The sequence below is a fragment of the Triticum dicoccoides genome, chromosome 1B (assembly GCF_002162155.2).
Source record: "Triticum dicoccoides isolate Atlit2015 ecotype Zavitan chromosome 1B, WEW_v2.0, whole genome shotgun sequence".
Lineage (NCBI taxonomy): Eukaryota > Viridiplantae > Streptophyta > Magnoliopsida > Poales > Poaceae > Triticum > Triticum dicoccoides.
In genome coordinates, this window is record NC_041381.1 from 129,736,028 (window position 1) to 129,807,826 (window position 71,799).

The 71,799-nt window shown below is 48.4% G+C and overlaps 2 protein-coding genes and 1 long non-coding RNA gene across 3 annotated transcripts; 2 read left to right on the plus strand and 1 right to left on the minus strand.

The window, feature by feature from the left end:
• The first annotated feature begins 13,261 nt into the window (after window positions 1–13,261).
• LOC119323250 (pentatricopeptide repeat-containing protein At3g48810-like) lies at window positions 13,262–16,216 on the plus strand. The gene is made up of 2 exons (XM_037596854.1): window positions 13,262–15,355; window positions 15,942–16,216. Exon 1 carries the CDS (start codon window positions 13,291–13,293, stop codon window positions 15,202–15,204), a length of 1,914 nt encoding a protein of 637 aa, XP_037452751.1. The 5' UTR covers window positions 13,262–13,290; the 3' UTR covers window positions 15,205–15,355; window positions 15,942–16,216.
• Window positions 15,767–21,974, minus strand: LOC119323241 (long chain acyl-CoA synthetase 1-like). Its single transcript, XM_037596847.1, has 20 exons — window positions 21,861–21,974; window positions 21,106–21,274; window positions 20,472–20,535; window positions 20,266–20,355; window positions 20,079–20,135; window positions 19,953–20,001; window positions 19,698–19,774; window positions 19,573–19,612; window positions 19,388–19,482; window positions 18,811–18,978; window positions 18,607–18,717; window positions 18,429–18,516; window positions 18,283–18,349; window positions 18,129–18,204; window positions 17,885–18,002; window positions 17,048–17,293; window positions 16,829–16,968; window positions 16,564–16,746; window positions 16,223–16,342; window positions 15,767–15,942 (listed from the first exon to the last, which is right to left on the minus strand). Exons 2-20 carry the CDS (start codon window positions 21,264–21,266, stop codon window positions 15,880–15,882), a joined length of 2,013 nt encoding a protein of 670 aa, XP_037452744.1. The 5' UTR covers window positions 21,267–21,274; window positions 21,861–21,974; the 3' UTR covers window positions 15,767–15,879.
• A 142-nt stretch (window positions 21,975–22,116) lies between these two features.
• On the plus strand, window positions 22,117–26,712 carry LOC119323260. Its single transcript, XR_005156196.1, has 6 exons — window positions 22,117–22,623; window positions 22,704–22,778; window positions 22,981–23,434; window positions 24,924–25,061; window positions 25,150–25,433; window positions 26,245–26,712. It is a non-coding gene; the product is annotated as an uncharacterized LOC119323260 (long non-coding RNA).
• The last annotated feature ends 45,087 nt before the right edge of the window (window positions 26,713–71,799 follow it).

Genomic DNA, 71,799 nt, shown 5'->3' on the forward strand with positions numbered 1-71,799 from the left:
TCTGATGATCTTTGCAGATGTGGAAAGCAAGAGTCGATTGAAAGTCATTAACCGAGAGGTGAACATGGTTGCCCCAGCAAAAGCAAATTATCTGAAATGGTCTCAAATACCCATCACATTTGACCAATCTGATCACCCGACTCATATTGCCACCCCTGGGAGGCAAGCTTTGGTGGTCGATCCAGTTGTCGAAGGCACTCGACTGACAAAAGTGCTGATGGACGGTGGAAGCGGGCTGAATTTATTGTATGCAGACACACTGAAAGGAATGGGCATTCCGATGTCCCGACTGAGCACTAGTAACATGAGCTTTCATGGAGTTATACCAGGGAAGAAAGCCGAGTCACTCGGCCAAATAGCTTTGGACGTGGTGTTTGGTGATTCGAAACATTTTCGCAAAGAAAAGTTGACGTTTGAGGTCGTGGATTTTCAGAGTGCATATCATGCCATTTTGGGGAGACTAGCTTACGCACGGTTCATGGCTCGACCATGTTACGTGTACCTCAAATTGAAGAAGCCCGGCCCCAAAGGAGTGATCACTGTCACCGGTGATCGGAAAAAGGCAGAAGAGTGCTTTCAGAAGGGCTCAAAGATTGCCGATTCCCAGGTGACAGCGGTCGAGTTCGAGGAATACAAGCAAAACGCAGATCCGAGTGACTTGCTGCGATCCAAGAAACCCGCCACAGAGTCTGCATTTCAGTCGTCCGGTGAGACGAAGCCTGTTCACATTCACCCGACCGACGCCAATGCAGCTCCGACCCGCATCTCCACAACACTCGACCCAAAATAGGAAGAAGCGCTCATCCAGTTCCTCCGTGAGAACTGGGACATTTTTGCATGGAAGCCCGCTGACATGCCAGGTGTTCCCAGGGGACTGGCTGAGCATCGCCTAAGAGTCGACTCATCTGCAAAACCAGTCAAAGAGCATCTTCGGCGGTCCGCCGTCCAGAAGAGGAAAGCCATTGGTGAGGAAGTGGCTCGACTATTGGTGGCAGAATTTATCCGAGAGATATACCACTCCGAGTGGCTCGCTAATGTCGTCATGGTTCCTAAGAAGGATAAATCACTCCGAATGTGCATTGATTTCAAACACATCAACCGGGCCTGCCCGAAAGATCATTTCCTCTCCCTCGCATAGATCAAATTGTTGACTCGACCGCGGGATGCGAGAGATTGTCTTTTCTAGATGCCTACTCCGGGTACCACCAGATCCGTCTGTACGGACCCGACGAGGTAAAAACAGCTTTCATCACTCCATTCGGGTGCTTCTGCTATATCACCATGCCATTCGGCCTCAAGAATGCCGGAGCCACATTTATGCGAATGATTCAGAAGTGTCTACTCACTCAAATCAGTCGGAATGTGGAAGCATATATGGATGATATCGTTGTCAAGTCACGAAAAGGTTCCGACCTGCTCGCTGATCTCGCCGAAACATTTGCCAACCTCAGAAGATATGATATCAAGCTCAATCCATCAAAGTGCACATTTGGAGTTCCTGGTGGCAAGTTACTCGGTTTTCTCGTTTCCGAACGGGGAATCGACGCTAATCCAGAGAAGATTGGCACTATTCTCCGAATGAAACGCCCTGTGCGAGTGCACGATGTCCAGAAGCTTACTGGATGCTTGGCCGCATTAAGTCGATTCATCTCACGACTCGGTGAAAAGGCATTGCCTCTTTACCGACTGATGAAGAAGACAGACAAGTTCGAGTGGACTCCAGAAGCTGATGCAGCGTTTGCCGAGCTAAAAGCTCTGCTCTCCACCCAGCCGGTGCTTGCTGCTCCAATCAGCAAAGAGCCTCTGTTGCTCTATATCGCAGCCACAGGACAAGTCGTCAGTACTGTGCTTACGGTCGAGCGGGAAGAAGAAGGAAAAGCTCTCAAAGTTCAGCACCCAGTGTATTATTTGTCTGAAGTCTTGACTCCATCCAAGCAGAGATATCCTCATTATCAGAAGCTTGTGTATGGAATATACATGACCACAAAGAAGGTTGCTCATTATTTTTCTGATCATTCCATCACAGTCGTCAGCGACGCTCCACTATCAGAGATTTTGCACAACAGAGATGCAACTGGTCGAGTGGCCAAATGGGCGATTGAACTTCTTCCCCTTGATATCAAGTTTGAGGCAAAGAAAGCCATTAAGTCCCAGGCAATAGCAGATTTCCTCGCCGAGTGGATTGAACAGCAGCAGCCGACTGAAGTTCACTCGGAGCATTGGACCATGTTCTTTGATGGCTCTAAGATGTTGAATGGTTCCGGTGCTGGGGTTGTCCTGGTTTCCCCCAGAGGAGATAAGCTCAGATATGTGCTCCAGATTCACTTTGATTCCTCCAACAATGAGGCAGAATATGAGGCCCTCTTATATGGGTTGCGCATGGCCATTTCACTCGGCGACCGTCGCCTGATAGTCTATGGCGACTCGGATTTAGTGGTCAACCAGGTGATGAAGGAGTGGGACGTGAGAAGCCCAGCCATGACTGGATACTGCAGTGCAGTGAGGAAGCTGGAAAAGAAGTTCGAGGGGTTGGAGCTCCATCATATACCCCGACTGAAAAATCAAGCAGCTGATGATCTAGCAAAGATAGGTTCCAAGAGAGAAGCCATTCCGAGTGGTGTGTTCTTGGAGCATATACACACTCCGTCAGTCAAAGAAGATCCTTTCACCGAAGAAACTCCACAGCCCAAGAGTCCCACAGATCCGACTGAGGTTGAAGTCCCAGCGGTGGTCGACTTGATCATGGAGGTCTTGGTGGTCATTCCCGACTGGACAGTTCCATATGTCGCGTATATCCTGAGAAAAGAGCTTCCGGAGGATGAGGAAGAGGCTCGACAGATCGTCCGTCGATCTAAGGCCTTTACCGTAATCAAAGGACAATTATACAGAGAAAGCGCGACTGGAGTTGGTCAGAAGTGCATAACACCAGAAGAAGGTCGACTCATCCTCAATGATATCCACTCGGGAACCTGTGGTCATCATGCGTCCTCTCGGACCATCGTGGCCAAAGCATACCGAGCCGGATTTTACTGGCCAAAGGTGAATGAGATGGCAAAAGAGATAGTGGATAAGTGCGAGGGATGTCAGTTCTACTCGAATATGTCGCACAAGCCTGCATCGGCTCTGAAGACCATCCCACTCGTCTGGCCTTTCGCAGTATGGGGATTGGACATGGTCGGTCCTTTGAGAACAGGACGAAGCGGCTTCACGCATGTACTGGTGGCAGTGGACAAGTTCACCAAGTGGATCGAGGCTAAACCAATCAAGAACCTTGACACCGGTATTGCTGTTAGCTTCATCAGGGAACTAATATTCAGATATGGAGTCCCGCACAGCATCATTACGGATAATGGGTCGAACTTTGACTCGGAGGAATTCAGAGATTTCTGTAACTCCCAAGGCACACGGGTCGACTACGCTTCAGTCGCCCATCCGCAGTCGAATGGACAAGCAGAGCGAGCTAATGGACTGATTCTTAAGGGATTGAAGCCCCGACTGATGCGTGATCTCAAACACGCAGCTGGAGCTTGGGTCGACGAACTTCCCTCAGTGCTTTGGGGGCTGCGGACCACACCTAATCGGTCGACCGGAAGAACTCCATTCTTCTTGGTCTACGGAGCTGAAGCAGTCTTGCCGAGTGATCTTCTCCACAATGCTCCTCGAGTTGAAATCTACAACAAAGCAGAGGCTGAACAAGCGCGGCAGGACGCAGTCGACCTTTTTAGAGGAAGAAAGGGAGATGGCTCTGATCCGGTCGACCATCTACCAACAAGATTTGCGTCGTTTCCACGCCAGAAATGTGAGAGGTCGAGCCTTCCAGGAAGGAGATTTAGTTCTTCGAGTGGATCAGCACAAACCACACAAGCTTGCTCCTTCTTGGGAAGGTCCCTTCATCGTCACCAAGGTTCTCCACAACGGGGCGTACCGTCTTTACAACGTCAAGCATAATATCGACGAGCCCCGAGCTTGGAACGCGGAACTACTCCGCCCATTTTATACTTAAGTTTTATCACTCGGATGAGTTGCAATAAAGTACTTCTGTAGTTCATGGACCTCAAAATAATAGTGTCATAGTTCCTCCATAATTTTTGTCACTTTTTATTTTTGTCCAATAAAATTCCCCCTCAGTGGGTGACTTAGCCGCGAATCCGGTTCGCCTAAGTTTGTAAAAATCCTACCGAGTGGTGAGCCAGACTCCCACTCGGAGGCTTAGCTGCGAATCCGTTTCGCCTAAGTTATCAAAATCCTACCGAGCGGTAAGCCAGACTTCCACTCGGGGGCTTAGCTGCAGCCCTGTGCTCGCCTAAGTTGTAAAAAATCCTACCGAGTGGAGAGCAAACCTCTCACTCGGAGGCTTAGCTGCAGTCCAAGCACTCGCCTAAGTTATAAAAATCCTACCGAGCGAAGAGCAAACCTCTCACTCGGGGGCTTAGCTGCAGTCCAAGGACTCGCCTAAGTTACAAAAACCCTACCGAGTGAAGAGCAACCCTCTCACTCGGAGGCTTAGCTGCAGCCCTGTGCTCGCCTAAGTTATAAAAAATCCTACCGAGTGAAGAGCAAGCCTCTCACTCGGGGGCTTAGCTGCAGTCCAAGCACTCGCCTAAGTTACAAAAATCCTACCGAGTGGTGAGCCAGACTCCCACTCGGAGGCTTAGCTGCGAATCCGTTTCGCCTAAGTTATCAAAATCCTACCGAGTGGTAAGCCAGACTTTCACTCGGGGGCTTAGCTGCAGTCCAAGCGCTCGCCTAAGTTACAAAAATCCTACCGAGTGAAGAGCAACCCTCTCACTCGGAGGCTTAGCTGCAGTCCAAGCACTCGCCTAAGTTATAAACATCCTACCGAGTGAAGAGCAAACCTCTCACTCGGAGGCTTAGCTGCAGCCCAGTGCTAGCCTAAGTTATCAAAATCCTACCGAGTGAAGAGTAAACCCCTCACTTGGAGGCTTAGCTGCAGCCCAGTGCTAGCCTAAGTTATCAAAATCCTACCGAGTGAAGAGTAAACCCCTCACTCGGAGGCTTAGCTGCAGCCCAGTGCTCGCCTAAGCTATAGAAATCCTACCGAGTGGTAAGCCGGGCTTCCACTCGGAGGCTTAGCCGCAGCCCAGTGCTCGCCTAAGTGGACTAAAGAATAAGTCGATTGCAGTAAAGGCGCCTTGCTTTGAACCTGCAAAAGACATTTCGAGCCAAAAGCAATCGTATTCAAGCACCAAATTCAAGTTTGAATCAATATCTAAAGGAACCGAAAGTGCTCAGGCGTTAAGCCTGTTAAGGTTTATCGGTTACAATTCCACTCGGCATACCGAGGCAAATTTAAAGCGTCGAGCCAGAAGAAGTTTTTTACCCCTCCTGTGGAGGGCTGGAAGGTGCAACGAATTCATCAAGGTCAATTCCGTCGGCGATCCGAGTGGCAGCCGCAAGGAAAGTTTCCATAAAAGACCTGAAGTCGTGTTTCTTGGTGTTGGCCACCCGAAGGGCCGCCAGCTTCTCTTCTCGCGCATCTTTACAGTGGACTCGGGCCAGACACAGAGCAATATCTGCACCACACCAAGCCGAGGACTTCTTCCATTCCTGCACTCGACCAGGGATCGTGTTCAAGCGGGCCATCAACGACTCAAGGTCATTCTGAAGTGTCTCCTCAGGCCAAAGCGTCGAGCCGATGCGAGATGTGGCGGCCTTCAGCCTTGCGAGATAGTCCACGACAACTGCAACACGAGACTCCAGTCGGAAAACATCCATGGCAACTTCGTCGTTCACCGGAGAATTGACGGGGTCGAGGTTTGGCTCCAGCCGGCTAGTTTCTTCTTCAAAGTTTTGGCAAAATTCTGCAAGGATGATCACTGAGTCAAGGGGATGGTCGAATGGAAAAATCACGATTGGAAATGTTTGCCGAGCATAGAGGTTTACCTTCAAGCATAAGAAACAGCTTCTTGGCAAGACCACTCAGGAAGGCCTCCAGATCATTTTTCTTCCCAGTCAACTTACTGACTTGGTCGGTCAGGGCAGCTTTATTAGTTTTTAGTCGACTGACCTCCTTGTTGGCGATCCCAAGAGCAGCTTTCAGATTGGTATTGTCTTGTTCAAGCTTGATGACTGAAGCTAACTTCTCGTCAGCAAGCTTGATCTTCTCAGCTAGTTCGAGGTCTTTCTTCTGTTGGGCCTTCCTTACCTTACCTGCAAGTTACAGCAAGATCAGATTTTGAAACAAGCAAGGGGAAAAGCAGTCGTCAGGGTCTCACCAAACATACCTTCGGTCTCCTCCTTTGCCTTCGTCAGCTTCTCCTGAACCAGCTTCAAGCTCAGCTCGAGTTGAGTGTGCTTGTTTTCCAGCTCAGAGTAGCGAGCCACAAGATCACAGGAGTTCTGCGAAGAACCAATCAACTAAATGTCAAATATAATTCACTTCCGAGTGAAAAAGGAAAAATCACACGTTTCTAAGACTACAGCCGAATACAAGCATTCGACCGTAGTCTCGGGGACTACACCCAGTGGGTGCACTCAGCGTGCCCCCACTAATCCTGTTGAAGATAAAGTCGACCAGTCGACCTCAAAAAAAAAAGAGAGATGTATTCTTTAAGACTGTAATCAACTGCAAGCAGTCGACCACAGTCTCGGGGACTACACCCAGTGGGTGCACTCAGCGTGCCCCCACCGGTTTGTGAAATCCAGTCGACATAGTCGACTGACAGAAAGATTGACATCATAAAGCCTAAGGCCGACTGCCAGCAGTCGACCTTAGCCTTGGGGACTACACCCAGCGGGTGCACTCAGCGTGCCCCCGCTAACACGGAGTTTAATCGGCACACCTAGTGGGTGACTACTATAAATTCCGGAAAGGAAAAAGTTTTTGGTAGCATATCCAACAGAACAAACGGTGGTCGACTGACCTGAACATTGCTTTGGAGGGCAGAACTGGCGTCATAAGCTGCCTGGCTCGCATCCCGGATGGTCTTCAACTGCTCCATCATGATTCCCGCCTGGCGTATCGCCTCTTTCGCCGCGCCAGCTTGGTCCTCTGGGACGTGGTGCGTCGTGAAGAGGGAGGGCTGCTGAGCACTCGTCAGTGGATCTGCGAAGGACACCGTGTGTCGAGTGGTGTTCTCTTCCTCCGCAATCAGAATCTCAGGCGCCGTCACATCCTGGGGCACCTTGCTGGCGGACGCTTTCCTACTCCTTCTGTGCTTCAGCGGTTCCTCATCCTCATCATCATCAGGGAGATTGATAACAGCATTGGGTGGAGCTACGGAGAAGAATCAGGATCAGAGATCGCGAGTCAGTCGACTAAAAACGGCGTTAAGAATATAGTACCTGGTTTTGAAGTTGCTGCGTCCTCCATCTCATGGTCATCAGCCCGGGCTGAGGTCTCAGAAGTAGCAGCACTGCAACTCCAAAGAATCAGTCGACTAACTTCAGCGTCAACCAGAGACAAAGTTCACACAAAATAAGAAGACTTAAGCAGCACGATTACCCTGATATGGTGGGGATGGACACCTTCATCTTCGGCAGGAGCTTGATCGGCTTCGACGAGGCCGCCCTGGGCTGCTTCAGCGCCTTTTCAGTCGGCACCGGAGAGGTGGTCCGAGGGCGCTTGGTCGACTGAGCAACGGTCGCAACCCCCTTGCCACGTTCAGTCAAAGGGTCGTGGACAAGCTTCGACCGCCTTTCTGAGCGCGGTGGTACGACCTCCTCCTCCTCTTCCTCCTCGTCTTCAACGTCATCTTCATCACCGTCATCATCATCATCGTCATCATCATCCTCGGCAACGTCCGAGTCCCATTCCTCCTCCTCCTGGCTGTCACCCCCACTCGCCTCACCCTCCTCAGTCGGAGCTTGTGCCCCATTGGGCATCGAGTACAGCTCGGTGAGGGCCTGGTAGATATCAAGACAAGGATCAATCGACCAGTCAGCAGGATAAACAGAAACGAATGTGACAAGGACACGGTGGAGAGCAGAGCAAGCGTACCTTGTTTGGATCGCTGTTGTGGTCGAGTGGAGGAATCCTTCTGGCTCCGCGTGGGTTATCCTTGTTTCCGGTAACGGCTGCCATCCATCTTTCCAGAGTGACATCGTCGACTGCTTCTGGATGGACTCGAGTCTCGTCTTCAGTCCCACAGTACAACCACATGCAGTGGCTCCGGAACTGAAGGGGCTGGATGCGACGCCTAAGGAAGACCTCCAGGAGATCCATGCCCATCACTCCCTCCCGAACCAACGGCACCACGCGCTCCATCAACATCTTCACGTCAGCTTTCTCCTCCGGAATCAACTTCAGAGAGGAGGGCTTGTTCACTCGGTCCATGGTAAACTGAGGGAGTCCACTCGACTGCCCCGGCGTCGACTGGTCCTGGCAGTAGAACCAGGTCGACTGCCAGCCTCTGACTGACTCGGGAAAGGTCATGGGCGGGAAGGTGCTCTTATTCCTCACCTGGATCCCCAGACCCCCACACATTTGGACGACTCGGGTTCTTTCATCGCCTGGGCTCGCCTTCTTCACGGTCTGAGAGCGACACGTGAATATATGCTTGAACAAACCCCAGTGCGGTCGACAGCCCAGGAAACCCTCACACATGGACACGAACGCGGCAAGATAGGCGATAGAATTTGGGGTAAAGTGGTGGAGCTGCGCTCCAAAGAAGTTCAAGAAGCCACGGAAGAAAATACTCGGCGGCAAAGAAAATCCACGATCAACATGGGTGGCCAAGAGCACGCACTCACCCTCTTCTGGCTGGGGCTGCCACTCCTTCCCCGGAAGCCTCGCAGCTCCATGAGGGATCAAGCCCTCGTTGGCCATGTCGAGGAGATCTTTTTCTGTGATGGTCGACTGGATCCAGTCTCCTTGGACCCAGCCCTTCGGCAGGCGGGATCTGGACGAAGACCCGCCGCGGCTGGTAGATCTCCCCTTCGCCTTCTCCGACGCCGACGCCTTCTTCGCACGTTCCAGCGCCGCCGTCTTCTCCTTGGCCATGGTTGCCGGCGAGATGCGCGAGGGGAAGTTGTGCGGGGGCGAGAGCGAGCGCGCCGGACGGGGACGAAGGGAGCAGAGAGAGAGAGAATGCTGAGGCACAGTACAAAAATCCTCGCCGGGCGCATTTATGAGGTCCCTTCCGAGTGGATGACAGGTGGGCCCGGTCGATCTAATCATATCCAGGAACAGTTATGCAGACGGGATACGTGGCGAAGAAAGCGGCGTGGAGATCGAGGCGTCTATGTCCCGTCCCATCCGAACGCCGCGGTCCGCTCCGCTTCGCGCGCGTCCCCAAATTTCGCATCCCGCGGAATCCGCGAACAGCAGATCAGTCTGTCAGACGCGGGGTTTCCCGCGATCCGTCGCTCGGGGATCGTCGAAGCCCGAAAGATCACTCGACGAAAGGAGAGAATGGATCGAGTCGACTGAAGACAAGTTGCTTACTATCGATGAAGAGATTCTTTGGTCCAGAACAACGCACGACCAGTGTACAAAGGTTAATCGGAAACAACATCAACTCCTTCCTCACTCGAAGCCTCAATCCATTCGGGGGCTAATGATGGGGTCATGTACCTAGGGTAGGGTCATGGACCTGATCTAAGTACCTTACCCAAGGACACCCTTAGAAGAGGTCGCCTTCCAGTCGACCAACGAGGGACTCACTCGACTGACTTGAAGGACTCGACCATGAAGACTCACTCGACCACCAGAAGGTCAAGAGGCACTCTGCACTGCAACGGCCTGTAATTAAGTAGGCTTTATGATAATAAAGACACTTTATGTGGGGAGTTACCAGTAACGCCCCGGACTTAACTCACCTTACATCCTCTCCTACGTGGGCTGGCTGGGGTCCTGGCGCACTCTATATAAGCCACCCCCCTCCACAGGTAGAGGGGTTCGACACCTTGTAACTCATATACTCATAATCCACTCGACCGCCTCCGGGCTCCGAGACGTAGGGCTATTACTTCTTCTGAGAAGGGCCTGAACTCGTACATCCCTGGTGTTTACAACCTCTCCATAGCTAGGACCTTGCCTCTCCATACCTACCCCCCACTCTACTGTCAGGCTTAGAACCACGACAGAGGTCATTGTTGCCATATCAACTACTTACTCTCTCTCACCCCAAACGAGTTGCTCTTATGACTCCCTTTATCGTACTCCCTCTTTAGCTTGCAAAATGATCTTATATTATGAGACAAAGGGGGTATACTATAAGATGCTATTACAATGCTTGAGGAGAAGGATCGTTCACAAGGGGTGGCCTTGGTTGAGGAGATCAAACTCCTATTGAACGGGAGCACGCCATATCCGTGATACGCCGCTCTCGCAATTCGGTCTCTAATAGCTTAGCTCAAATGTGGCATAATTCTACTCGTACTGCTGTCTGGTTGAGGTCTGATTCTCAAGAAATTCATGTGCTAACTCAAGACAAGTTGTAATCATCATGATTAAGCAATGTATTTCTTTTGGGACTTCTATAACTACCAAATGTTTGAATTTTAGCAATAGGCAAGAACGATCATTACTCCACTCTAGTTATATACATGCATGCATTCCTCTAATTACGTGCATATATGCACTAAAGGATGAAAAGCCGATGGCATCCTAGATTCCTTTTTTTTCAAATTTCAAAATGTTTTGTAGCTCAAACCGTCACCCCGATTGGAAAACCGTCTTCACAAAAAAAATGATCTTTGAAACTAGATCCAATGTTGATACGTTCTGGTGACATTTTTTTTGGACCAAAAGTTACCACATCTGCGATACGTAAGTTATCACGTCTGTCATACATAAGTTACCGTATCATTTACGCAAAAGTTTTTGGGGTATGTTTTCAGCAAACTTTTATCCCAGGGTCAAAAAGTGATTATGATGTTTGAAGTGAGTTACCAGCTTTGTGTATATTACCATGTTGCATAAAAGTTATCAGAGTATGTTTTTCAACAATTTCATTCACTCGGTCAAAAAATTACCGCAATATTTGTATATGAGTTATCAGCTCTCATGTGCGTGTATTATCATGGTGTTTACACATGAGTTATTGGGAGGTATTTTTTAACAACATTTTTTCCTGGTCAAAATGTTACCACGTATGAATTAAGTAAGTTATCAGCTCTGTTGTATGTATATTACCGTGTTATTAACACACAAGTTATCAGGGTATGTTTCCAACAAACATTTATCCCGGGGTCAAAAGATACCGTGTGGTTTGTAGTGAGTTATCAACTTCATTATGTGTATAATACCGTGTTATTTGCACATAAAGTATCGGGAATATGTTTTTCAACAAATCCACTCCCCCCCTCCGCAGGTCACCTAAGTATCAGGTATGCAGTGCTTTTGTTACCATGATATTCACGCAAACGTTATCGAGGTTATATTTTTCAACAATTTTTCTTCGGGGTCCAAGTTATCATGGTGTTTGTATCTAAGTTATCATGTATATGATGCGTTATTACCATAACGTTTATACAAAAGTTACCGGGGTACATTTTTGACAACATTTTTTCTTTTAGGTCAAAGTTGCCATGGTTTTTGTACCTAAGTTATCAGTGTTGCCATGCAAAAATTACCGTGTCATTTACACATAATTTACTGGGGAGATATTTCAGTAAGTTTTTCACCCCCGGTCGAAGTTACCATGACATTTATACATAAGTTATCGGGTCCTGATTCACAAATTACCATGTCATTTGCACAGAAGTTACCGGGGGTAAAAAATGATATTTACAACAAGGCTATATGGGCAAGGTATACAACCCATTGGTATATGGGAGACTACAAGACAACTTGAGATTAAAAAAACACAAGAAGAAAAATACTTTTTTGGCTCATATGAAAGTGAAAAAAAGATTAACCGTCATATTTCTACTTATTAAACAACAATCAAGGCAGGGTGAGTTTTTTTTTGACAGAACTTCTGCTCCTTTATTCACTTAGCAAAATAGTGGCATCGTTTACAAGTAATGGAAGCAGTACATCCGGTGCCGAATCCATCCAGATAGGAGGAGAAAACTTAACTATCCTAGCAAGTTCATGAGCTACTTTATTACTCTCTCTATTACAATGATCATAAATTACATGATTAAAATCTGACGACATGAAATAGCAATCATCAATAATTGCACTTGCCACCGAAGAGGAGTTGCATGCTCTCAAAGCTTCCATAACCTCCATGCTATCCGAGTTGATCACGGTCTTGCTGCATCCAATGGTTCTGGCTAGATTCAAACCAAATCTGACTGCCAATGCCTCTGCAGTGAATGAATCATAGCATATGTCCACTCGTTCATTAGCTGCCGCAATAAATTTCCCGTTGTAATCTCGGATTACTGCCCCCACTGATCCCTCAAGAAGATCACGGTCAAAGCCAACATCTACATTTAATTTCATATACCCCTGTATCGGCTTCTCCCATGAACCAACACGTAGCTTTGCCTTAGTGGAGCAAGCAATAGTAAAGTTAGCTGAGAGTCCTCGGATAGCGAGAGCAATTTGTGAGGGATTTTGGGTGTCCTCTCCATGGTACTTTTTTCGGTGTTCATACCATAGATATCAAGGCAGGGTGAGTTGGTTAGTAAACCCTTACTATATCATAGGGGTCTTCAAAACAATCACGTTGCATAGTTCATGACCGGTGACCAGATCTAGAAAAAAAAATCTAAAAGCAAATCCCGCTTTCTCCATAAAATGCACTAGCAGCATTCGTCCAAATAAAATCAACCTAAGGGTATCTAATCACCGGCAAGGTATTAGCCCAGATGACTAGCGAGTCTATTAGTAAACCTGTACGTACTAAGGTTCGATTCACACTGTCCTCTTTTTCTTTCAAGAAAAATCAATAGAAACAAAAGGAAATAAAAATCGATACTGCTGGAGCGGATCGGGGGACCGTGCGATGCCGGATCGCTCGATGATCGGGTCGTTCGGATTTATTCCTAAAATTCGAACATTTGAAAAATACAAATTCTCATTTCTTTTTCCCGTAAAAGAGCACAACTTGTAGGGCGAAGGAAGCAGGAAGGAAGGCTTCTTGGATGTCTCTCGCTGCCCATACTTTGAGTTCGTTTTTCCTTTTTTTTTAAGATTCTTTTAGGGGTTTTGAATTTTTTAGATAGTTTTTTATTTTGATTTATTTTAGGGGGAGTCTTTTCTTTGGATGAGAACGAGTTCGTGTCAGTTTGAATTAGGCTGGGCTGGGCTTCAAAACCAGGCCCAACATTGGGCCTCTGATAGACCGCCCGATCCAATTTAGGCGGCCTGAAGCGTGGCTTACACAAACGGGGCCACTGCTTGTTCGACCTTCGCAGTTTTGGCTGCGCGCCATGTGTTCGACCAAATGCCGCCTCCCGCTCAGGCGGCTCCACGACCGCCATTTCTCCACCGCCCCGCCACATAACCACCGGAAGAGCAGCCCGCAAGTCACCATCCGGTGGCCGGAGCGATCCAGGCCCTCTCATGACGCCGGAGACACGGCGAGGGCCCATGAGGCCACCGTCAGGAGGCTCGCGGCGGCAGGCGACGTGGACGGCGTCCAGTACGCGCTGCAGGAGATGCGGCTGCGCGGGGTGTCGTGCCCCGAGGGGGCCCTCGTCGCCGCCATCTGCGCCTTCGCCCGCGCCGGCGCGGCCGACCGCGCGCTCAAGACGTTCTACCGCGCGCACGACCTGGGATGCGCGGCGCCCACCGTGCGGGTGTACAACCACCTGCTCGACGCGCTGCTCCGGGAGAACCTGGTCGGCGCGGTGGTGCCGGTGTACGACAACATGAGGAAGGCCGGCGTCGAGCCCAACGTGTACACCTACAACCTGCTCATGAAGGCGCTGTGCCAGAACGACCGGGTCGACGCCGCGCGCAAGATGCTCGACGAAATGGCCAGGAAGGGCTGCCAGCCAGATGAGGTGAGCCAAACGACGATCGTTTCTGCGCTGTGCAAGCTGGGCAGGGTGGACGAGGCCAGGAGGGTCATGGCAGAGACGGTGCCTGTGTGCTCCTCGTACAATGCCGTTGTTCACGTGCTCTGCAGGCAGTTCAGGATGCGGGAGGTGCTCTCGGTTATCGACGAGATGATTCACCGGGGACTGCACCCAGAACCTGCCACCTACACAAGCATAGTCGATGCGCTCTGCAAGGCCGGGGAGCTGAGGATGGCTTGCGCCGTTTTGGCTAGGATGGTAACCGAAGGTTGTGCTCCAAATGTTCAAACATTCACTGTGTTGGTCAAAGGGTTCTTCGATGCTGGAAAGGCACACGACGCAATTGGCATGTGGAATTGGATGGTGGCTGAAGGATGTGCACCGTCGACAATCTCTTACAATGTTCTCATCCGTGGCCTTTGCCACACTGGTGATCTAAAGAGGGCATCATCTGTTTTCAGTGGCATGGAGCAAAACGGTTGTTTTCCTGATGTAAGGACCTATTCTACTCTCATTGACGGATTCTCCAAAGCTGGGGACCTAGATGGTGCCATGTCAATATGGAATGACATGACAAATGCTGGTTTCAAGCCAAACGTTGTTGTTTATACAAATATGGTGGATGTGCTTTGCAAGAAGGTGATGTTTGATCAGGCAGAGAATCTCATTGATAAGATGTCGATGGAAAATTGTCCTCCTAACACATTGACATTCAACACGTTGATCAGAAGCCTGTGTGAATGCGGAAGAGTGGGAAGAGCCTTGAGTGTGTTCCATGGTATGAGAAGATATGGATGCTCTCCAAATGACAGGACTTACAATGAATTGCTTCATGGTCTTTTCAGGGAAGGAAACTGCGAAGACGCTCTTCGAATGCTGATTGAGATGCTAAACCATGGGCTTGAATTGACCCTAGTATCTTACAACACTACTATTAGTGGTCTGTGCCAGATGGGAAGGAACAAAGAAGCTATGATTCTTCTCGGGAGGATGATAGTCCAACAAATTCAACCAGATGCATTCACTTTCAATGCGATAATTCATGCTTACTGCAAGGAAGGGAATGTCAAGGCTGCTGCTTGGATGTTAGGTCGAATGGATGCAGTTAATTGTCCACGCAACATAGTTGCATACACAAGTCTGATGTCAGGGCTGTGCAGTCAGCACAGGTTGGATGATGCCATGGTCTATCTCTTGAAGATGTTATATGAAGGCATATGTCCAAATGAAGCAACGTGGAATGTCTTGGTCCGTGGGATATTTACACACATGGGCACCATCGGACCAATGCACTTGATTGAGCATATTTATGAAGATTTATAAGAGTAGCCCTAGAGAACTTCGACAAACCTCAGGCACCATCAGACCAACGTACTTGATTGAGCATATCATTGAAGATTTATAAGCATGTACTCGGACAGTCCAGTGGTGCTGTCATTGGACAAGCAGCAAGTTCTCTTTGATAGTTCACGAGGTATGCTATTTCTGATAATACAAATGATCTTTTGATGTTATAAATATATGTCTCAAGGATTCATCAGAGGCACCATTCAGATTAGCAAGCTGTTATCTTCAGTTTGGTCAGTATGTAATATGTGCATGATGAATATATTTTGAGCACATGACTGAGTCGATCATGTTCTCCCTTGCATATTGGCCCTCGCGTAGTCATTAGAAGGACTTCATTCCTAATTATTGCACTGTAGCATCCCTTTGTTTTAAGGGGGCGCACACGGCATTAATAGAAATTGTCTGTTGGTTAAAATACTCGGCTTAGCACAAAAATCTGCTTTAATTGTTGTCTGTGCGCCACATATGTAAATTTCAGAGAGTGGGGCGGTTTTTTTTGGGGGAGCGAGGGAGGGTGAGGGTATGTATACATATACAATGCACCACACAATATGCATTTTTATTGCTTTTATGTAGTCTTGATTACCAACGTTCAAATAGTAGATTTACAATAGTATTCCGGCATGTGACCTAACAAAACACATAGCTTTACTTTGCTTTGTTCGCAGCCCTCTGACCCTCCAATGTTTTGTATACTTTGTCAATCTCAGGCTGCACATGAAGAACAATGAATTATAATTACACAAAAGAAGTAAGAGAGGACATTTATGGGCAAAGCTAGGACGAAGACTAGAGAAGTCAGCTCTACAACATATGGACCACAAGGTTGGCTCTGTATGCTATAACTTTAGCTTTTGATAGATCAGTAGTGATTTTTTATGGGATTTACCAATTTTATTGGATTCACAACCCAATACTAATGCACTGGCTTCTACCCTGAAAATTAGTAAAAACAACAAAAATCACACTGCAGCAGATAAAAATATATTACCTGATAATATTTTAGCATATAGTTTCTTCTCTTCTTCATTGTTGCAGTGACCAAATCCCTTTCAATGTCAAAAGGTACAGGATCCAACACTACGCCTTTGATGTACTCAAAACCTCGTAGCTGATCCGAGACATGCAAAGAGGATTATATATGTGATGCTTAGATGGAGTGAAGATTTAAAACGAAGGAGTCTATACAATATAGAAACTTGTGAGTTCCTCTTTGTTGTAATGCAAAAGCGAAAACCATGTTGTCCATAATGCTAGGAGAATTTGATGGATGACATGATGAACCATGTAATGTGTTTAGTGTCCAATGTAGAAGTGAATAAACGGCCTTACCTTGTTCTTCTGTGCAGCCGCTGCGAGCTCTTTAAGGACATGCTCTTTAAGGCCTTCAGATTTGCATATTTCACTGAAAGAACCTTTGTAGCCATTTGACCCTGCCCACTTCATGGTGTTTTCTTCATGTGGGTTAACTACTGCAACTAACATTGATTTGTAGCTGTCCCCGTACACCCAGATCTACAAAATGACAATATTACATTGTATGTAGCGCCATGACTCTGTCAATATAAGCATACGATTTCAATGGGTTTGTCCTTACATCTTCAATAATTGGAGGGAAGACATATACTTTCTCCAGATACTCAACTGCGACATACTCCCCTTGCGATAGCTTAAATATGTTCTTCTTTCGGTCAATAACCTTCAAGATTCCATCTGGGGTCATCTCCCCAATGTCTCCTGAGAACAAGATTGTGTCAGAACATGATAAATTTAAATTTACATTAATCTCCTGTTTAAATTAAAATTGATTATTCACCTGTATGAAACCATCCATCAACCATGACCTCATTTGTGAGCTCAGGATTTTTGTAGTACCCAGTGAAGACAGTGGATCCTCTAATGAGGATTTCACCACGAGAAGGAACACCAAGTGGATCATAACCCATCTCAGGTACTTCTTCCAGTCGCAGTTCAGTGAAGGTGGCGGCAACACCGGCAGTTCCAACCAGGGACATATCATCAGGGTAACCGACTGTGCTAGGTCCCAATGTTTCTGTTAAACCTGAGCAGAGACAACAGAATCGAATGTTATACTGGTTCCTTTTCATTGACAAAGGGACTGATAATTAATCTATGCAATTTTGGAACATCATATGCAGAGAAAAAGATGATGTGGCATGTCAGTATCTATGTTAATAGGAAAAGAGATGTCCACAATCTTTTACTTTGAGCTGTAAACAGTAATGTGCAATAAGTGAAATAGTCGAAACAGAAAGTTTGCTGAAAACTCTTAAAACTAGTGTTTGCAATGGGGATAGGATACAGTAAGGAAAACATGGACCCAACCTACATATGAAACCAGCTTTATCGTTATCTTGTGACTTGTTAAAACAGGTCAATACATTCCAGTTCTAAATACAACTATAACTCATACTTGAGCAGTTGAGCTACAAGTATACTCACCAAGTCTGGTGGTATATTTTGTCTATTATTTCTTTGCCAGTCTGGTGACATATTTTGTTTATTATTTGTTTGCCTTTGGCAACTACTTGTTGATGCTTTAGAGTCCTTTAAACAAATATATTTGTACTTCTGTGGTGATGGCAGTCTGCAGGAAGAAATCTGAACCCTGAAAAGTGTCTACATGCATTACCATAGCCTTGGATAAAGTATGCACAGCTGGTCACTCTCATGAACTCTTCAATTTCAGTACTTAAGGGTGCACCACCGGAGATTAGTAGGCGAAGACGGCCACCGAGCCTTGCCTTGACCTAGAGCAAGGAAATGCAACAAAAAAAAGTAAGATACAGACACTGTGAGTACAACTGCTACTGATCTTTTATTTATTTTTCTGAAAGTAATTTGTGTCTAGTGGTTCTTAGTTATCAACACAATACCTTGCGAAAAGCCAGCATGTCAGCGAAAGGTGAAGCAGTTTTTTGTGTGTAGCCTGCTTTCATGCTTGCTAGTTTGCTGGATTGCAAGAGCTATTATGGTGAGATGACATAATTTATTTCCTGCAATAAATATTCATGATGCTAACCAACTTACCGGTTGTACAAAGCATTAAAAATCACCCTCCTGAGAGGTCTGAGATCTGCCAAGGCCTTTAAAATACCTAAAGTCAATCATAAAAAGGTTATCTGAGTTAGCTGGTACAAAGGCTGATTGAATATCAATCATTTTTCTTTTACCACCTTCATAAATCTTTTCATACACTCTGGGCACCCCAACTAGTAGAGTTGGTTTTAACTCCATGAGATCATCTCTCAAGGCATTCAAATCCTGATAAAAAAGAACAGTGCAGTCATATTTAAAAAATAATGATGACCAGTAAGATTGAAAGTAGTAAGGCTAATATGTGGATTTGCTCACTCCATGGTAATAGCCAACTGAGGCTCCTTTGTGGAAGAAATACTCTTCGATCATGCGGTCAAGAATGTGAGCAAGTGGGAGAAAAGAAAGAAACACATCCTCCGTTGACATCTGCATACCCAAAACCACCCAATTTGCTTACATTGTGATAAAAGATAACCATCAATTGAATTGGAATTAAGCTTATTCTAGAAAAGGAGTAACCTTATCTTCAAACTGGTCCATGAAGAGGTCCACCCCTTTTACATACATCCCATGGCTCTCATGGCTCAGCATAACACCTTTGGGTTGCCCACTTGTTCCACTTGTGTACATGATGGTGCATGTATCATTTGGTTGCGGAGGACGAGGTTTAACTGGTTTATCCTTTCCCTGAAATGCAATTCAGAATTATTGCTTGATCAACACATATATTTCATCACAAACATTGCTTCCAATCTTGGGAGTCTGAATGGATCTAGTTATTTTAGTTGGGTGAACCAAACTTTGTAAGCTAGATGATACCTGCGTGTTGCTGTGGGAATTGCTTGTAATTATTTTAATGAGATTTGGTTCTATTAAACACTAGTATTTGGATTAATAATATAAAAACTGAAACAAAAATACATACAATTATTGTAAGTCGTAGAATATGTATTGAATATAAGTAGCATGCATGGTGCATGTTACGGTGGTTCTTTTCCCATGCATGGTGGCATGTTAAGTTGGCATGGTTGTGTGTTGAGATGATTAGAGATAGTGGGGGTCAACTATTTAGGTATATAGGATTCTCTTTGCCCACCATTTTTAGGAAATCATTCCAGGAGTACACTTTCATCCCAATCTGCTCGGCATCTTTGATTTGTTCATTATTTGCCGAGGTGAATGCCACCAACGCTGCAAACATGTTTGGGAGAACAAAGTTTTAGACTATTTAATCCTTCCTAGAATAACAGAGAGATCCTAGTCACTTTACCATTTCCTTACCTTTTAGCCTCGCAGCAGATGTGCAATTTGGAGACAGTATCTGCAAACAAGAAATACTCACTATGAAATCTTAATTCAGACGAGATATTAAAGGTGCTCAATTTTGTTAATAAATTTGGCTGTACTTCTTTTATTTTCTTGTCTTGTATGAAGACAACATCAATCTCAGCATGGTCAATAATGTAATCAACAGCTCCAGCACCTGAAATCTCAAGGAAATATCATTAATGCTAATAGAGAAATGATATACCTTTTCTGATAAAAAATCATAAATGCCGTGTTTCAAATGTTTGCATTAGTTGATCTGTAACATTTTATTTTTGAGCGCATCTGAAACACTTTGTGACGAGGGTCTATTATTTATCAGTTTTCCTGCTTACCTAAAGTATCGTACAGTGGGACACATATTATGCTGTAACCATTGCAAGCCTGCAAAATTTATTGTGAGATTAGCATTAATTATCCTAATCAAAGGAGATTATGGATATTATCATTCAGATGGGTACCTGCATTGCTACCACCCATTGAGGGCAGTTGGATCCATAAATTCCAACCCTGGAACCCTGACATAAATCAAGCATGGGAGCATCAACATCTCTAATTAATGTAAAGTTCACAAGCGACTCTGAAAATACAAAGATGCCAATTTATATAGCTGGAATGGAAAAGTTGACTTTAAGTTTTCGTTCTTACTGGTTGCACCCCCAGCTGCTGCAGCGCAGATCCAATTTGCAGGACTTCCTCATAGACCTCCTTGTATGATTTCCACAAGTAGGGCCCTGGCTAGAAAGATCAAAACGGGGGATGTTGTTCTCATCAAGAACAAACTAAGCAAAAATAGGCATGTAGCAGATGCATTAGCTTCACTGTCCCAGGGGTTAGTTTTTATATGCGCATACCACTCCATCTTTAAATGGACGCCATCCAAGCATCCGGTTGTCTGGATACTTGCCTGCTGCCGTTCTGCAAGGGATGTAAGCAAAAGAGATCAAAACAAAGACCACGAAAAAGACCAAAACTAAGCGTTACATGTCCTCATGCTAAAAGGCCGAAACATGACATATGCATGTGTTTCTCTGGGGGAAAACACATGCCTGTCCTTACATGTGAATCCAAAAGTTGGTTTTTGGTAAAACAGATATGTGGCTGTCCCCAGTACCATCTTTGAACAGCCACACACATGCAGATCAGTGTTTTTCTGTTGTTGGTAAAGGAAAAACCACATGCAGAGTACTGTTTTTTTTTTTTTGTCCTTGAGGAAAAATCACATGCATGGAGGTGACACACAAGGAGATGAACTCGTCTGACATGCAGCAGAGGTCGGATTTCTTTCTTTAGTGAACACTACTAGTTATTGTTACCAGTTAGTTCTCTTTGTCTTTGTAGTACAATATAACATAGGCACGTAGCCCAGGGGAAAAAACCCGGAGTAAAGTACAAGACTGAAAGTGAAAGCTACCATCTAGCTAAAATTTTAGTACTAGGAGAAAAGTAAGACAGGGATGGATGGACTTTGCTGTTGCTTGTGTTTACCTGAACACATCCCATGAGGTCCTCATGTCAGGATCAAGCGGCGGGAACCCATCCTTGGCCAGTATGTTCCGGAACACCGGCCCCACCGCCGGCCGGCCGTCCTTCCCGGGCTTCCCATCCTCCACCTTGATCGTGAAAACCTGCTTCTTTGCCCCCTCCATCCTCCAAGCTGCGTGCCAGAGATGAAAGTTTGCAACGAATTCTGTCAGGACTCTACCACACTCTCTGTTGCCAAACTAGAGGGTGGAGTATAACTATCTGAACCCTGCAGTCCAAGAACAAGAAAGGAAAACTGGAGCTGGTAGTTCCTTATCTGCCAAGAAAGGGAGGAGAAGAAGAACTATAGTTGGACAATGAGGGGTGCGACTCGACGGTGTTTCAGACTTTTTTGCACATCTCGTGACTAGAAAATGCGATCCTTGTGTTTCTTTCTCTGTCTTCAGAATAAATGAGGAGAGCTGTCACCGACTCTGTATTTTCTATATATATCTTTTCTGAAAGTGGACTCTTCAGTTTTCAAGATCTGTTGTTTCTTTGGGTGCAGTCAGAGAGCAAGACTCGTTCCAGTGGCAAAAAACAACATTATCTGGTAACCGTGTTGTTGGGAACAGAAAAGTTCTTGCTTGGTATGTGTGTAGAGAGAGAGTCAGAGAGAGAGAGAGAGAGAGATTGCAGGGCAGGAGACATGGAGTGAACACAAAAGAACTTGAGAGAAAGGGAACATGGAGAGAGAGGGAAGGCACGGAAGAACTTACAGAAGAAGTGGAGCTTGGAGAAGGCACAAATGGCTTGGATCGAGTGGAGAAGAAGCCGGGGAAGCAGTATCTGGCGCCCCTGCTGATGCGAAGAGGAGAGAGCTTCCTTGCTATATATGCAGGGGCACGAGGAGATGGCCAAGCGAGGTTGTGCGCGTCCAAGGAGAAGGACCGCCAGGTGGGGCCCGCCTGGCTAGGCTAAAACCGCCTAGCTCCAGGTTTAGTGAGATGGAGAGGGAGAGAGGTTTAGAGAGAGAGAGAGGGAGGAAGAGAGGGGAGGGAGGGAGAGCCTGGGAAGGAAGGAATAGCGATTCCAAGAATCAAGCGTTGGGTGCTAAGCGCGTGAGCAGCCTCACGCTAATCTCGCAGGCGATGTGGCGCCAAACATGTGGTTAAGGGTCGTTTGGCCCACATGATCAGCCAGTCGTATAGCGGAGAAATAGTCATTCGGCATAATTGTATCACCATCTGTCCCGGAATTGTTCGTTTCTCTCGAGACTATCGCGCTGATCTGTTCCAAACAGTAAAGCTTATGTTTTCCTTTGCAAGTTTCAGCCGTTGTTTGCTGATTACACTGCTTGTTATTCAAGGCGATGATGTGGCGCCATATGTATTGTTCAACGGTTGTTGGCCCGCAGGATCAGTCGTTGCAATAGTCACTCGGCATAATAGTTGTATCATGTCGTCTGTCAAGGAACTGTTCTTCTCCCGATACAACTGCAATGATCCATCCTAAGCAGTAACACTTATGTTTTGCTTCAAGGTTTAGCCGTTGTTTCTTGATTATTATATATAGTACTGTTTATTCTCTACAGCGGCTGACCCTGGTTATGAGTTTTACAGAGGTGTATAGAAAGTCAGAAACTGCCAAGAGTCACGCGGAAGGTAGCACAGACAATATAGCACTGATCTTCTCAAGTAAGTGATGTGATTACAATATTATATATATATATATAATCTTGCATACTGTATCTACACAACATTTTCAGACTAAAAGTCTATAGTTTGACTTGATACGATCAAAATATTAGTATAATCTTGTGTCTGCGCAACATTTTGGACTAAATCTGTACTACTAGCTTTGACTGGATGTAACTGCAATGTTTACAATCTTTTGCAGTAACAGAGGACAGAGATGCAGCGACCCACGCACCACCCATCAGCTTCACTTGGCCCTTTTTAGTTGGAAGATAGCAACATTGATTTCCCTGTGCCTTTCTATGGATAATTAGATGGCTGTTACCGGTTCCTTTACGGGAGTTTTCTGTCACTCTTTGGGGAAGTTCTCCGTCAGCTGTCAGACTGATCTTCTTTATCTGCATCGCTGTTATAGAATTACTATTACTATTATTAACACTTTCTGACGGATCTTCTGATTAATAACAGGACCCCGTTCGAGTAAAGTCTGAACCTACCAAGCTCTACCGATTGAATGAGCCAATCGTACAACAAAAAGATATTTTAAGAAAAAACAGCTCATAAAAAACCTGGTGTCCGCTCACTAGCTCTACTGGTAACCTGACCTTTGGTGCAGCTGGCGAAGTTCGCATTGGATGTCCCCAGCCAGGCAGCAGGTACCCATATTGATCGCACTTACCTACCGCTCCATTTCATTTCCTAGCCATGGCAGCATTATTACTATTATGAAATGGCATTGTTTCTTTAAAAAATATATCAAATGGTATTGTTTCTGGTATGGCGGCTAAGACCGAATTTGCTCGAACCGAACCAAAATCAGATCTCACCCGGTACACGCACAGCCATCACAGATTAGTTGTTTACAGTGTGTACGTTGGCTATGCAAATTATCTCGGCTGATACTGTAAAATGGCTGTGCAGTTTCTGGAAAAAGAAAAGAAAAGATTGTGCAGTTGCTAGAAAAGCATGCTCTTGGCTTCTAGTATTCCAGGCAGGAAGGGTGGTTGACTGGTGACAGAGGCCGTGTCACCTAATCCTGATTCCGTCAACCAACTTGACCTGGACCCTGACATCTTTATTAGGCGGCTGGGTCTCTTAAACTCTGTCTTGAAAACTATCGTCAACAAGTTGACGTTCGTTGCTAGATCTTTTTATTCATACTATCGATAAGCAACTTGTTCTTCCGCGAGGGATGAAGGGAATCTTTCAAACTTGCATCCATACAGCAGGGTTGGTTATCTTAGTTGGCTGGTCAGTAGTACATGGATACATTCTCTGAACTTGACAACGTCACCATGCTGGTGCTCCATACACATGGTAACAACTAGCAACAGTGCAACTGGTGGCCAGTGTGAGCTTGCAGCTTGGGACGCCATTGATGGTGGCGGCATGGGTTACCTAGGGCTCTCGCGCGTCCTGATTCATAGGCCATGGCCGTGGCCTAGCCAGCAAGGAGCATGTGTGGTCATTTATTTGGTCCGTGTATACGGTATGGATTCATATGAATTTATTGGAGGTAATTAAGGATCAACACATGGAGATGTCTGTGCAACTCTGGGCCTCGGATCCACAGATCATGCTTCCTTATATACACCGATCGGCTGTAACATTGCACGTAGTACTCGACAATTGTACAAAGTATTAATGAAAGAAGTCTCACTGCCCATGCCTGTTTGCAGGCTGTTCTGTCTTGGGCATTCACATTTGCCATCCTGTCAACTTGATAGGTAATTCTTCCTCTACCAAACACACACAGTACCTTTTTCCAAGCTCCGATTTTGTTTCTCTCTTTTTCCGGAGCTCATCCGATGTCATTTCCTCTACTAAATTTTTTATTTTACTTTTCGCCGTGGTATCAGCGTAGCTCGGGATCATAAACACTGCGTTCTTAAACATGTACTCCCTTCGTAAGGAAATATAAGAGCATTTATAGATCACTAAAATAATGATTGAAGCGTTCTTATATTTTTTTTACAGAGGAAGTATATATTATTAGCAAGTGTTTTCTAGCCATGCAAACCTCTGTCGTCTACTCAAAACCTTGCATGTTTACCACATCTATACGTACATATCAACTATACGTACATGTCAACATAATGTCCTAGCTAACAAGTAGTACAAGCAGCTGATCTGATTGCTGCGCAGCCGGCTGCTATCCTATCCGAGTCCACGTGACTACGAGTACACTGCAGTCGATGTCAGCTCTGCTGCTCCTTGTCTTTTACCGCCTGCTCATGCTGTTCTCTGCAGTACATGGTACGTACTGAAGAAAATAAACAGAAGGTAATCTCAATCTTTTCAGTGATGGACACTAGTACTAGTATAATTTATGCCGAAAACCTACCCTCAGTTATGGCGTTCAATGGCGTAGGTGCCCATCCACCCGCAAGGGCAGGCCACGGAGGGGACGAGGGGAATTCAATGGAGGAGGCAAAGTGGAGAGGGAGGAAATGCCATTGGCACCCGCACTGTAGTTCCACTTGTGCAGTGTAGGTGGTGCAGCTGGAGTTAATTCCGCATCCACCTAACTAGGGCAAGCAAGCAAGAGAAATGCCATTGGCACCCGCACTGTAGTTCCACTTGTGCATGCGGCCGGTGCATCTCCGCTCCTCTCCTCATCATGGTCTCTTCCATTCTCATCTTGAGCATAAAAAGGTGACGCTTCTCTTCCTCGAAATGCCTCTTCCTCTCGGTGAAACCTGTGGAAGTAGTAAAAAGAGTGAATTCCATTTTTTACCTTGTAGTTGTACATTTGTGACACATATTACCCTATTTAGCGGAACTTTTATCGAAATGTCAGATTTTGAAGACTTTTAACACGGTTTTACCCCGGTTTTACATTTTGTTTGTTTATGGTCGATAGGATCGGCATGTTGCGTCATTGATTCGTAAAAAAAACTGTAAGGATCGGAGGGCATCATTGGCGATCTTGTCCAAGCTTCTCTTGTCTATCTGTTCCACTCCTTGTGGCCGTCCACATGTTTTTAGATACAGGGCGTCACCTCACACCTTACCTGATGGACACGCATCACAAAACAAGGGTCCAAAGATTTCAAAAGGGGTATTCTAGACGAATTTTCACTCGAAGGGGTAATTAGTGTCACAAATGTATAAATATGGGGTAAAAAGTGGAATTCACTCTAGTAAAAAGAGTTCATGGTCAATATTTCGGTGGTGTCGGGAACTCGGAATCTGACTTGGTTTTGGGTCCAATTTGGCAAGGTTCTTCTGGACATGGCAAGTAGCACCCGGACTCGGAATTCCACCTGCATATCTAGCTTGCTCTTGGGAATTCTGGAGATGTGAGAAGCAAACAACTTAGAAATAGCCCTTTTAGAGCACATTTTCCCCCCAGATCATTTCTTCACAAAATCTTGCGCGCGGTTAGAAGACGTGATTGTGTTTATTGTTGAAAGACCAGATGCTTTAATTTTCTTGCTAATATTTCTGAATTTACTGTTTGCAGGGAGCATGTAAGCCTGAGCTCTGTTTTGAATATGAGGATGCTGATATTACTATTTTGAGAGAGAAAAAAATCTCGGTTGTGCCCGTTAGCTCATATGTTGCTCTTTGCGGACACACAATCGATCCCCACTAGGAAAGCGATGGCCTTGCTCATCATGCTCGTCGCTTGGACAATTTGGAGCGAAAGGAATGCATGCGTGCTCCGTCAGAAGAGTGCGTCGCCGGCGGTCCTCCTCGCCAATATCAAGGAGGCCAAGCCATGGGTAACCGTGGGTGCTAGAAATTGGGTCATCTGATGCCGCGAGAGTAGTGAGTCATTGTTATTCGGGGCGTTGCGGAACTATCCGTGTTGTAACACAAACTAAACTCTATTCCTCTTCTTAATCAATGAATGGGGCAATTTTTTTGCCTCTTGTTCAAAAAGAAAAAAACAATCTCGTAATGGTTTTGCACTCATCTTAAATCATAGTGTGCGTCGGATAAAAGCCATTTAGCCAGCCCTTAGTGGTCGGCGCTTTGTTGACTTGATGAAAACATGTAATTCACTTAAGGCATCAATTTCTTTCTTGCGACATCCTTCTATTACACGTCATGAGCCATTTGTTTTAATTTAGTGGTATTTATGATGAATTCCAAGTATTTTTGTATATAGTAGTGACCTAAACGCTCTTAAGAAAATATTTGGCAGTGGATCTAGATATTTGTATACTGCATGTATTTTAGTTGTCGTTTTTGACATGTGACATGGTGGTTATACACATTTAACTTCTACCTTTTCTGTTAGAGACTAATAGTAGAAATATAGTAGTGATCTAAACTCCCTCCGTCCGAAAATATTTGTCATCAAAATGAATAAAAAAAGATGTATACAATTATTTCCGGACAGAGAAAGTGTATAATTAGGCAAGAAGTATTAGTTCATGATAAAATGTACATCATCTATCCCTGACTCTCTGTACTTTAGAATTTACTACCTTCATTCCTAAATATAAGATGTTTGGGCGGTTTAATTTAAACTGCCGAAATGTCTTTAGGAATGGAGGTAGTAGCAGTTAATAGTTTCAACTGCTTTCTCAAGACTCATAAAAGTAGGCTGTTAATTGAACGACAGGTTTACAACACTGTTTATTTTTGGTCCGCTGTCGTGCACTGTTTCCGTCCTCTTCGGTTCGGTGGTGGAATGAGAAAAGTCTACACTTTGCTCCCCAAGAGCAGAAGGATTGCATGAGAGGAGAAAGGGTAGTTTGCGAAAAATAATACTCACTCTTCAAAAATATAAGAGTGTTTAAATTAGTGATCTAAATGTTCTTATATTTCTTTACAGAGGAAGAACTAATGTAGTACGTATAAATTTATACCCCTAAAAAAGACGTACAAATTTATAACGGCACGCTTTAATGATGACTCTAAGAGCATTTCTAACCGACCCCTTATAATCGGTTAGAGGAGTAAAAATTCCGTTTTACTCCTCTAACCGACACCTAGTCGATCCCTAATCCATCGTAAAGGAGTAAACTTTTTACTCTGGCCCTAACTTTCTCCCTAAATATACTCCACCGCTCGACATCCGAGTAGAAGTCACGCCTCTTCCTCGCGTCGTCCCCCGCCCTTGCAAATTCGCCGACGCGACTCTCGGTGACCGTCGTCCGGCCCCGTCGCTACCTTGTTGCTTCCCTTGCCCCTTGTCGCCCTTCTGCCCGACGTCAAGGCCGTTCGGCCCCCGTCACCGTCGCTGAAATCAAGGTGAAACACCGTCGCCTGGCCATTGTTGATTCGTCGAATTTCTTCGTTGCTTCTTCTTTTTCTGTCGGCCGCTACACCTCACCTTGCTTGCACACCGTTGCGGATCATTCCCTCTCTTAGCCGCCAGCTTGTTTGGTCTGAACGACATCGGTCGGCCAGTGCACCACCATTGCACCGAAAGTGTTCGACGAATTTCCTAGGTGAGATTTTTTGTTCGTTTCTTTGTGAACCGAGCCGTTCGGATTGAACCTAGCCATTTGAATTTTAGATGCAGAGGTTGAGGGAGATGGTCTTGGAGATCTCGTCGTCATCCGAAGAGGAAGAAGATGATGATGACTTTGACACTGTTTTAGGCATGATTTTTAATGATGATGTTCGGCGGCCGAGGAGAGGATCACAGTTTGGCCGCATACACATCAATCAATGATAGAGCGGAGGGTTATGCTAAGATCATGAGAGACTACTTTGACCCAAAGCCAACCTATCTGGAGAAGTACTTTTGCCGGCACTTTCGGATACACACAAGTCTTTTTCTGACCATTGCAAAAGCCATTAAGAGATATGGTGACTGGTTCAAGCTCTGGAGAAATGCATCTGGAGAGATAGGTGCAAGCCCTCTGATGAAGTGCATTGCGACTGTTCGAGTCTTGGCATATGGGTGTTCAGCCGATGCAATCGATGACTATGTCGGCATTGGTGAAGACACAATCTTGGAGGTTGTTCGAAGGTTCACCAAAGCAGTGTTCACTATCTTTGACCCGGAGTACTTGAGAGCACCATTCGAGGAAGACACCCAGATGCTGATGACTGAGAGTGAAGTAAAAGGATGGCCAGGGATGCTTGGATCACTTGACTGTATGCACTGGACATGGAAGAATTGTCCTTAGAATCCCAAGTACCAGAGACTTGCTGATCCACTAAATCGGAGTCTCCAAAGCATCGTACCCGGATTAAGTTCATTTCCTTAGCCATCCAAAGACCTAGGGCCTCATACTCAGCTGCATTGTTAGTACAGGGAAACATCAAGCGGAGAACATAACAAAATTTGTCACCTCGAGGGAAAGTAAGAACCACTCCAGCCCCGAGCCCTCCAATTGTCTGAACCCGTCGAAGTGAATAGTCCAGTATGTGTTATCCGCTTTATCCTCCGGCGCCTGCAATTCTGTCCAGTCATTGATGAAATCCACGAGCGCTTGGGACTTGATGGCTGTACGAGGCATATATTTTAACCCGTGAGGTCCAAGCTCGATAGCCCACTTAGCAACCCGGTCAGTTGCTTCCCTGATCTGGATGATATCTCCCAAAGGAGCGAAACTGACCACAGTGATGGGATGGCCCTAAAAGTATTGCTTAAGCTTCCGGCTCGCCATAAAAACTCCATACACCAGCTTCTGCCAATGTGGATATCTCTGCTTTGACTCAATAAGCACCTCACTGATATAATAAATCGGCCGTTGAACCGGATACTCCTTACCTGCCTCCTTGCGCTCCACCATAATAGCCACGCTGACAGCCCGGGCGTTAGCAGCCACATATAACAGCAAAGGTTCTTTATCAATGGGGGCAGCAAGAACAGGCGGCTCGGCTAACTGCTTCTTCACATCCTCAAACGCCGCATTAGCAGCATCACTTCAGACAAAGTTGCTGGTCTTTTTCATCATCTGATATAGAGGGATGGCCTTCTCTCCCAACCGGCTTAACGCTGCAATACGACCCACCAGACATTGAACATCGTTGATACACGCCGACTTAACCAGAGACGTGATAGCTTTGATCTTTTCTGGATTAGCTTCAATGCCTCTGTTAGACACCAGAAAGCCCAAGAGCTTGCCTGCCGGTACACCAAAAACACACTTGGCCGGATTAAGCATCATCTTATAAACCCGAAGATTGTCAAAGGTTTCCTTCAAATCAGCTATTAATGTCTCTGCTTTCCTGGATTTCACCACGATATCATCCACATAAGCATGAACATTGTGCCCAATCTGATTATGAAGACAATTCTGCACACATCGCTGATAAGTCGCCTGGGCACTCTTGAGCCCAAAAGGCATAGACACATAGCAGAAGGCTCCAAAGAGAGTTATAAAGGATGTCTTCTCCTGGTCCTTAACTGCCATTTTGATATGATGATAACCAGAATAAGCATCCAGAAAGCTCAAACGCTCACAACCCGCCATAGCAACAATAATTTGATCAATACGAGGGAGAGAAAAGGGATCAGCTGGACATGCCTTGTTCAAATCTGTGTAATCCACAGACATACGCCAAGTGCCATTCTTCTTGAGTACCAGCACCGGGTTAGCTAACCACTCAGGGTGAAAAACCTCCACAAAAAACCCTGCTGCCAAGAGCCGGGCTACCTCCTCACCGATGGCCTTGCGTCTTTCTTCATTGAAACGGCGGAGAAACTGCTTGACTGGTTTAAACTTAGGATTGATATTAAGAGTGTGCTCAGCGAGTTTCCTCGGTACACCTGGCATGTCAGAAGGTTTCCATGCAAAGATGTCCCGCGGATGAACTCGATGAGCACGCCTTCCTATTTCGGATCCAGGTTAGCGCTGATGCTAAACTGCTTGGATGAATCACCAGGAACAAAGTCAACCAACTTAGTCTCATCAGCCGATTTAAACTTCAAAGCCGGATCATGCTCCATAGTTGGTTTTTTAAAAGAAGTCATATCCGCCGGGTCAACATTGTCTTTGTATAGAACTTTAACTCCTCTGTTGCACAAACCGACTCAGCATAGGCCGCATCGCCTTCCTCACATTCCAAAGCGATCTTTCGGCTTCCATGTACTGTGATGGTCCCCTTATGACCCGGCATCTTGAGCTGCAGATAAACATAACAGGGCCTTACCATGAACTTAGCATAAGCTGGCCGTCCAAACATGGCATGGTACGGGCTCCTGATTTTCACCACTTCAAAAGTTAATATCTCTGATCTCGAATCATGATCATCTCCAAAAGCAACCTCCAGAGCTATCTTACCGACCGGATAAGCCGATTTACCAGGCACCACACCGTGAAAAACGGTGTTCTATGGTTTAAGATTCTGTCTGTCAACCCCATACGACGGAAGGTTTCATAATACAAGATGTTGATACTGCTCCCTCCATCCATGAGCACCTTGGTGAACTTATAACCTCCAACCTGAGGCGCCACCACCAACGCCAGGTGACCCGGATTATCAACCCGGGGCGGATGATCCTCTCGACTCCACACGATAGGTTGTTCGGACCAGCGCAAGTAACGGGGTACCGCCGGTTCAATGGAGTTCACTGCCCTTTTATGAAGCTTCTGATCACACTTGCACAGGCTAGTGGTGAAGACATGATATTGCCCACTATTTAACTGCTTCGGGTGGCTCTGGTAACCTGACTGTTGCTACTGCTGACTTCCCTGCTGATTATAACCACCCTGGTTGCCCTAATTGTCTTGATTGCCATGTCCGCTTTGATTGCCTTGAAATCCTGAACCAGAACTGCCTCCACCATAACCCGGCCCATGAAACCCCAGTCCTGAACTGCCGGACGGTCCATGATCATATCAGAAAAGTTCCGAGTTTTTGAACTCCCGCATAATGAAGCAATCCTTCCGAAGGTGCGTAGCTGGCTTTTCTCGCGTCCCGTGCCTTGGGCAAGGCTGATTTAACAGGCGCTCAAGATTGACACCTGATCCTCCACTCCGTGGGGGCGGTTTACCCTTACGACGCTGACCATTATCCTGCGTGTTGGTGTTAGCCACAAAATCTGAACTATTATCCGCTTTACGCTTACCATTGTTTCCATGACCCACCGGATTATGCTGCTGCCCATTGGTGTTGCCGTTCTTCTTTCCCTTCCCCGGATTTTCATCGTCAGACTCGGGGTCCTTGGTACTATCAGAGTCGGCATACTTAACTAGAGCTGCCATAAGCGTTCCCATGTCATTGCAGTGACGCTTGAGCCGTCCCAACTTCAACTTCAGAGGTTTAAATCGGCAATTGCCCTCCAACGTTATGACTGCTGAATCGACACTGATGCGGTCCGATGAATGCAAGATCTCTGAAACCCGGCACACCCAACGGGTTGTCGATTCACCGTCTTCTTGGACACAGGCAGCCAGATCCACGATTAACATGGGTTGCTTACACGTGTCCTTGAAATTAAGTATAAACCGGGCTTTTAACTCGGCCTATGACCCAATGGAATTAGCTGGCAAACTTTTCAGCCAAGTGCGAGCCGTTCCATCCAACATCATGGTGAAGTACTTAGCACATGCCGCCTCATCTACATCTAGCATCTCCATTGCCATCTTATAGCTTTCGACCCATGATTCGGGGGGTAAGTCAACAGTGTAATTGGGCACTTTGTGCGAACCCTTGAAATCCTCGGGCAGCCGCACATTGCGTAAAGCTGGGGTGAGACACGACACCCCCCAAGAGCTGAAAGCAAGACCTGGTTCCACTGAAGTCGTCGGACAAACCAGAGTAAGCTGACGGTCCACGTATTGTGCTGCTAACTCGGCTTCTCGACGCGCTCTACCGTTATCCACCACGTCCTGAGCATTGGCACCACTGCCCGCCGGGTGTAACACCCCGGATGTAACATGTCCCATTTTGGCAAGATATCAACTTGACCTTCATCCATTTCTTGTGGGTTTTATCATGTTTGGCCTCATCTTGTTTGGTTATGTGTTTTATTCTTTTCATTGTCATGCTCACCTTACCATATTGCATTTGTGCCTCTTGTCATTTTGCATTCATCCTCATCATGTGCATGTTGTGATCTCATACATATTATGTTGTTGCATGCTCAATGCATAAACCTTGCATCACCACCTCCTCCTTCCCTCTACTTCCTTCTTTTGTCAAGTGCTATTTTCCTTTCTCTATTAATGTTCATCTTCTCCCTGTAAATCTGGCCCCATATCATAAACCTCTCTGCCAAATGTCTCCTTATTTGAAGTTGTTTTGGTCAGGTTCAAAAATGACACAAGTTTGAATTATATTCAAACTTGTCTTATTTTTCTACCTCTAAAAATGCCCAATGCAATTTATTCAAATAGTGGATAATTCCAGGAGCTTGAGAATATTTTCTTTATACTCAAACTCCTCTCCTTTTCCCCTGTGCTTTTCTGTTTATATTCCTGTTTGGAAATAATAGAAATAGAGCAGCGGCCTGCAGCTAGCGCAGCAGCCCCCCTGGGCCTCGGCCTCCCAGGCCGGCCCAGCTCGCTAACCGCCAGCCCAGCCAGCGCGCCAGCCGGCCCGCTCGGTCTTCTCCTCCCTGCCTTTTCTCACCCACGCAAGCACGCACCCCCGCTAGACCCTCGCCACGTGGCTAGTTCGATCCCGCTAGTCAGCGCCTACCTTGTTCCCCGCACCCACCTTTTCCCTCTCCTCTTGCCATCGCCATGGGGACCGCGAGCACGAGCGCGCGTGAGCACGCGCCCGTCGCCCTAGCCTCCCTTTTAACCCCTCTCCTTGTCCTCACGCCCCCTAGGGTTTCCCTCTTCCTCTCATCGCCGCCGCCAGGTGAGTAAAACCACCAGATCCACCGCAACCGCTCTGTCCCGAGCGCACCTGAGAGCGCACTTCATCGCCGGCGTGCTCTCCGGTCACTCCCAACCCGGTAGATCGTGTCCCTCGTCTTCCCTGTCGTCCACTACGTCCCCGTCATCGACTACATGGAGTCGGAGCCCCTGCAACGACCTCTTCTTCCTCGTCTTCGAACCCGGCCGCCGAACGAGTTCGTCCATCGCCTTCGCCGTCTTCGTACACCTCCCGCCAAGCCAAGCGCAGCACCGTGCTTGTGGTGAGCTCGCGCAGCTTCCTGCCCCCTTTCCCCCCCTCGTTTGCTTGCTCTAACCGCGGCCGCCGCGGGCGCCCGATCTCGCCGCCGTCGGACCTCCTCTCCGGCGAGTGCTCCGACCCCCTTAGCATCTCTGCGCATGTCCATCGGCATCGTCAAATCATGTAGGGTAGAACCATGCTCTCTGCCGCTCGTTTAACCCAGCGTCTCGTCGTGGTTTAGTTTGTCGCTGCCCGCTCGGGACCTCGTCGCCGGCAGCGTTTCCGTCGCCGTTGGGCGTCGTGCGTTCCAAGCGCGAGTGCGGGATCCTCTTGCGATCCCGTAGCACCCATCCGCCACTCCGTTAGGGCGCCGGAGCTGCTCTGGTGATCCCTCCGTCGCCTCTGGTCGCGCCGTGCTGTCCTCTGTTTCCTTCGTTTGGATAGACGCGGTAGCAGTAGATAATAGGAGCAGAACCCCCCTCCTTTGTCAGTAGTACCTACCTAGCCTAGTGGTTGCCGAGGCAGAACCACACCGGGGAGACCCGGGTTCGATCCCCTGCGGGTGCATATTTTCTTCCCCCCTTTTTTCCTGTTTCTTTGCGCGTGTGTGAGTATGACAGGGTGGCCCCACCTGTCATCCTCCCTTAGCCCTGTTTGTTATTTTATTTTTTATTTTTATTTTGTTCTCTGCGATTATTCCATTTCTGGCATATAGAACCTATCCATTTCGGGCAAGTCCATTTCTGGACATTTCCAAATATGGAAAATGCCATTTCTATCATTTACCATTTAGGGCAGGTTTTATCTTAATGCATTTGTGATGATTTTTCTACAGCAACCCTAACATATTATATATGTTTTTGGGGTAGAAAAATCCCACCAATCCAGTGGTGGCATTAGTTTCTGCATTTGAGCAAGTTCATGAACATGTAATCTCAATCTATGTTGCTGTTTTGTCCTTTATGTGTTTGTTCATGCAAATATGCTAGGTGTTTGTTTTGCACATGAGTAGCTTCATTTTCATGCCTACTTCATGCTAGTACTTGTTCCATGCCATGACTTGCCTGGTAGTGAGTTGATCAAGCCTGTAGAGATGCCATGTTGAATCTGTTTCTGCTATGCCTAGTAATTCCACTAAGTCTGTAGATACTGTTATCTTTTGCATTATTGCCATGCTATGTTAGTCATGCTCTAGTGGTTTATAGATTGAGCTCAGTGTTCATGTTTCATAGAGCATCTCCTGTACATCACTGCTATGCATTCTGTTCATATGTTTGGGTGCGATAGCTTATTTGTACTTTGCATCCAAGTGGCCATGTTGCTGTTTTAAGCAGTTTGCATCATATCTTGTCGTGCTTGTCATTTGCAAACCGTGCACCCGAATCCGGTGATCTTTATATCGATTTCAACCGAAATCATCTCATCTTTCCAGCGGCATACTTGGTTTGCCAAGTTGATGCCTTGTTCATACTTTTTCCTCCCGGAGCACGCATATGCATTGCATATCACATCTTGCATATCATGACATGTATTGCATCATGTTGTTTGTGCATTGCACCGTGATTAATTGTGGTTCCTTGCTTGTGTTCTTGCTTTGGGTAGAGCCGGGAGACGAGTACGTGCACGAGGAACCTGTTGAGTACGCTAACGAGGATCAAGCCTTCGACAACTCTGAGAACCTTGCAGGCAAGATGACCATACCTTTGATATCACTTCTATCTTTGCTTGCTAGTACTCGCTCTATCGCTATGTTAGCTCTACCTGCCATTGTTTACCATGCCTACCTATTGCCATGTCAAACCTCTAACCACCCTATCCTAGCAACCGTTGTTTGGCTATGTCACCGCTTTTGCTCAGCCCCTCTTATAGCATTATTAGTTGCAGGTGAAGATGAAGTTTTTTCCTGGTCGGAACATGGGTATTTTGGGATATCACAATATCTCCTATTTAAATTAATGCACCTTATAAACTTGGTAAAGGGTGGAAGGCTCGGCCTTATGCCTGGTGACTTGTTCCACTCTTGCCGCCCTAGTTTCCATCATACCGGTGTTATGTTCCTTGATTTTGCGTTCCTTACACGGTTGGGTGATTTATGGGACCCCCTTAACAGTTCGCTTTGAATAAAACTCCTCTAGCAAGGCCCAAACTTGATTTTACCATTTGCCACCTAAGCCCTTTTCCCTTGGGTTTTCGCGAGCCCAAGGGTCATCTTTATTTAACCCCCCCGGGCCAGTGCTCCTTCGAGTGTTGGTCCGAACTGAGCCACCTGCGGGGCCACCTCGGGGAAACTCGAGGTCTGGTTTTACTCGTAGCCTGTCTCATCCGGTGTGCCCTGAGAACGAGATATGTGCAGCTCCTATCGGGATTTGTCGGCACAGTCGGGTGGCTTTGCTGGTCTTGTTTTACCATTGTCGAAATGTTTTGTGAACCGGGATTCCGGGACTGATCGGGTCTTCCCGGGAGAAGGTATATCCTTCGTTGACCGTGAGAGCTTGTGATGGGCTGAGTTGGGACACCCCTGCAGGGTATATAATCTTTCGAAAGCCGTGCCCGCGGTTATGAGGCAGATGGGAATTTGTTAATGTCCGGTTGTAGATAACTTGACACTTGACTTCATTAAAATGCATCAACCGAGTGTGTAGCCGTGATGGTCTCTTCTCGGCGGAGTCCGGGAAGTGAACACGGTTTGAGTTATGCTTGACGTAAGTAGTTTCAAGATCACTTCTTGATCGCTTCTAGCTTCTCGACCGATGCGTTGCTTCTCTTCTCGCTCTCACTTGCGTATGTTAGCCACCATATATGCTTAGTGCTTGCCGCAGCTCCACCATTTTACCCCTTTACCTACCTATGAGCTTAAATAGTCTTGATCTCGCGGGTGTGAGATTGCTGAGTCCCCGTGGCTCACAGATTCTACCAAAACAGATGCAGGTGTCGATGATACCAGCGCAGATGGCGCAACTGAGCTGAAGTGGGAGTTTGATGAGGCCCTTGGTCGTTACTATGTATCGTTTCCAGATGATCAGTAGCGGAGCCCAGTCGGGGCGATCGGGGATCTAGCATTTGGGGTTGTCTTCTTTTCATTTGAACTTGACCGTAGCCGGTCTATGAGTGTATTTGGAATGATGTATGATCTTAAATTATGTATTGTGTGAAGTGGTGATTGTAAGCCAACTCTCTTTATCCCATTCTTGTTCATTACATGGGATTGTGTGAAGATGACCCTTCTTGCGACAAAACCACCATGTGGTTATGCCTCTAAGTCGTGCTTCGACACGTGGGAGATATAGCCGCATCGTGGGTGTTACACGGGGTTAGGCCTTCGAGGTGCGTTACAGTTCCGCGCATTGCTCGACACAGCCGGTTCATCAATATGCATGCTGTAACTCCGGCTCGGACGAGGGATTGAATGAATTCTATCTCGACTATACGAATAAGCCTGCTGCTGAACCATAGCCGTTTGAAGGAGATATCTGGCGCGTCGTGTCTCAACCGCTGCTGTAGACTCGCCCTCCATTGGAATAGCTGCCAATTGCGACGCCGCAGCGACCATGTTATCCAAAGGGGTGGAGAAGTGACCCGACGGTGTTGGCATGTACTGAGGCGGGTCATGGTTCCCGTCAAGGCGGGCCCGTCGCCCGTGGCTGATCCGGCGCTCCTATCCCAGGTGCTTCAATCCGGTTTACCGTTGCCGGGTTACTGGTTCCTGCTCCTGGCGTGTTGAAGAGATTCATTGCTTCATAAACCGGTGGTAGACGAGACCGATGACTCCTCCTCAACACATCATTTGAAGCATTCTGATCCAGCATGAGCTGGTAATTTTCTGCTTGAATCCGTTGCACCTGAGCATCCAAAGCGGCCCGCTCCTCAGCCATCCTGGTTTCCTCAACCGCCAAGTCGTCCTTGGCCTGAGCTATCTAATCACGCAGCTTTGTGACTTCTGCGTTATGCTGATCTCGATTATCCACGGTAACCTCTGCGGTCAACAATGTCATCCAGGCGTCCAATAATCCGGACAGAACTTGAGCCGACGGGTGCGCGGGGCCTCCTACCCCGGCTGCCGATCCGAAAATCATCGCTGCTGCAGCTGAGGAGTGCTGCGTGGGCTGCGTACCGGCCATGAAGATCGCAACCCAGTTTGGCGGTTCAAGGAGGTCCGGAATACTGTCGCCATCGGAACAACCCCCAAACCGGCCATCTTGTAGTTGGTACAGTGACTCGGTCTCACCGGTGGATGACTTGCCATCTGAATATACAACCGTCTCACCATCGGATGCCGGTTCAGATTCCGCACCATTGATGAATCCTACGAACGCACGCTTCATGGCGGGCTGAACCCGGGCGGGGCTTACACGCTGAGCCGTTTCGACGAGGTCGGCGCAGATGTTTGGCTCAGGGCCCGGTTCGCCAATCTTGCCAATGAAGACATGAATTCCTCTGAAGGGGACCTGGTACACGTACTCGATTGAGCCAGTGTCGGAGCCCTAGCCTGCGTCGTCGATGTAGAGCTTGCCACGACGACTCTTGGTCATCCGGCCCACTGCGCATCCCTTGAGTCCTTCAAAGTTGCCCTTTAAGAACTCGAAACCATCGTGCGATAGCCCCACGGTGGGCGCCAACTGTCGTGGAATTATCATGTCAGATGTCCTAGTGTGAGGACTTAGTCGTGGAGCCATCACAACGAGATTAGCTTAAAGGGGTTAAACCGAACAAAGGACACGGGGAGTTTATACTTGTTCGGCCCCTTGCGGTGAAGGTAAAATCCTACGATCTAGTTGTGGTGGAATTGATGGGGTCTCGATGATCAGGGAGCGAATCCGCTTTACCTAGCTCTCGAGTTGTTGTTTCTTGTCCCTAAACCGCCGTCGGGTCATCTCTTTATATACACAGGTTGACGCCCGGAGGTTTACAGAATCCCGCCGCCGGCTCATACACGTGTGTAGCTCGGTTTCTACCCTTTCCTATCTTACAATACAAGTTACATAGTATATGGCGGTTTACATCTATGGGTCTTAATCTGCCTTTGGGCCCTGGGCTTCTAAGCCTCTTAAGTAAAGCGCCACACTCCTTGTCTTCATGGACTTCAATATGAACGACTCATTACAGAAATAACCCGGCCCCACCTGGGCGGTTTATACTCAGTAGTTATATCCCCAACGGTCGGTACAAAGGCCACTACAACCATCCTACGATCATTCTTGAGGCAGTTGCACTGAAGGATCTTTGGATATGGCATTCATTCTTTGGTTTGCCTGGCTCTCACAATGACTTGAATGTGCTGTCGAGGTCACCACTGTTTTCTAGGCTTATTACAGGTGAAGCTCGTGCTTGCAACTACTCGGTCAACATTCGTAACTACTCGATGGGTTACTACCTTGTGGATGGCATCTATCCACCATGGGCCACCTTGGTCAAAACAATTCCACGTCCAAAAGGTAACAAAAACATTCACTTTGCCCAATGTTAAGAAGCTACTAGGAAAGATGCTGAGAGAGCTGATACGTCTCCAACATATCTATAATTTTTGATTGTTCCATGCTATTATATTACCCCTTTTGGATGTTTATGGGATTTATTTTACACATTTATATCATTTTTGGGACTAACCTACTAACCGGAGTCCCAGCCCGTATTGCTGTTTTTTTGCCTATTTCAGTATTTCGAAAAAAAGGAATATCAAACGGAGTCCAAACGGAATGAAACCTTCGGGAGCGTGATTTTTCGAACGAACGTGATCTAGAGGACTTGGAGTGCAAGTCAAGAAGCAATCGAGGTGGCCAGGAGATAGGAGGGCGCGCCCCTGTCTCCTGGGCCCCACGAGCGGCCACCGACGTACTTCTTCCTCCTATATATACCTACGTACCCCAAAAACATCCAGGGAGCCAACGAAACACAATTTCCACCACCGTAACCTTCTGTATCCGCGAGATCTGATCTTGGAGCCTTCACCAGCGCTCCGCCGGAGGGGGAATCGACCATGGAGGGCTTCTACATCAACACCATAGCCCCTCCGATGAGTTGTGAGTAGTTTACCACAGACCTTCGGGTCCATAGTTATTAGCCAGATGACTTCTTCTCTCTTTTTGGATCTCAATACAATGTTCTCCCCCTCTCTTGTGGAGATCTATTTGATGTAACTCTTTTTGTGGTGTGTTTGTCGAGATTCGATGAATTGTGGGTTTATGATCAAGTTTATCTATGAGAAATATTTTAATCTTCTCTGAATTCTTTTATGTATGATTGAGTTATCTTTGCAAGTCTCTTCGAATTATCAGTTTGGTTTGGCCTACTAGATTGATATTTCTTGCCATGGGAGAAGTGCTTAGCTTTGGGTTCAATCTTGCGGTGTCCTTACCCAGTGACAGAAAGGGTTGCAAGGCACGTATTGTATTGTTGCCATCGAGGATAAAAAGATGGGGTTTATATCATATTGCTTGAGTTTATCCCTCTACATCATGTCATCTTTCTTAATGCGTTACTCTGTTCTTATGAACTTAATACTCTAGATGCATGCTGGATAGCGGTCGACGTGTGGAGTAATAGTAGTAGATGCAGGCAGGAGTCAGTCTACTTGTCATGGACGTGATGCCTATATACATGATCATGCCTAGATAATCTCATAATTATTCACTTTTCTATCAATTGCTCGACAGTAATTTGTTCACCCACCGTAATACTTATGCTATCTTCAGAGAAGCCACTAGTGAAACCTATGGCCCTCGGGTCTATCTTTTATCATATAAGCTTTCAATCTACTTTTATTTGCATCTTTACTTTTTGCATCTATATTATAAAATACCAAAAATATATTTATCTTATCATACTATCTCTATCAGATCTCACTTTCACAAGTGGCCGTGAAGGGATTGACAACCCCTTTATTGCGTTGGTTGCGAGTTCTTTGTTTGTTTGTGTAGGTGCGTGGGACTTTTGAGGAGCCTCCTACTGGATTGATACCTTGGTTCTCAAAAACTGAGGGAAATACTTACGCTACTTTGCTGCATCACCCTTTCCTCTTCAAGGAAAACCAACACATGCTCAAGGCGTAGCAAGAGCCTTCGGTGTGCTTCAGAAGCGCTTTGCAATTATTCGTGGCCCTGCCGAGTATCGGAGCTCCAAGGTTCTCTGACGGATCATGACTTGTTGCATCATACTGCATAACATGATCACTGAAGACGAGAGGGGTATTGAGGGAGTCCTGGACTAAGGGGTCCTCGGATAGTCAGACTATATACTTTGGCTGGACTGTTGGACTATGAAGATACAAGATAGAAGACTTCGTCCCGTGTCCAGATGGGACTCTCCTTTGCGTGGAAGGCAAGCTTGGCGATTCGGATATGTAGATTCCTTCTCTGTAACCGACTTTATACAACCCTAGCTCCCCCGATGTCTATATAAACCAGAGAGTTTAGACTTCTAGGGTTAAGTTGCAATTATCATAACCTCATAGGCTAGACTTCTACGGTTTAGCCATTACGATCTCGTGGTAGATCAACTCTTGTAATACTCATATCATCAAGATCAATCAAGCAGGAAGTAGGGTATTACCTCCATAGAGAGGGCCCGAACCTGGGTAAACATTGTGTCCCCCGCCTCCTGTTACCATTAGCCTTAGACGCACAGTTTGGGACCCCCTACCCGAGATCCGCCAGTTTTGACACCGACATTGGTGCTTTCATTGAGAGTTCCTCTGTGTCGTCGAAGATAGGCTTGATGGATCCATCAATAATCTACAACAATGCAGTCCAGGGGGAGACCTTCCTCCCCGGACAGATCTTCGTATTCGGCGGCTTCGCACTGCGGGCCAACTTGCTTGGCCACCTAGAGCAGATTGATAGCTACACCCCTGGCCATCAGGTCAGATTTGGAAGCCTGAATTTTGTGGCCGATATCCGCAGAGACTTGATCTTTGACGGATTCGAGCCCCTGACGGCTGTCCTAGGCCACCATGGTGAACATGACCTAGATCTGCCATCTGGCCGAACACAGGAGATAGCGCCTGTGACCGCCCTGGCTCTAGAGCCGGAGCGGACTGCGTCGTCCGAAAACAGGGAGCTTAACCCCGCGATGGAAGCCGCAGACTCAGCGGTGCTCGAGCCACACACAGGCCCAACACCGAGCTGGGCTTGTACCATCAGAGCCCCGGACTCGTCTCCGGCTATGGGTTCCGGGCCACACGCATCTGCGTCCATTGAACCTTATTGGGCGCCGGTCTTGGAGTTCAGCTCCGCGGACATCTTCCAGCACTCGCCTTTTGGCGACATATTAAACTCATTGAAGTCCCTCTCCTTGTCGGGGGACCCTCGGCCGAACTATGTCCGGCTCGAATGGGAAGTGGATCACGAAGAACTTTGTTGCCCACCCACCACCCACTTAATTGCCACTGTTGAGGACTTAACTGACACGCTCGATTATGACTCCGAAGACATCGACGGTATGGACGACGATGCCGGAGAGGAGCAGACTCAAAAACCACCACCTTTAGGGCAGTGGACGGCTACATCGTCATATGATATATACATGGTGGGCACACAAAAGGAGAATGAGGCCGACGGTGATAACAGCATGCCTGTCGATGAACCTCCTAAACACCGGCTTCCCAAACACCAACCTTGATCCAGCAAAAGGAAAAATAGCAACATTGTCACGGACGATGATGGTAATTTAAACCAAGCCGAAGACCCCGCAGACCCAGTGTTGGAGCAGGGCATGCGAGAAGACGGCGAACGCAGTCCGGAGATGCCGTCCGACCACAGCAACACCGAAGATAGCAATTACCAACCTGTCTATGAAGAGGAGATCAGCATGGGCGACGAGGAGTTCGTCATCCCAGAAGAACCATTAGAACAAGAATGCTTCCACCAAAGGCTTATTGCCACTGCAAGGAGCCTGAAGAAGCAGAAGCAGCGGCTTACAACCGCATAGGATATGCTCAATGATAGATGGAACAAAGTGCTAGACGCCGAGGAAAAGTATGGTGGTAATCACCAAAAATAAGAGCTATCCTAAACATAAGTTGCTGCCCGTATTCAACGATGAGGCTATCGCGCCTATACCGCCGAAAAACAATACGGCCGACTGGCCGGAACGACCACCTCGCGGTCGCGACAGAGCGGCTAGCAATGCCGTATACATGCCCGCGCCCCCTCCACGCAAAGGAAAGAAGGCTGCGGCCCAGGACCAGAAACACGATTTACGTGAGGACCTGGACAAAATAGCTAGCAAAACTAAGTCCATCTATGGATCCAAGGAACATGCTCCTACACGGGATCACTATTATCAAACAAAACATGCCGGCCACTTACCAGCTTGGAATCAATACCGAACATTACAACCCTCGGACCCAATCCACGACAAAGCCAGATACAGGGGGGCCGCACACCCCCTATGCTTCACCGATGAGGTACTGAACATGATTTTCTAGAAGGGTTCAAACCTGTAAACATCCAGGCATATGATGGAATGACGGACCCCGTGGTTTGGATAGAAGACTTTATTCTTCACATCCACATGGCTTGCAGAGATGATCTCCACGCCATTAAATATTTACCCCTCAAGCTAAAAGGACCAGCTCGGCACTGGCTGAAAAGCCTTCCCGAAAACTCCATCGAAAGCTGGGAAAAACTTGAGGATGCTTTCCGGGCCAATTTCCAAGGGACCTATGTCCGGCCTCCGGATGCAGATGATCTAAGTCACATAATCCAACAACCCAGAGAATCAGCCCGTAAGCTTTGGAACAGGTTTCTCACTAAGAAGAACCAAATTATTGACTCTCCGGACGCCGAAGCCTTAGTGGCCTTCAAACACAGTGTCCGAGATGAATGGCTGGCCAAACACCTCGACCAGGAAAAGCCAAGGACAATGGCCGCCTTAACTACACTCATGACCCGCTTTTGCGCGAGCGAAGATAGCTGGTTAGCACGTAGCAGCACCAGTGATCCCAGCACATCCGAAGTCAGGGATGGCAACGGAAAACCACGATGTAGCAAAAACAAACATTGGAACAATGAAGAAAGCCCGGATAATACAGCGGTAAACGCTAGATTTAGGGGCTCAAGACCCGATCAACGGAAGAAGCCATTTAAAGGCAACAAGGACAGTCCATCCAACCTGGACAAAATCCTAGACAAGCCCTGCCAGATCCACGGCACTCCCGATAAACCAGCTAATCATACCAATAGAGAATGTTGGGTCTTCAAGCAAGCCAGCAAACTCAACGCCGAACACAAAGGGAAGGGACCTCAGAGCGAAGACGAGGACGAACCTCACCAACCGAACATGGGGGACAGAAGAAATTTCCACCGGAGATTAAAACAGTGAACATGATCTATGTCACTCACATCCCAAAGTGGGAGTGCAAGCGCGCACTCCGCGATGTCTACGCCGTTGAATCCGTCGCCCCCAAGTTCAACCCATGGTCGTCCTGCCCGATCACCTTTGATCGCAGGGATCACCCGACTAGAATCCGTCACAAAGGTTCGGCTGGCCTAGTGCTCAACCCAATAATTGACGGATAGCACTTCACTCGAGTCCTCATGGACGACGACAGCAGTCTCAATCTGATATATCAGGACACTGTCTGCAAGATGGGGATAGACCCATCAAGAATCAAGCCAAGCAGCACTACCTTTAAAGGAGTTATACCGGGCGTGGAAGCCCGCTGCACTGGCTCTCTAACATTGGATGTTGTATTCGGCTCGCCGGACAACTTTCGAAGTGAAGAACTAATCTTTGACATTGCTCCATTCCGAAGCGGCTATCATGCACTACTCGGAAGAACGGCCTTCACCCGTTTTAATGCAGTCCTGCATTATGCTTATCGAAAACTCAAAATGCTTGGACCTCGTGGTGTCATTACGGTCAGTGGAAATATAGAGCGCTCTCTCCTCACAGAGGAATACATGGTGGCTCTAGCAGTCGAAGCACAAAACGGCCTATTCAAGCCGAACAGCTCATTGGTCATTAAGACCGCAGACACAGCTAACCGTGTCCTACGCACAACTCAGTGCGGCAGCTCGGATAAACCTGAGCTTGATTAGCAGCTATGCCCCCATCGACCGCCCCATAAGGAGATATACTCAAAATTCCTTGGGCGGCTTCAGGGGCACTCTGCACACAAAAGGAGTTCGGCTTGACCCTATTCGGACCTAGAAGTTATCCTTCACGGTTCATTAAAACGAACTAGCTTTACTCATGGCCACACCAGATTCCTTTGCCTGGTTTTTTCCCTTTTTTTTACAGATGGCCATCATACTATACCCTTCAAGGACACTTCACAACGGAGACAAAGGTGCAGACATGCAGCAGGGCCCCGCATTAAGGTTTCTTTTTTAGATTAAGACCCTGTGTAAACCTTTTTTTATCTCTTGTTGTTTTATAGTTTCCTGGCATGTAAAATGTCCAAGATACCGGCATCATCTGTAAACATACAGCTTGTCGTACTAAAGTGGATGTTATAGAAGCAGCCCGGTTCGTGCTGTGTTTTGAGATTTATGCTCTCACCACCCGCGCTCTTCCCCCACGTCGGACTGCCACATGTGCCTTGATACCATGGGTTTATCACCAGGGGCTGTATCCAGCCCGATGTATATTGTAAAGTCCGAACACCTATAGGGAGTGTTCGGCATCGCGAGTTTGGCCTTATATGCATCAGCTCTGAATCATGTCTTTGGTCAATAGTTGGGTTGCCCGGCTCCTGTGCTTTCTACCTTACGTTCCGCTATATCGGCTAGGGTAGTAAAGGGAGAACTACTGCGATTGTGTCCCGGCTAGCCCGGATGAGCACCTCAGTAGAGAAAGCTAAAAAACTAACTGTCATGATGCGGCGAGAGCTGGTCAATCACTCGATGACTCATCGGAATCTTCGCGATTCCCTCCGTATTAAACGAAGGACCGTTATTCTGGTCATGTATGTAATCGCACCGTATTCGGATACCACAGACATACCAGGGGCTATATAGTAGCCCCACCGTCAAACTCCTATGGCTAAGTGAAAGTGTTAAAGCTCTATAGTCCGATTGCCTCGTTAGCCGCACTAACACCTCCTTAACGGACCAAGACGTTGGGTCAAGTGTGATAAAGTGCTTTTCCGAACACCCCTGCATTATATGCAAGGGGGCTGAAGGCAACGACTGCAAACTTTCAGATTGAATATATATAAAAAAAGACGGCCGCACAAGAGGCACTAAAACTTTTCAGGCAAAAAGTATAAAAACATAGCCTTAAATGTATCATAATATTGTTATTACAATTTTGATACACCTCACTCGAACATAATATTTTTCGAGCACTGACCCTCTATTAAGCGGGCACCCTCTAGGACATCTTCAAAGTAATGTTCTCGCATGTTAAGGTCCTTGCCTTCGGGTGGACTCTGCGCTGCAATATCGGTGGCCGTCATCTTTGCCCAGTATATCTTGACACGGGCAAGGGCCATCCGTGCACCTTCTATGCACGTTGACCGCTTCACATCGTTGATACGTGACACTGCCTTAACAAGCCGCCACACCAAACCGAAATAACTATCCGGAATGGGTTCAGTTGTCCACAGCTGGGCTATGACATCCTTCTTGGCAGTGCCGAACATCTTGTGGAGCTCAGCCCATTGGGCCATCTGTTCGTTCAACAGTGGACGCTTCGGCGTGTCAAATTGCGACCAAAATAGCTTTTCTGTTGCATGTCTTTCTTGCGCGTGGAAATACTGATTTGCATCGGCAGCACTCTTCGGCAGGTCCATAAAGGGGTCCAGAGAACTCCATCATTGATTCAGCGGCGCATACTTCGGATCGCCAAACTTAGTTTGCACTCAAAAGGGCTTACTAGCTACGATCTCCCCAGCTTGTCGGATTTTCTCCCGAGCTGCTCTAGACTCATACCGGGCTTCCTTCACCTCTTGTAAGTCCTTGTCCAGTTCGGCCGCTTTGGCCTTGTTATCTTTCTCAAGATCATGGCAGCGGCTAGTGGCATTCTTCAACTCAAGTGCCATGGTGGATATCCTGTCCTCGCACTAACGCCGAGCGGTCTGCTCCACTTTTAATTCAGTAGCTGCCTTTTTGGCAGCCGCATTACTCATCCTGGCTTGCTCCTTGACCCGGGCAAGTTCCGCCCGAAGGGTCTCAACTGCGGCGGCACTATCTGCAGTTATGCATATACAAATTTTCAGTATCACGCTCATTTCACAATACTAGCATGTACTGAGTGCCCCAGAGACATACCTTGCGCCTTGTCAAGCCGCCTGTTCATAAGCATGATGTCATCATCCGCCACATCAACTTTCTGCTTCAAATGTGCTACCTTGATAGCTTGGGCAGTCCTCACGGATGTAACAACCCGTGTTTCAATTAGTCATATCATTCCCTGGGCATATATTTTGGATCCTCTGATCTCATCCCTTGGGATGTCAACCAGAGTCTTAGGGGCAAGTATCTATACACAGGTGCAATTTGCACTTACAGTATAATTGAAATTATACTACGTACCTCGAAGCCTCTTAGTAGGCTAGAAAAGGCTTCATTCAATCCGCTTTTCGCGGACCGAACTCTTTCCAACACCGTACCCATCAAGGTATGATGTTCCTCTGAAATGGAGGCATGTTGCAAAATGTCCATCAATGCATCTAGCGTCCCTTGGACATTTGATAGACCAGGACTTTTGTTGTTCCCTGTAGGGGCCGCACACCTCGGACCCTGGGCGGCCGAAGTATTACCTTTGGCCCCGGGAAGGATCCTCCGGGACGACACCTCGACATCGTCTGCCTTATCAGGCAGGGAGATCTGTGGAGGCGTCTCGCTCTCCATCATCTCCGGAAGTAGATCCCCAGAAGAGGAGGACTATTGAGGAGGGCTGCGTGCCGGACTGCAAACATGAGTTTAAAATATTACCCTTATAGCCAGGAAAGAACGGACATGTTTAAAACACCCAGATTCACTTACGATGAGGCTGAGGGCCTATATTTATGGGGTGACTGTGTGTCAACATCACCCCCTGACTGGGATACCTTCCCGTGCTTAGAAGTTTCTCTTTCCGAGTCTTCGGAGGCGGCCCTTTTCTTCCCATGAGGAGAAGGGATGTCAGTTTGCCCTTCCCTTCCACCTTTGTAAGCGGGAGTTTTTATTTCCCCGGACGAATTGCCTGGTGAGCCTACAGAGTGGAAGCTGCCTTGGGCCTCTTCGTCCTCTTCTTTATCTTCCCCCGCCGGCACGTGATACGGCGCCGGAGCCAGCATCCTTGTTAACAACGGATCGGCAGTATCTTCGAAAATTGGATCCGAACACCTGATTCTCTCCACCTTCTTTAGCCAGACCTGGCCAGATAGATTTTTATCAGTACATTGTCATGAATAATTTGACTAAATCGTGTTCGGGGGTCGAGTACTTACCAGAGTATCCGGATTGTTGCAGTCAAGACCAAGGTCTTATGTGGTATCCGACCACTATTTTCGTGCGCCGAAGAACAATTTCCACATCTCTTTGAGCATCGTGCCAGATAGGTACTGAAGAGTCCTTGACCTTCCGGATTAAATTCCCACATGCGGAGAGGGTGTCGCTGACAGGGTAGGATCCGGTGGACTAACATTACTTGGATTACATCGATGAGACCGGTGTCCTTCTCAATAAGGCCCCGGATGCGGCTTTGTAGTGTCCGCACTTTGTCTATAGATCCCCAGTCCAGCCCCTTGTTAATCCACGATGCGAGTTGTGGCGGAGGGCCAGACCGAAACGCAGGAGCAGCTACCCGCTTTGTACCGTGGGGTTCGGTGATGTAAAAGCACTGCCGTTGCCATAAATCAGAAGATTCTGCAAAGGAGCCCTTTGGCCAAGTGGAGTTGATAAGCTTGCTTATTGAAGCGCCTCTGCACTCCTCTTGTTTCCTGCCGATTATCTTCGGTTTCACGCTAAAGGTCTTGAGCCATAAACCGAAGTGTGGGGAGATACGGAGGAAGGCCTCACACGTGGTGATGAACGTCGAGATGTGGAGGAAGGAGTCTGGAGCTAGATCATGGAAATCTAGCCCGTAATAAAACATAAGTCCTCGAACAAAGGGATGAAGATCAAACCCAAGCCCTCGGAGGAAGTGAGAGATGAACATGACCCTCTCATTGGATCTGGGAGTAGGAATAACCTGCCCTTGAGCAGGAAGCCTATGGTAGATTTCCGCGGTCAAGTATCTTGCCTCCCTAAGCTTCGAAATGTCTTCCTCTGTGATAGAAGAGGCCATCCACCGGCCTTGAAGGCTGGGTCCGGACATGGCTGGAGGCTTGAAGCAACTAGATTGACCCTTGAGTGTTGGAACTTGAGGAGGGAGGCAGAGGGAAGAACTAGCACAGAAGAAAGAGGACAGGCCCTAACCCCTTTATAAAGGCGATGGATATCAAGCGTCCCCTTCGCGGCCTTAAAACATGCCTATTCCCAAGAAATTATGCCAACAGAACGGTTGGGTTACCCACGCCTGTGTTGATGAAAATCCCGTAATAAGGGGGCACGATCTCTGCTTTGACAAGACGTGCCAATGAAAACCGCCCCTCGAGACGTAGGGCAACAGGCTAGAAAACGATTCAAAATAAATGGCGGGGTAATGACGTCATGTCGTACTACCAAAATTGTCAGTGGATTGGACTCATGAAGTATTATATTCTCTACGGGTGCATGTGGAATTTGTTTTGCAGAGCCGAACACGGTTCGTGTGTTAGGAATTTACTTTGGAGTATTCGGAGAAGGAACCCGCCTTACAATGCCGAAGACAATCTGTGCGCCGGACTCATCGTCATTGAAGCCTGGTTCAGGGGCTACTGAGGGAGTACTAGATTAATGGGTCCTCGGATAGACGGACTATATACTTTGCCTGGACTGTTGGACTATGAAGATACAAGATAGAATACTTCGTCCCATGTCTGGATGGGACTCTCCTTTGTGTGGAAGGAAAGCTTGGCGATTCAGATATGTAGATTCCTTTCTCTGTAACCGACTTTGTACAACCCTAGCTCCCCTAGTGTCTATATAAACCCGACAATTTAGACTTCTAGGGTTAAGTCGCAATTATCATAACCTCATAGGCTAGACTTCTAGGGTTTAGCCATTACGATCTCATGGTAGATCAACTCTTGTAATACTCATATTCATCAAGATCAATCAAGCATGAAGTAGGGTATTACCTCCATAGAGAGGGCCCAAACCTGGGTAAACATTGTGTCCCCCGCCTCCTGTTACCTTTAGCCTTAGACGCACAGTTCGGGACCCCCTACCCGAGATCCGCCGGTTTTGACACCGACAGGTATGCCTGAGAACTTTCGGTACATCACCAACGAGACTCCTGTTGAGCCAGAGTATGATACAAACAGGATCCTGACATTCCTTGGGGAGCATCACAAGATCGAGAACCATCAAGTTCATGCTCAGCTCCAACAAGATCTTGTTGAGCATCACTGCCAACGTCTTAGCGAGTCCTAATTGTTCTATCATATGTTATTTGCTACATTTGAACCATTAAATGCATTTAAATTTGAATAATTTGGTTTATAAACTTTGAATTCGTTTTGTAAACTATATTCATGATTTGCTTGAACATTCAAATTTATATTTAGTTTCTATATGCGTGATAATATGTAGTTGCAATTTATACTAGAATTGCAAAGTTCAGAAAAAACAAAAATTAACTCCATTATATTTGGTCCACCAAAACTTAGTGGAGTGAATATACTCCACTAAGGGTTTACTCCATATGATTCTACAATTTTTGGGGGATCGGTTAGAAATTCCCTAACAAGAGCAATGGTTGTTAGGACTTATTTTTACACAAATACTACACCATAGGATGCCCCAATGGCGATATAAAATTTAGAGGATTGCCATACAGTGCACTCAAACCATGCCCAAATGTTCATATCACTGGAAAGTTCCCACTTCCAAATATGCCACTAAACCGTACCATGTGGACAAGTTTCGAGTGGCAAAATTCATTTCACTTTATAGTAAAGCTTGAAGATACTCAGGATTTTCGATGATGAGGACAGTGCCTTGCAACTCTCCGAGATCGATTTGAGGAGATTGACTGCGTTGTTTGTTTCATAAGAGGCCCTCCATCCAAACTGGAAACAGAAGTGATCCTAGTCCAAAAGGGTAAGCAAATATGACCCTTTTGGTCAGCGAGCCCGTTCTGGTGTTGAAGTCTTGAGGATCCAAAGGTCAGCGCCATGCTCAAGCGATCGACGGCAAGGTTTAGGGTGTGTTTGGATTGTGGCCAAATAGTTTCTTACTGGCTAGCCACAATATTGGTCTTTATTTGGATGAGTGAAAAAAATATTGGCAACAACCAAACACTGAAGCACACGGAGCCTCGCAGGGCGCCGTGTGGCGTTGTGGTAGCGTCGATGGCAGGCCTGACAAGGTCGATGCGTCAGTACCTGCTCTGAAGATGGATTGGTGGAAGATGGTGGTGACGGCCTCTGGAGCGGGCGCACGGTGCTCGCTGAGAGTGCGTCGGGTGGTGTGTGCCTCAGACCCATCATTTAGGCTTGGTTGGGGCCTCCGGCTTTATATGTTAGACTTTGTTGTGAGGTCTGGGTATACAGCTCAGACAATATGCACCCGTTTATCAAGTGGATAGGAGTAGCGACAGATATTGCCAAGATGGTAGCTTCAGACTTATTGATGTATTACTTTGTAATGTCTCGATGAATAATTAATAAAATGGTTGCATGCATCTCCTAAATGGAGAGACTGGGGGTCATCCTCATTTTAGAAGAAAATACACGGACCTTCCGAGACATGGCTCAGGGCTCTTGACATTGGAGTAATTCCAACGCACGACCCCAGACAGACATCTATTTTGTCTGTTTGGGATGGCAATGGGATGGCGTCCGCCCGGATTTCAGGATGCATCGGCCTTGCGCTCAACGCGCAGCCGCATCTCGTCCAGCTGAGGCACAATGCATTATTTGAACTAAAATTCAAGCATAGCAAATAGTTTCACATCTGAAATAGTCTTACAACCAAATCAAAATAAAAACAATATCAAATAGTCTTACAACCCAATCGAAATTGTTTTACATGAAAAGAAATTGAATCGATAGCTCTACTAGTTGCCAATATGAGTCCACATGTGCTCAACCAAGTCAACCTGAAGCTGCATATGAGTCTGCCAATCACGCATTTCATGATGAAACTGGACAAACTGTTCAAAGGTTGTAGGAGGTTGGTGCTCATGCTCAATATTTTCAACCTGAAAATCAAACCCTTGGTCATAGATGCTATCACCATGTTCGTCCTTCACGATCATGTGGTGCATGATCACGCAAGCAGTCATCACTTCCCAAAGCTTCTGAGTGCTCCATATCAATGCAGGGTTTCAAACGACACCCCATCGAGATTGAAACACACCAAAAGCACGCTCCACATCCTTCCTAGCACTCTCCTGCATTTGGGCAAATCTCTGTCTCTTCTCGCCTTGCGGATTGGGTATATGGTCTTCACAAGAGTTGACCACTGAGGGTAGATACCATCAGCTAGGTAATATCTCTTGTTGTAATGGTGGCCATTGATCTCAAAGTTGACCTTTGGGGAGTGGCCTTTTGCAAGATCTACAAACACTGAGGAACGCTGAAGCATGTTGATATTATTGTGAGAACCAGCCATGCCGAAGAAAGAATGCTATATCCACTAATCATGTGAAGTCACCACTTCTAGTATGACAGTGGCACCTTTCACATGCCCCTTGTATTGCCCCTGCCAAGCAAATGGACAATTCTATTAGGGAACATGGTAATTTCAAAAATTTCCTACGATCACGCAAGATCTATCTAGGTGATGCATAGCAACGGGAGGGGAGAGTGTGTCCACGTACCCTCATAGACCGAAAGCGGAAGCGTTATGACAACGCGGTTGATGAAGTCATACGTCTTCACAATCGGACCGATCAAGTACCGAACACACGGCACCTCCGTGATCTGCACACGTTCAGCTCGGTGACGTCCCTCGAACTCTAGATCCAGCTGAGGCCGAGGGAGAGTTCCGTCAGCACAATGGCATGGTGACGGTGATGATGAAGTTACCGACGCAGGGCTTCGCCTAAGCACTAGGACGATATGATCGAGGTGTAAAACTGTAGAGGGGGGCACCGCACGCGGCTAAGAGATTGTCTGTTGTGTATTTGGGGTGCCCCCTTGCCCTTGTATATAAAGGAGGGGAGGAGGAGGCAGGCCAACAAGGGGCACGCCAGGGAGAGGGGAGTCCTACTAGGACTCCAGTCCTAGCAGGATTCGGCCCCACCCTTTTTTCCTTCTACCGGAGGGGGAAAAGGGGAAGGAGAGGGGGTAGGAGAAGGAAAGGGGGGTGGCGCCCCCTTCCCAAGTCCAATTCGGCCTCCTGCCCAAAGGGGGGTGTCGTGGTTCTAAGTCTGACAGTAGAATGGGGGGTAGGTATGGAGAGGCAAGATCTTAGCTATGGAGTAGTTGTACACACGAGTGTTTTACGAGTTCAAGCCCTTCTCTGAGGAAGTAATAGCCCTACGTCTCGGAGCCCGGAGGCGGTCGACTGGTTTATGTGTGTAAGAGTTACAGGGGTGCGAACCCTTCTACCAGTGGAGGGGGGTGGCTTATATAGAGGACGCCAGGACCCCAGCCAACCCACGTAGCAGAGGGTTAAAGTACATTAAGGCCGGGCGTTACTGGTAACGCCCTACATAAAGTGTCATCATGACCATTAAGACTACTTAATTACAGACCGTTTGGATACAGAGTAGATCCTGAACTCCTGGTGGTCGAGTGAGTCTTCATGGTCGAGTGTCTTTAGGTTTGTCGAGTGTCTTCTAGCCGGTCGAGTGAAGTCCCTCTTGGTCGACTGAAAGGTAGCTTCGTCTAAGGATGTCCTTGGGTATGGTATCCTAGATAGGTCCATGACCCTACCCTAGGTACATAACATCATCATTAGCCCCCGAATGGATCGAGGTTCGAGTGAGGAAGGAGTTGATGATTTTCTCCGACCTATTTCCCGTGCTTTGATTATGTCGTATCCTGGATCGGCGATTTTTCTTTCGGCGTTGGCATCAACTTTTACTTCAGTTGCCTTGATCCATTCTTGTCTTCTGCCGAGTGAACTTTTGAACTTTGGTGAACTTCCGAGCGACGGATCGCAAGAAAGATATCATCTGACAGATTGATCTGCTGTTAGCGGATTTTGCGGGATCCGAATTTTGGTAAGCGCGCGAAGCGGGGTGGACCGCGATACTCGGATGGGATAAGGCGTGGATGCCTCGATTTCCACGCCGCCTTTTCCACCACGTATCGTGCGTGCGCGACTGTTTCGGGATGTGACAGGACCGCCCGGACCCACTCGTCAGCCACTCAGAAGCTCCCTTATATAAAGCGCTGGGCGAGGGTTTTTTGAACAGTGCCTTCCCATTCTTCTCTTCGCCCTCTTTGCCTCCGCCCGCTGCGCCTGCTCTCACCTCCGCCTATCCACTCCTCGCGTGCTTCGCCGACAACAATGGTGAAGGAGAAGACGGCGGCCTTAGAGCGCGCGAAGAAGGCGACGACGACGGGGAAAGCGAAGGGGAGGCCATCCAGTCGGGGCGGATCTTCGTCAAGGTCCCGCCTGCTAAAAGGTTGGGTCCAAGGGGATTGGATCCGCTCGACCATCACCGAGACGGATCTCAACGACCTGGCCAATGAGGGACTGATCCCCCACGGGTCAGCAAGGCTTCCGGGGACCGAGTGTCAACCGCAGCCGCAGGAGGGTGAGTGCGTTCTCCTAGCCACTCATGTAGACCGTGGCTTTTCTATGCCGCCGAGTGTTTTCTTCCGAAGGTTTCTGAATTTCTTTGGGGCGCAACTCCACCATTTCACCCCCAATTCCATCGCCTATCTTGCTGCCTTTGTGTCCATGTGCGAGAACTTCCTGGGTTGTTGACCACACTGGGGTCTCTTTAAGCACATATTCACCTGTCGCTCACAGACAGTGAAAAAGGCGAGTCCGGACGATGAGAGGACTAAGGTTATCCAGATGTGCGGTGGTCTTGGGATTCAGATGAGAAATAAGAGCACTTTCCCAGCCATGACCCTTCCTGAGTCGGTCAGAGGGTGGCAGTCGACTTGGTTCTACTGCCAAGACGAGTCGACGCCGGGGCAGTCGACTGGTCTCCCTCCGTTCTCCATGGACCAAGTGGACAAACCCTCTTCTCTGAAGGTGCTTCCTGAGGAGAAAGCTCAGGTGAAATTGTTGATGGAGCGCATAGTCCAACTTGTTAGGGACGGAGTGACGGGTATGGATCTTCTAGAGGTCTTCCTTGGACGGCGCATCCAACCGCTTCAGTACCGAGGCCACCCGATGTGGCTGTACTGTGGTACTGAAGACACCACTCAGGTCCATCCAGAAGCGGTCAACGACGCCACACTTGAGAGGTGGGTGGCGGCCATCACAGGGAATAAGGACAACCCTCGAGGGGCTAGGAGGATCCCACCACTCGACTGTACCTATACGCCAGACACGGTATGACCACTTATCTCCAATTGTAATCTTGCTGTATTCATTCTGCTTTGCTGCGAATTGGTCGATTGATCTTTGTTTTGTTTTGCTGTCTGATAGGCCACCACCGAGTTATACTCGATGCCCAATGGAGCGCAGACGCTGACTGAAGAGGAGGAAGGAAGTGGGGGCGAAAGCCCGGAGGAGTGGGATTCGGATGCTGACGACGATGAGGAGGGGGATGACTCTGATGAGGAGGAAGAGGAGGAGGAAGAGGAAGTCGCACCTTCCCGCTCGGAAAGACGCTCGAAGCTTGTCCATGATCCCGCGACTGAGCGTGGTAAGGGGGTCGCAACCGCTACACAGTCGACCAAGCGCCCTCGGTCTACTTCTCCGGCGCCGACTGAGAAGGCTCCGAAGCAATCTTGAGTGGCACCGTCGAAACCTGCGAAGGTCTTGCCGAAGATGAAGATGGTGATCCCCACTATCTCAGGGTAATGGTAGTCTTGAGTTTTCCCCGTTTTATGAACTCGTTCTTGGTCGACTCATCGGCCAATGGACTGACTTCTGGAACTGCAGTGCTGCTACTTCTGATACTTCGGCCCGGGCTGAGACCACGAGATGGAGGATGCTGTTACCTCAAAACCTGGTATGACTCTTGTGATGCCGTTTTCAGTCGATTGACTTATTGTCTCTAATTTTGATTCTTTCTGCAGCTTCATCTAACGTCGTTATTGATCTTCTCGACGACGATGACGAGGAACCACCAAGGCAGAGGAGGGGCAAGAAGGCGTCTACTGGCAAGGCGACTCAGGACGTGCCAGCACCCGAGACGTTGGTCATGGAGGGAGACAATGTCACTCGGCCTACCGTAACCTTTGCGGTGCCGTTGATGAGTGCTCGTCCTTCGGTGTCGAGTGCTGCTCAACCCTCGCTTTTCTCAACCTACCCCGTTCCTGAAGACCAAGCTAGTGCTGCTAAAGAGGCAATACACCAAGCGAGGGTCATGATGGAGAAAGTGAAGGCCATACGAGAAGCCAGCCAGGCAGCCTATGACGCCAGTTCGGCTCTTCAGAGTAATGTTCAGGTCAGTCAGTCACTGCCTGTTATGTTAGGATATGATATCTGAAAACTCCTCCTTCTGAAATTCTTAGAGTTTGTCCTACACCCACTGGGTGTGTCGATTGAAATTCCGGATTTAGTGGGGGCACACTGAGTGCACCCACTGGGTGTAGTCCCCAAGGCTATGGTCGACTGCTGGCAGTCGACCATAGGCTTTATGTCTTAAGTTTTTTCCTTACTTGACTAGGTCGAATAGATTCATAGACCGGTGCGGGCATGCTGAGTGCACCCACTGGGTGTAGTCCCCGAGACTGTGGTCGACTGTCGGCAGTCGACTATAGTTTGAAGAACATCGCTCGTTTTTTGTTGTTGTTGGTCGATTGGTCGACTCTAGTGGGGGCACGCTGAGTGCACCCACTGGGTGTAGTCCCCGAGACTATGGTCGAATGTTTGTATTCGGCCGTAGTCTTAGAAACGCTATGATTTTTCCTTACTCACTCGGAAGTGAATTGTCTTTGACATCTGTCGATTGGTTCTTCGTAGAAATCCTGTGACCTTGCGGCTCGTTATACTGAGTTGGAGAACAAACACATTCAGCTCGAGCTCGATCTGAAACTGGCCCAAGAGAACTTGACGAAGGCGAAGGAGGAAGCTAAAGGTATGCTTGGTGAGGCCTTTGACGACTGCCTTTGCCTCTCACTTGTTTCCAAATCTAATCTCACTGTAACTTTGCAGACAAAGTGAGGGATGCCCTGAAGAAGCAAGACCTTGACTTGGCTGAGATGCAAAAAACTGCTTTAGAGAAGACCAAGCTTGCAGATGAGAAGCTGGCTTCAGTGACCAAGCTTGAAGAAGAAAACACCAATTTGAAAGCCGCTCTTGATGCTGCCAACCAGGAGGTCAGTCGACTGAAAAGTGACAAGACCACCCTGAATGACAAGGCCAGTGAGTTGATGAGAAAGAAGAACGATCTGGAGGCTTATCTGGGTGGACTCGCCAAGAAGTTGTTCCTCATGCTTGAAGGTAATCTTTTGTATCAAACAAATATTTTAACTGTAATCTCCGACTATTGTCTTGACTCGGTGGTTGTGCTTGCAGAATTTTGCTAGAACTTTGAAGAGGAGACAGGTCGACTGGAAGTAAACTTGGACCCCATCAACTCTCCTGCGAAAGATGAAGTCGCCATGAATGTGCTCCGGCTTGAGTCTCGTGTTGCTGCTGTCATCGACTATCTCGCAAGGCTGAAAGTCGCAACTTCTCGCATCGACACAACACTCTGGCCAAGAGAGACGCTCCAGAATGACCTTGAGTCTCTGATGACTCGACTGAACGAGGTCCCAAGTCGAGTGCAGGAGTGGAAGAAGTCTTCGGCCAGGTGTGATGCGGATGTTGCTCTGTCTCTGGTCCGCGTTCATTGCAAGGATGCGCGAGAGGACAAGCTGGTGGCCCTTAGGGTGGCTAACACCAAGAAGCACGATTTCCGATCCTTCATGGATACCTTCTTCGCCGCCGCCACTCGAATTGCAGATGGAATTGACCTAGACGAGTTTATTGCACCTTCCAGCCCTCCACAGGAGGGGTAAAAAACTTTTGAGCTTGATACTTTAAATTTGCCTCGGTATGCCGAGTGAGTTTTGTAACCGACAAACCTTACCAGGCTTAGCGCCTGAGCACTTTCGGTTCCGTTAGGTGTTATCCAAACTTGGATTCGACGTTGAATATGTTTGCATTTGGTTTGAGGTGTCTTTTGTAGGCTAAAGCGAGGCGCTAATTGCAATCGACTTGTTCCCCGATGCACTTAGGCGAGCACTGGGCTGCAGCTAAGCCCCCGAGTGAGAGGTTTGCTCTCCACTCGGTAGGATTTTCAAAAACTTAGGCGAGCACTGGGCTGCAGCTAAGCCCCCGAGTGGGAGGTCTGCTCTCCACTTGGTAGGATTTTAGATACTTAGGTGAGCACTGGGCTGCAGCTAAGCCCCCGAGTGGTAGGTCTGCTCTCCACTCGGTAGGAGTTTTAGATACTTAGGCGAGCACTGGGCTGCAGCTAAGCCCCCGAGTCGGAGGTCTGCTCTCCACTCGGTAGGATTTCAGACACTTAGGCGAGCACTTGGCTGCAGCTAAGGCCCCGAGTGGGAGGTCTGCTCTCCACTCGGTAGGATTTCAGATACTTAGGCGAGCACTGGGCTGCAGCTAAGCCCCCGAGTGGGAGGTCTGCTTTCCACTCGGTAGGATTTTGTATTGGTGGCGTAGCTCGGAAGGAGAGGGTAACAGTTGACCTGCACCTCGTCCTCCTTGCAAAGCGCACGTTGTGTTTGTGGCGTAGCTCGGAAGGGGAGGGTAGCAGTCGACCTGCACCTCGTCCTCCTTGTAGAGCGCATGTTTTACTTGTGGTGTAGCTCGGAAGGAGAGGATAGCAGTCGACCTGCACCTCGTTCTCCTTGCAGAGCGCACGTTGTATTTGTACTTAGGCGAGCATAATGCTGTAGCTAAGCCTCTGAGTGGAAGGCTGGCTTACCACTCGGTAGGATTTTTGTTTATCTTAGGTGAGTACTTGGACTGCGGCTAAGCCTCCGAGTGGAAGGCTGGCTTACCACTCGACAGGATTTTGTTTATCTTAGGCGAGTACTTGGACTGCAGCTAAGCCTCCGAGTGGAAGGGTGGCTTACCATTTGGTAGGATTTTTGTTTATCTTAGGCGAGTACTTGGACTACAGCTAAGCCTCCGAGTGGAAGGCTGGCTTACCACTCGGTAGGATTTTGTTTATCTTAGGCGAGTACTTGGACTGCAGCTAAGCCTCCGAGTGGAAGGCTGGCTTACCACTCGACAGGATTTTGTTTATCTTAGGCGAGTACTTGGACTGCAGCTAAGCCTCCGAGTGGAAGGCTCGCTTACCACTCCGTAGGATTTTTGTTTATCTTAGTCGAGTACTTGGACTGCAACTAAGCCTCCGAGTGGAAGGCTGGCTTACCACTCGGTAGGATTTTGTTTATCTTAGGCGAGTACTTGGACTGCAGCTAAGCCTCCGAGTGGAAGGCTGGTGAGGGAGTTCCGGACTAGGGGGTGTCCGGATAGCCGAACTATCATCATCGGTCGGACTCCAAGACTATGAAGATACAAGATTGAAGACTTCGTCCCGTGTCCGGATGGGACTTTCCTTGGCGTGGAAGGCAAGCTTGGCGATATGGATATGTAGATCTCCTATCATTGTAGCCGACTCTGTGTAACCCTAGCCCTCTCCAGTGTCTATATAAACCGGATGGCTTTAGTCCATAGGACGAACAACAATCATACCATAGGCTAGCTTCTAGGGTTTAGCCTCCTTGATCTCGTGGTAGATCCACTCTTGTAACACACATCATCAATATTAATCAAGTAGGACCTAGGGTTTTACCTCCATCAAGAGGGCTCGAACCTAGGTAAAACATCGTGTCCCTTGTCTCCTGTTACCATCCGCCTAGACGCACAGTTCGGGACCCCCTACCCGTGATCCGCCGGTTTTGACACCAACATTGGTGATTTCATTGAGAGTTCCTTTGTGTCGTCACCGATAGGCTCGATGGCTTCTTCGACCATCATCAACGACGCAGTCCAGGGTGAGACTTTTCTCCCTGGACAGATCTTCATATTCGGCGGCTTTGCACTGCGGGCCAATTCGCTTGGCCATCTGGAGCAGATCGAAAGCTACGCCCCTGGCCGTCAGGTCAGATTTGGAAGTTTGAACTTTATGGCTGACATCCGCGGGGACTTGATCCTCGATGGAGTCGAGCCACAGCCGAGCATGCCGCACTGTCACGGCGAGCATGATTTAGCTCTGCAGCCGGACAGTACCCTGGAGGCCGCACTCGAACCCGCTTCGATCTTCAATTCGGAGCCGGCTGCGCAGATCGGGGACGGATGGCTAGACACCACCTCAGGGGCTGCAACCTCTATGGCGATAGAGCTGAACACTGATCTTGTCCCTCATAAAGCTCGCGACTCCGAGGTGCCGGACTCCTTGCCGGACTTCGAACCTCCCGTGCCCCCTCTGATCGAATCCGATTGGGCGCCGGTTTTGGAGTTCACCGCAGGGGACATCTTTCAACTCTCACCTTTTGGCGACATCTTGAGTTCGCTAAAGTATCTCTCTTTATCAGGAGAGCCCTGGCCGGACTGCGGTCAGGACGGTTGGGATGCGGACGATGAAGAAATTCAAAGCCCACCCACCACCCACTTGGTAGCCGCTGTCGACGATCTAACCGACATGCTAGACTACGACTCCGAAGACATCAACGGTATGGACGACGATGCCGGAGACGAACAAGAACCAGCGCCTACCGGGCACTGGAAAGCCACCTCATCATATGACATATACATGGTGGATATCCCAAAGGATGGGAATGGCGAAGGAACAAAGGAGGATGACCCCTCCAAGAAATAGCCCAAGCGCCGGCGTCAGCGGCGCCGCTCTAAATCCCGCCACAGCAAGAATGAAGATTCAGGCACCGGAGATAACAATACACCGGACAGTGCCGAAGACAATCCACTCCAGCAAGATCCAACGCAGGAGGATGGAGACGCCAGCCCTCACGAGAGAGCGGCAGAAGAAGAGGTAGAGGATTATATGCCTCCCTCCGGAGACGAAGCAATCCTCGACGACTATGAATTCGTCGTGCCTGAGGATCTCGTCGAACAAGAGCGTTTTAAACGCAGGCTTATGGCCACGGCGAACAGCCTCAAGAAAAAGCAGCAACAGCTTAGAGCTGATCAAGATCTGCTAGCCGACAGATGGACTGAAGTCCTCGCGGCCGAAGAGCATGAGCTCGAACGCCCCTCCAAAAGCTACCCTAAACGCAAGTCGCTCCCTCGATTAGAGGAGGAAGCGTATGAACCCGCATCACCAGGAGACAATACGGCTGATCGACCACCTCGTGGTCGCGACAGAGAGGCCTCTAGGCCCTTCAATAGACCCGTACCCCGGCATCGCTCGAAAAGCACAAGGCCACAGGGGAATGCTCCGGACTTGCGAGATATATTGGAGGATAAGGCAAGACAATCAAGATCGATCTATGGATCGCGTGGGCGCCCCATGGTACGTGACGACAACCGTCGCGCCGGACACAGTAAGTCCGGCCGGGCCGAACAAAACAGACAAAGCTCTTTTGAGCTCCGTCGTGATATCGCCCAGTACAGAGGCGCCGCACACCCATTATGCTTCATAGATGAAGTAATGGATCATCAAATCCCTGAAGGGTTTAAACCCGTGAATATCGAATCTTACGATGGCACAACAGACCCCGCGGATCGAAGACTATCTGCGAGGAGCTCAAAAGAGCTTAAAGGACCAACCCGGCATTGGCTTAACAGCTTGCCAGCAGAGTCAATTGGGAGTTGGGAAGACCTGGAAGCCGCATTCCTCGACAACTTCCAAGGCACGTATGTGCGACCACCAGACGCTGATGACCTAAGCCACATAATTCAGCAGCCAGACGAATCGGCCAGACAATTCTGGACACGGTCCTTAACCATAAAAAACCAAATCGTCGACTGTCCGGACGCGGAGGCCCTCTCGGCCTTCAAGCATAACATCCGCGACGAGTGGCTTTCCCGGCACCTAGGACAGGAAAAGCCGAAATCCATGGCAGCCCTCACATCACTTATGACCCGCTTCTGCGCGGGTGAGGACAGCTGGCTAGCATGCAGCAATAACCTCAGCAAAAATTCTGGCAGTCCGGACTTCAAGGACCGAAATGGCAGGCCGCGTCGTAACAAAAACAAACGCCGCATTAACGGCGACAATATTGAGGATACGACAGTCAATGCCGGATTCAGAGGCTCTAAACCCGGTCAGCGGAAAAAGCCATTCAAAAGAACTACTCCGGGTCCGTCCAATTTGGACCGAATACTCGACCGCTTATGCCAGATACACGACACCCCCGAAAAGCCAGCTAACCACACCAACAGGGACTGTTGGGTATTCAAGCAGGCAGGCAAGTTAATTGCCGAAAACAATGACAAGGGGCTGCATAGCGATGACGAGGACGAGACCCAACCGCTGAACAATAGAGGACAGAAGGGTTTCCCCCCACAGGTGCGGACGGTGAACATGATATACGCAACTCACATACCCAAAAGGGAGCAGAAGCGTGCACTCAGGGATGTCTACGCGATGGAGCCAGTTGCCCCGAAGTTCAATCCATGGTCCTCCTGCCCGATCACTTTTGACCGAAGGGACCACCCCACCAGCATCCGCCACGGTGGATTCGCCGCACTGGTCTTAGACCCAATTGTCGATGGATTTCACCTAACCAGAGTCCTGATGGATGGCGGCAGCAGCCTGAACCTGCTTTACCAGGATACAGTGCGCAAAATGGGCATAGACCCCTCAAGGATTAAACCTACCAAAACAACCTTTAAAGGCGTCATACCAGGTGTAGAAGCCAATTGTACAGGCTCAATTACACTGGAAGTGGTCTTCGGATCCCCGGATAACTTCCGAAGCAAGGAGCTAATCTTCGACATAGTCCCGTTCCGCAGCGGCTATCATGCCTTGCTCGGACGTACCGCGTTTGCAAAGTTCAACGTAGTGCCGCACTACGCATACCTCAAGCTCAAGATGCCAGGCCCTCGAGGAGTCATCACGGTCAATGGAAACACTGAACGTTCTCTCCGCACGGAGGAACATACAGCGGCTCTCGCGGCAGAAGTGCAATGCAGCCTCTTAAGGCAATTCTCGAGTCCGGCCGTTAAGCGGTCGGACATAGCTAAGCGCGCCCAGAGTAACTTACAACAAGACCACTTGGCACGTTCCGAGCACGCGTAGCAGTGCGGCCCCAACCCCAGCTCCTGCGAAACGTCAAAGCAGGTCCTTCGCGTACACCATTATGCTCTAAAGATACCATGGGCATGGGGAGAGGGGCACGGCCACGATAAACCCAGACTGCGGCTCAACCACACTAGGGGCTCTCAAGTGTGTCGTTCTTTTTTCTTTTCTTTTTACCTTTTATTTTTTACCCACAGGACTCTGTCTGTCAGAGGCCCTGTCCGGCAGCAGACCTGCCGAACTCACGATGCAACAACCAGGGAAGGATAAAGGCTACAACGAATATACAGGTGGTCTCCATTACGAGCATTTTTATACACCAATCTACAGCCTACCCCTGGAGAGGGACATGTTTAACAGTCCCATACCTTGCTTATCGCACTATTTGTATCGTTCTGCATTCGTAGCAGCACTTGTTGAATAAAACAATGCAGCGCCTTTTTGCTTATAATTGCATTTCTTTTTCATACATATGTTCATTCACGGCATGTTGCATCCGTACACTTTGGTACGGCTAATATACACCAGGGGCTTATGTTTCCCGCATTATGGTGTGATGAGTCCGAACACTTTCACAAGTGCGGCACCCCGAACTTATAGCACTATATGCATCGGCTCCGGATCATGTCTTGGGTCAATAGTTGGGTTTGCACGGCTCCCATGTTTTGGTACCTTACGTTCCGTTATATCGGCTAAGGTAGCACTGGGAGAACCATTGCGATTGCGCCCTAGTTGAGCTGGGTTAACGCCTCAGTGGAGAAAGCTAAAACTGACCGTCATGATGAGGCGAGAGCCGGTCGCTGTTCGAGAGGTTTTTTGCGAGTCCTTAAAGACTTATGCCGCTTAGAGCGAGGAGCCGGATACTGTCCGGCCAAGGTGTGGATAGCGCCCCAAATTCAGCCTTCCGAAGACTAGGGGCTTCGCCGAAATTTAAAATTATAGAATTCTATGGCTAAGTGAGAGTGTTCAAGCATTATAAGTCCGGTTGCCTTGTTCGCTGTGTAGAGCGCCTCCCTAGATGGACCCAAAAATGGGAACAAGAGCGCTCAAGTTTATCTCGAACACCCCAGCACTCGTGGCATGGGGGCTGAAGCCGACGACTTGCCATCTCTCAGATTTGATAAACAGCCGCACAGAAGGTAATATTTTAAATTAACAAGCGTTGCTTAGCGCATATGAACTAAGTTTTCAGCGCACAGGATAACAAAATGCGAGTCTACTCAAATATTACATCTTTGGAGCACTCACCCGCAATAGTGCGGGCGCCCTTCAGCACACTCTTATAATATATCTCGGGCGTGCGATGCTCCTTGCCCTCTGGTGGCGGGTCCGTCACGAGCTTCTGGGCATCCATCTTGCCCCAGTGCACCTTTGCGCGGGCAAGGGCCCGACGGGCACCCTCAATACAAGCGAAATGCTTGACGACTTCAACCCACGGGCACGCATCCACCAGCCGCCGCACCAGGCCGAAGTAGCTCCGAAGCATGGCCTCCTTAGGCCACAGCCGAACTATGAGGCCCTTCATGGCCTGTTCGGCCGCCTTGTGGAGCTCGACCAGCTACTTCAGCTGGTCACTAAGGGGCATCGGATGTCCGGCCTCAGCATACTGAGACCAGAAGACCTTCTCCGTCGAGCTCCCCTCCTCGGCCCGGTAGAATGCGGCAGCATCGGACACGCTACGAGGAAGATCTATGAACGCCCCTGGAGAGCTTCGAATTCGGGTAAGCAACAGGTAATTAACACTCACATGCTTACTTTGCATGAAAAATGCCTTACCCGCTGCTATTTTCTTCACTGCCTCAATCTCCTGGAGGGCCTTGTAGGCTTCGGTCTTAGCGGCTTTGGCACTTTCAAGAGCCGTTGCAAGATCAGACTCTCGAGTCTTCGAGTCACGCTCCAAGCTCTCATGTTTTTTCATGAGATCCTGGAGCTCTTGCTGTACCTCCACCACCCGCGCCTCCTGCTTCTCTCGCTCGGTGCGCTCCGCGGCCGCATTGCGTTCGGCCGCGGCCACCGCCCCCTTCAGGGTTGCCACCTCGTTAGTGGCCCCTACAATACCCACGTTATCCTTGTCATTTTACTTGCAACCAAATCCTTTTCTGTAAGGTAAAATTTTCATAAGGTATTACTCACCTTCTTTTTCCTCGAGCTGCTTCTTGGCATGGCCAAGCTCGTTCTCGGACCGCTCGAGGTTTTCCTTCAAAGTATTGACCTCCGCAGTCAGTGTGGCGGAGGTCAGCAGCACAGCCTGCAATCCCATATTGACATATTTTTTATGACTCCTGCGTTTATCTTTCTAAAGATCCTTACTCTGGCTTTTCTTTCCGAACACCGAACTGAGCATCAGGGGCTACTATCTATGCGGTACCATTTTACATATATTGAAATTCTTACCTCAAAGCCTGTTAGAAGGCTACTACAGGCTTCGGTCAGCCCGCTCTTGGCGAGCTGAACCTTCTGAATCACCGCACTCATAACACTGTGGTGTTCCTCTTCGATGGAGGCGCCGTTGAGCGCCTCTAGCAAATTATCCGGCACCTCCGGTTGGACGGAGGCAGCCAGCGTCGCGGTCTTGCCCTTCTTACGAAGGGGTCGCCCGCCGGACTCTGGAGCCACTGTGGCCTCCGGGGCTGAGTCCGGTGCAAAGTCCGGGAGGGTATCCTGTGACACCTCCGGGTCCTCCTCCTCCTGGTGGGTCCCTTCCTGGGATCCCACCTCGGCGTCGTCCGCGGCACGGGGGGTGGAGGCAGTCGGAAGGGAATCCATATCCGACGCACCCAAGGACCCGCTCGACGAAACGGGAAGATCATCCTTGGGCGGACTGCAGGGTTGTATGCGGCATTAGAAAGACATTATGTGGCGAAAAGAATAAACCTTGAAGTTATTCGGGAGGCCGGATACTTACGATCTCGCCAGGGGCTTGGCCCTTGGAGGCCAGTCCTCGTCGTCGTCACTAGCGTTGGCGGAGCAGTCCGGGGGAAGAGTTTTTCCCTTCTTGGACCCTTCGGCCTCCCTTGTTGGGGAGGCCTTCCTTTTCTTCCCTCCCCCCGCTGGGGGAGAAGCTTTCTTCTTCTCCCCCTCGCCTTGGTGGGAGGAGTCGGCCTCGGATTCATCATCCGATAGCACCTGAAAACGGGAACTCTTCCGAGTCCCCGTGGCCGTCTTCTTGGCCTTCTTCTCCGGCACCACGTGGGGTGCCGGAGCCAGCAACCCCGTTAGGCGGGCGTCCGCTGGGTCTTCTGGCAATGGGGCCGGACAGATAGTCCGTTCGGCCTTCGCCAGCCATTCCTGTCAAAGGTAAAGGGAGTTTAGATCCCGCATAGAGCCAAACTATGTGAAACAAGTGGTAAAATCACTTACCTCGTCAGCTGGACGCTGCGAGCGGAATCCGCGATCTTCGGTAGCGGATGCGGGAGCTTCGGCGCCCTTGAACAGCACCTTCCAGACATCTTCGTACGTAGTGTCGAAGAGCCCGCTCAGGGTCCGGTGCTGCGCCGGATCAAACTCCCACATGTTGAAGCCCCATCACTGGCACGGGAGAATCCGGCAGATGAGCATGACCTGGACTATGTTGACAAGTTTGAGCTTCTTGTCCACCAGCTTCTGGATACAGGCTTGGAGTCCGGTCAGCTCCTCCGAATCCCCCCAAATCCGGCCACTCTCTTTCCAGGAGGTGAGCCGTGTAGGGATGCCAGATCTGAATTCGGGGGCTGCTGCCCAATCAGGGTCACGCGGCTCAGTGATGTAGAACCACCCCGATTGCCACCCCTTGATGGTTTCCATGAAAGTGCCCTCCAGCCACGTAACGTGGGACATCCTGCCCACCATGGCGCCTCCGCACTCCGCTTGGCTGCCCTTCACAACCTTCGGCTTGACACTGAAGGTCTTGAGCCACAAGCCGAAGTGGGGCTGGATGTAGAGGAAGGCCTCGCACACGACGATAAACGCCGAGATGTTGAGGATGAAATTCGGGGCTAGATCATGGAAATCTAGGCCGTAGTAGAACATGAGCCCCCGGACAAAGGGATGAAGCGGGAAGCCCAGTCCGCGGAGGAAATGGGGAAGAAATACTACCCTCTCATGGGGCCTGGGGTTGGGGACGAGCTCTCCCTCGTCGGGGAGCCGATGCGCGATGTCGCTGGACAAATATCCGGCGTCGCGCAGCTTCTGGATCTGCCCCTCCGTGACGGAGGAGGCCATCCACTTGCCTCCCGCTCCGGACATAGTTGGAGAAGGTTGAGGTGAGAAGTGCGGACTTGGGCGCTGGAGCTCGAGTTCACGGAGATGGATAAGCCAAGGAGGAAGAAGGCGCAGGTAAAAGGGTTGGATCTTTATCCCCTTGTATGGGCGGACAAAAACATGTGTCCCCACCGGCCTGGTAAAACTCGCTTATCTCCCAAGCGTCACACTCAATGGCGCGGTTGGGTTACCCACGTCCGTATTGATGGGAATCCCGAAATAAGGGGAAACACGATCTTTGCTTCGACAAGATGTGCCAAGGAAACCGCCTCGCTAAACGCACGGAGGTGGAACAATAAAAATGATTTGAGTAAAGGCTTGGTGATGGCATGACATCACGCCACTAAATACGTCAGCAGATTGAACTTGTGTAATATTATTCTCTCTACAGTGGTACGTGGAATTTATCTTTGCAGAGCCGGACGCTATCCTGGTGTTCACAATCTTCTATAAATTATTCGGAGGGAGAACCCGCCTTGCAATGCCGAAGACAACATGCGCGCCGGACTCATCGTCATTGAAGCCTGGTTCAGGGGCTACTGAGGGAGTTCCGGACTAGGGGGTGTCCGGATAGCCGAACTATCATCATCGGCCGGACTCCAAGACTATGAAGATACAAGATTGAAGACTTCGTCCCGTGTCCGAATGGGACTTTCCTTGGCGTGGAAGGCAAGCTTGGCGATACGGATATGTAGATCTCCTACCATTGTAACCGACTCTGTGTAACCCTAGCCCTCTCCAGTGTCTATATAAACCGGATGGCTTTAGTCCATAGGACGAACAACAATCATACCATAGGCTAGCTTCTAGGGTTTAGCCTCCTTGATCTCGTGGTAGATCCACTCTTGTAACACACATCATCAATATTAATCAAGCAGGACGTAGGGTTTTACCTCCATCAAGAGGGCCCGAACCTGGGTAAAACATCGTGTCCCTTGTCTCCTGTTACCATCTGCCTAGACGCACAGTTCGGGACCCCCTACCCGAGATCCGCTGATTTTGACACCGACAGCTGGCTTACCACTCGACAGGATTTTGTTTATCTTAGGCGAGTACTTGGACTGCAACGAAGCCTCCGAGTGGAAGGCTGGCTTACCACTCGGTAGGATTTTTGTTTATCTTAGGCGAGTACTTGGACTGCAGCTAAGCCTCCGAGTGGAAGGCTGGCTTACCACTCGGTAGGATTTTGTTTATCTTAGGCGAAACGGATTTCGCAGCTAAGCCTTCGTGTGGGAGACTGGTTCACCACTCGGTTAGGATTTTTTTTACAGACTTGGGCGAATCGGATTCGCAGCCAAGCCACCCACTGGGGGATTGTTTTGAGTGGACAAAAGAAATAACGATTACTGGGAAAATTATAAAGCTCTTGTCTTTGATAAATAAACTACAGAAGTACTTTTATTACAACTCATCCGAGTGAATACTTAGGTGTAAAAGGGGCGGAGAAGCTCCGCGTTCCAAGCTCGGGGCTCGTCGATCTGATGCTCGACATTGTAAAGACGGTATGCTCCATTGTGGAGAAACTTGGTGATGATGAAGGGACCTTCCCAAGAAGGAGCAAGCTTGTGTGGTTTCTGCTGATCCACTCAGAGAACTAAATCTCCTTCCTGGAAGGCTCGACTCTTCACGTTTTTGGCGTGGAAGCGATGCAAGTCTTGTTGGTAAATGGTCGATCTGATTAGAGCCATCTCCCTTTCTTCCTCTAAAAGGTCGACTGCATCCTGCCGTGCTTGTTCTGCTTCAGCTTCGGTGTAGAGCTCGACCCGGGGAGCATTGTGGAGAAGGTCACTTGGCAAGACTGCTTCAGCTTCGTAGACCAAGAAGAATGGAGTTCTTCCAGTCGACCGGTTGGGCGTGGTCCTTAACCCCCAAAGCACCGAGGGAAGTTCATCGACCCATGCACCAGCCGCATGCTTAAAATCACGCATTAAACGGGGTTTCAACCCTTTGAGAATCAAATCGTTGGCTCGTTCTGCCTGTCCATTCGACTGTGGATGAGCGACTGAAGCATAGTCGACTCATGTGCCTTGAGACGTACAGAAAGATCTGAACTCTTCGGAGTCGAAGTTTGACCCGTTGTCAGTGATGATGCTGTGCGGGACTCCATATCTGAATATCAGTTCTCTGATGAAGCTGACAGCAGTACCGACATCGAGGTTCTTGATGGGTTTAGCTTCGATCCACTTAGTGAACTTGTCGACTGCTACCAGCACATGGGTAAAACCGCTTCTGCCTATTCTCAAAGGATCGACCATATCCAAACCCCATACTGCAAAGGGCCAGATGAGTGGTATAGTCTTCAAAGCTGATGCAGGCTTGTGTGACATATTGGAGTAAAATTGACATCCCTCGCACTTGTCGACTATCTCCTTCGCCATTTCATTCGCTCTTGGCCAATAAAATCCGGCTCGGTATGCTTTGGCCACGATGGTCCGAGAGGACGCGTGATGGCCACAGGTCCCCGAGTGGATGTCATCAAGGATTATTCAACCTTCCTCCGGTATTATGCATTTCTGACCAACTCCAGTCGTGCTTTCTCTGTACAACTGTCCCCTTATCACGGTAAAGGCCTTAGATCGACGAACGATCTGTCGAGCCTCTTCTTTGTCCTCCGGGAGTTCTTTCCTCAAGATATACGCGATATATGGTACTATCCAATCGGGAATGATCACTAAAACTTCCATGATCAGGTCGACCACTGCTGGGACTTCAACCTCAGTCGGATCCGTAACTCTCTTAGGTTGCGGAGCTTCATCGGTAAAAGGATCTTCTACGACTGACGGAATGTGGATATGTTCCAAGAACACATCACTGGGGATGGCTTCTCTCTTGGATCCTATCTTCGCCAAATCATCAGCTGCTTGATTTTTCAGTCGGGGTATGTGGTGGAGCTCTAACCCTTCGAACTTCTTTTCAAGCTTCCTCACTGCATTGCAGTATCCAGTCATGGCTGGGCTTCTAACGTCCCACTCCTTCATCACCTGATTGACCACCAAATCTGAGTCGCCATAGACCATAAGGAGACGGATGCCGAGTGAAATGGCCATGCGCAACCCATACAAGAGTGCTTCATATTCTGCTTCATTGTTGGAGGAATCAAAGTGGATTTGGAGCACATATCTGAGTTTATCTCCTCGGGGGGAAACCAAAACAACCCCAGCACCAGAACCATTTAACATCTTAGACCCATCAAAGAACATGGTCCAATGCTCCGAGTGAACTTGAGTCGGCTGCTGTTGCTCAATCCACTTGGCAAGGAAATCTGCTATACCCTGGGACTTAATGGCTTTCTTTGCCTCGAATTTGACATCAAGGGGAAGGAGTTCAATCGCCCATTTAGCCACTCGACCAGTTGCATCTCTGTTTTGCAGAATCTCTGACAATGGTGCGTCGCTGACGACTGTAATGTCATGATCAGAGAAATAATGAGCAACCTTCTTCATGGTCATGTAGATCCCATATACAAGCTTCTGATAATGAGGATATCTTTGCTTCGATGGGGTCAAAACTTCAAAGAGATAATACACTGGGTGCTGAACTTTGAAGGCTTTCCCTTCTTCTTCCCGCTCGACCGTAAGTACTGTACTGATGACTTGTCCTGTGGCTGCAATATAAAGCAATAGAGGCTCTTTGCTGATTGGAGTAGCAAGCACCGGCTGGGTGGAGAGCAGAGTTTTTAACTCGGCAAACGCTGCATCAGCTTCTGGAGTCCACTCGAACTTGTCTGCCTTCTTCATCAGTCGGTAAAGGGGCAATGCCTTTTCACCGAGGCGAGAGATGAATCGACTTAAAGCGGCCAAGCATCCAGTAAGCTTCTGGATGTCGTGCACACGCACAGGGCGTTTCATTCGGAGTATGGTGCCAACTTTTTCTGGGTTAGCATCGATTCCTCGTTCTGAAACGAGAAAACCGAGTAACTTTCCGCCAGGTACTCCGAATGTGCACTTCAATGGATTGAGCTTGATATCATACCTTCTGAGATTGGCAAATGTTTCAGCTAGGTCAGTCAATAGGTCGGAACCCTTTCGCGACTTGACCACGATATCATCCATGTACGCTTCCACATTCCGACTGATTTGAGTGAATAAACACTTCTGAATCATGCTCATGAACGTGGCTCCAGCATTCTTGAGGCCGAATGGCATGGTGATATAGCAGAAGCACCCGAATGGAGTGAAGAAAGCTGTTTTGATTTCGTCAGGTCCATACAGAAGGATCTGATGATACCCGGAATAAGCGTCTAAAAAAGACAATCTCTCGCACCCTGCGGTCCAGTCGACAATTTGGTCGATGCGAGGGAGAGGAAAATGATCTTTCGAGCAGGCCCGATTGATATGTTTGAAATCAATGCACATGCGAAGTGAGTTGTCCTTCTTGGGAACCATGACGACATTGGCGAGCCACTCAGAGTGGTATATCTCTCGGATAAACTCTGCTGCAAGGAGTCGAGCCACCTCCTCGCCAATGGCTTTTTTCTTCTGAACGGCAG

What these genes read in the sequence shown, in the direction of transcription:
- LOC119323241 (XM_037596847.1), bottom strand. Translation starts at nt 21,266, where the DNA reads ATGGAGGGGGCAAAGAAGCAGGTTTTCACGATCAAGGTGGAGGATGGG. An exon ending in TGATGGATGGTTTCATACAG is followed by an intron (nt 16,969 to 17,047) that starts GTGAATAATCAA and finishes TCTTGTTCTCAG; the next exon opens with GAGACATTGGGGAGATGACC. An exon ending in CGGCTGCACAGAAGAACAAG is followed by an intron (nt 16,343 to 16,563) that starts GTAAGGCCGTTT and finishes GTCTCGGATCAG; the next exon opens with CTACGAGGTTTTGAGTACAT.
- LOC119323250 (XM_037596854.1), top strand. Translation starts at nt 13,291, where the DNA reads ATGTGTTCGACCAAATGCCGCCTCCCGCTCAGGCGGCTCCACGACCGC.